We start from the raw sequence: 72089 nt of genomic DNA on the forward strand, positions 1-72089 counted from the left end.
CTATAGTAATTGATAATGTTGCTTTAGTTAGTGAGGGTTTGGTCGGCTAGTAGAAAGGCTTTGCAATGGGAAGGTTTTACATCCTTTAAAAATGGTTAAATTATGCATAATGATTATAATCTTGAAAGAATAATTTCATGGCATGATTTTTCAAGTATGATGCTGTTACGGAGCCGCAATGGCCGTCAAAAAGGACATAGAAGGAAAATGGAACTTTGAGTGGTCATTTTGACATATGATGCGTTCATCTTAGTTCGCTTTTCATGAGGGTTCCCATGTCTTTGTGAGACTTCTTGATCTCTTGTTTGGGTTGAATCATTCTCCGTGGGGGGAGTATGGTTTTGAAACGGTGTATACAGCCTACAATGTATAGAAGAGTGAATATGTATGCATTCGTCTACGAGATACATGCAAATCACGCAAGACTGACTCTATATATCATGTCTAGTAGGCTAAACAAGATAGTAGGTATGCAACTGAAACAACCAAACTAACATGTGTAAACTCATTTCAAAGATATCAATTGTGTTCGTAAAAATAACTAACCAAGGGAGATCCCATTATTTCTAATGGTTTCACAGTGTTGAGGCTCAATTAAACAAAATTATCTAACATTCAACTGGAATGTATCAAATGCTCTCCACAACAAGCCTTCCATCATGAAACCATAAAGATTAAAATACATCTTTTAACAATTATACATATGATCTCTATAACCTAACTTAATTGTTCTATCGTCTAATTATATAAACTTTCAATCCAATTTAAAATAGAAAACTTGTTTGCCTATTTTTAATGAATTACCCTTAACTTCATTTTTTTTTATAGAAAATAACACGAAAGTGTTCTTCACCCTCAAACAGCAGCCTACAACTTAAATCCAGTAAAAACTACTACTAAAATACTCATACAAAGAGAGAAGAGCCACGACCATATTCAGTCAAATATAGTTTATTCTTATGAATTAATCAAAAATAAAAACGGAACTTGACGTATTGTAGGGTATTAAAAAAATTCACACATGGATAGTTGGGAATTGATAATGAAATTTAAACATAATCAGTTTAACGAAATTTGAATAAATCGAGAATCACATCGGAACATAAACTCCTGAAATGTATTCCTAAATTTCAGACAAGATAGTTGGGATACTAATTTTGAAATTTGAAAAAAAAAAAACATGGCTTTCAAGTCAGAATTTTATGATTCAATTTAGGGGTCTGTATCATATTAAACAAAATTTAAATAAGTTAGAATTTATTGTAGGAGTGTAGATCAGCGAAAGTATGTATATATAAGTTAACGCTTTCGACTGTACCATGCGTATATAGTTAACGGTCTCATGTGTGTATTAAATAACCATGCCAAATAAACATGTATTCAAATTTTAGTAGATTACATTAATTGGTTTGGTCAAAATTTCTATTTTTGTAATCTGTTCATATCTATTATGTTTTTTATCCTTTGCACCTGGACTATCTTTTTGATATTCTATTATACCACTATACGTTCCTACCCGACATTAAAATAGTATATTGTCCTTAAGAGATTATTTTGTATTTTTCTAATTCTTATTATCTTTAATTTTATTATGAGATTCACTACCAACCCTACTCCCACTATGGCACCCACAACAATTCGTTGGTGACAATTTTGTTCTTCACCCCGACACAATTCTTCCATATATCCAATGTCGTTATAAAACAAATTAATATAATTTATTTGTGTCTCCCTCATCACCAGCTTATCTTTATGTTTCGAATATAATTATTTTATTTAGCAATTGTCATTTTAAAAGATTAACATAATTTGAATTAATATTGTGGTTGGTTATATTTTTGTTATAAAATATTTTATTAAGTTTATATAACCAAAAATTGTAAATAGATATATTGAAAGCTAATAACTCATAGGATATTTTTGACAATCCATATAAATCTAAAAAATGGAACTTACTATGGGATACATTTATAGTTCAAAAAATGGTGTACCGTAAGGTGAAATACTATTAGGATAATTATTTACACTATTTTTATGTAATAAATTAGTGTCGGCCCGTGATATTTAAAGACACTCAAATCTATAAATTAACTAGAACAGACGTAGATAATAGAGATAGAAATATAATTACAAGATAACTAACAAGTTGGAATCAAATTTTCAAATATTGAAAACTGAATAGTAAACCGCACCATCTCAACGGCACGTGTCAACCCGCATCAAAGCCTACGTGCGTGGAACGTTAACTGCGGAATACTAGCCAAAGGACTCTTAATGTCAGTATTTCTATATTTGTACCAAATGTATATGTACAGCTTGATATATAGTACATTTACTTTGACGCAAGAACCAAAGGCCAGGTTAAAACGTAATATGATAAGGTCGTGGTTAATTATGTGGAATGATGAGTAATGTTACGTACTAATTAAGCAATATGGAGTATCATATATATTAACATGATTTTACCTGCATGTTTAATATAAAAGACAAATATGCGGCTAGATTGGTAAAATTTTGAAACTATTATTTTTACAGAATCAATGGAAAATATTTTCCCCAAATAAAATAATAGTCGCTGTAATTTTAGATATACTTTATAAATCAACAATGAGACAAAATTACACACAACATGCAGCTAGCATAATGGACAATATTGTAGTATGTCCGTGCACTAAAAATTACTTGGTTTTCTTAAATGGGAAAGTGAATATCCAAAGGATGTTTTATTGGCGTAGAACAACATTCAGTTGAAAAAAAAAATACAACAGAGTTGACTATTATCTTGGCTCTTTGTTAAGCAAAAGGCTATATTAGCACAACCCATTTTCCTTGCTACTCATCCAACAGCATTGTAAACAGTAACTAGCAACATCTAAAAGGCAATGAAGAATTTGGGTTTTTTTCTGTTCTTGGTTCTCCTGGCAACAACTTCATTGGAGATCAATGCTCAGACATGCAAACCAAGTGGTGGTATCCGGGGAAGAAAACCGCCTCCAGGAGAATGCAACCGTGAGAACAACTCGGATTGTTGTGTCCAAGGTAAGTTTTACACCACGTATACATGCTCGCCTCCAGTGACAGGCGATACTAAAGCAACACTGACAATAAACAGTTTCCAAAAGGGAGGTGATGGTGGTGGTCCGTCGGAGTGTGACAACCAATACCACTCTGATGACACACCAGGCGCTGTCAACTGGATGGTACAAGGGAGGGGATGTTGGCCTTTTCACAGGGGTATTAGTGTCTTTACAGAAAAGGAAAGCAACAGGGGACAGAATTGGAGTATCCCAGTGGGTAAAGTTTAAAAGAAATGGGACAGAAAAACAATATACACAGGGGCGAAAAGCTGAATTCTTCTTATTCATCAACAGGGAAAGGAAAAGAGGGTACTAGACCTCGTACATTGCCAAGCTATTTAAAACAAAAATTAGCATAAAAATAGCAACTACTTCTACCACTAGCTAAAGACTAGGACTATCAAGCCCACGTGACTTTGATTTATTCAGAGACTCTAAACAACTAAACATTGCAGTAAATAAACGTGCATACACCAACAAATGTCTGAATTACTTTTTTTTATCAACACTTTCCCCCTTAATTCAGACCTTTTACTTGTTTCACTCCAAGCAAGTTTCGCATCTCCTCATGTTTTGCCTTTGCCATTGCTTTGGTGAGTATATCAGCCTTTTGGTTCTTGCTGCACACATGGCTTACAATTACTTCACCATTTTCTACACATTCTCTGATGAAGTGGAATCTTATGTCGATGTGCTTACTTCGACCATGAAATACCGGGTTCTTCATAAGGTCAAGGGCTGATTGGTTATCAACATACAGTACTGCAGGTGGTATGTCTTGACCTGTTAGGGTAGTGAGAAGGCGGCGCAGCCAAATACCTTGACAGACTGCCATAGTGGCTGCCATGAATTCTGCCTCACAAGAAGATAGGGCCACAACTCGTTGTTTCTGCGATGCCTAAGTGACCAGATTGCCATTCCAATAAAAAACCATCCCTCCAGTGCTTCTTCTGTCAATCTCATCATTTCCCATATCACTCTCAGAATATCCTGTGATAGTGATCTTACTTTCTCCTTTAGTGTAGACTATGCCATAATCTAAAGTGCCCTTCACATACCTTAGTATCCCCTTCACTGCTTGGAGGTGTTTCATGGTTGGTTTCTCCATGAATCGACTGACTACACCAACTGCAAAACTTATATATGGGCGAGTGTGTGTTAGGTACCTGAGGCCTCCCACTATGCTCCTATATTCAGTGGGGTTTATGAGTTCCCCATCTTCATTCTTCTTCAACTTCAACTTGTGTTCCATTGGACTTTTAGTGGGGTTGCATTCCAACATACGGGTCTTGGCTAGGATAGTCTTGGCATATCCTTCTTGTTTTAACGTGATACCAGCTTCAGTTTGACTTACTTCAATTCCCAGATAGTAAGTTAGTAACCCAAGGTCACTCATCTCAAACTTGGCATTCATCTCCAATTTGAAGTCTTTCACATTCTCTTGACAGCTTCCTGTAACCAATAGGTCATCAACATAGACCCCAACGATCAAAGTATTTCCTTCCTTCTTTCTAGTGTACACTGAGTACTCTTGAAGACATCTTGAGAATCCCAAACTTTTCAAGTACTTGTCCAAACATGCGTTCCACGCCCTAGGTGCTTGTTTCAGCCCGTAAAGGGCTTTTGACAACTTGTACACCTTGTTACTTTCCCCAGCTTTTTCAAAACCTTCAGGCTGTGTTACATACACTTCTTGCTCCAATTTTCCATTCAGAAAGGCTGATTTCACGTCAAGACGGTGTACACACCAGCCATTAGAGCCTGGAAGGGCTAGAATAACACGTATCCTTTCAATTCTTGCCACTGGTGCAAAGACTTCGTCATAGTCAATCCCTTGTTTCTGGACATACCCTTTTGCCACGATTCTAGCTTTATACTTCAGAATCTTCCCGCTTGCATCTCGTTTCACCTTGAATATCCACTTTAGACCAATTGGCTTTCGTCCCTTTGGAAGTTCAACCAGACTCCAAGTTTTGTTCCTTTCAATTGAGGTCACTTCTGCATTCATCGCTTCTACCCACTCTCTCCTTTTGCTCGCTTCATCGTATGAGACTGGCTCTTCATCATCGTGAATGAGCATCAACCGATCCGTGTTTTCGTACAAATCTGTGAGTAGTCGATATCTCTTTGGGGCTCCACTACCTGTGGAGCTTGAGGCGGTGCTTGGAGTGTCGACTTGCGAGGCTGATTGCGGGACTTGTTGAATCGGCGTATAAGGTGAGTTGTGTGTAGTCAAAGGACTTGACGGACTGGTTTGTGGGCTTATGTGCGAGTCCAATTGTGAGTTAGTGGGCTGAGACTCACTTTCAGTCCAGTCCACATCAACTTGGGGTACTCTTTGACCAACTGGAGTATGAGGGATAGGTCCGACCTCAACATCATCGGCTTTGCCAAAATCGAATCCCTCAATAGTGAAGCTGATCCCTGGAATCCGTTTGATTCTTATCGTCTCTTCCCACGCCCAAATCTTGTTTTCTTCGAAAACAACGTTTCTGCTCACATACATCGCACCTGTGTCGGGATCCAACAACCGATATGCCTTCGTCCCTTTCTCAACTCCAAGATGTACAACCTTTTTACTTCTATCATCTAATTTCTTCAAATGACTCTTTTCAATTAGCATATGTGCGACACACCTAAATACCCTGAGATGTTCTACATGTGGTTTCCTTCCAGTCCACATCTCATATGGTGTTGTATCTTTCAAGGCCTTGGTGTTGACCCTATTCAGCAAGTACACGTAATGATTCACAGCTTCACCCCATAAAACATCTGGGACATTCATCGACTTCAAACAACTCCTTACCATCTCCACAACCGTACGGTTCCGCCTCTCCACAACTCCATTCTGTTGTGGGGAGTATGGAGAGGTATAATGGCGTGTCAAACCTGTTTCACTGCAATATGAGGTGAACTATCTCGAAAGAAATTCACCTCCTCGATCCGTTCTCAGGACTTTCACCTTCTCACCTGTTTCTGTTTCTACTTTTGACCTAAAGTTCTTGAAGACTTGGAAAGCCTCTTCTTTCGTTTTCATGAGATACACCCACATTACTCTACTATAATCATCGACAAGCAGCATGAAGTACTTGTTTCCAGCGGGTGTAGGAGGTGAAACCGGTCCACACAAGTCACCATGTACAAGCTCCAATCTTTTCTTTGCTCTGTAGTTTGTGTGTGAAGGGTATGGGTTTCTTGATTGCTTACGACCAAACAACCTTCACATGGCTGTGTTGGGATGACTATCTTTGGCATTCCTTCAACCAAGTTCCTGTCTAACATGAGTTTTAGTGAAGAGAAATTGACATGGCCCATCCTTGCATGCCAAAGCCAAGTTGGTTCACCAGTTTCAGCAATCAAACACTTTGGCCTTACTTCTTCCAACTCAATCTTGTATAGACGATTTTGAGACCTCTGGACCTTCATCAACAGTCTTTGTAATAGCCGAAATTCAGGTACAACCGATTAGCCCTTCATCTTTATTTAGTTTTCATTTTGGGCCTTTGTGTTGGGCGAGTACGCTAGGCGTACAAGGAGTACGTTGCGCGTACTTGCGCGCCTCATTTAAACACGTCATCGTCGGGTACGCTGGGCGTACCCAAGGTTACGCCGGGCGTAATCGGTCCAGACCCAAAACCCTAATTTGAGTTGTTGGCTATAAAAGGAATGAGATGGCTTGGTTCCTCAGCCACCATCCTTCAAAAAGAAACCCTAAGAGAGTTGTTCCTTCGTTCATAGCTTGTTTGTGAGTGTTCTAAGCTTTGAGGTGTCATTTCAAGGTAGCAAAAGGAAAGAGGAGTCCATTGTGGAGGCTAGAAGTTGGTGTGCAAGTGTAGATCCGTGAAAAGCAAAGGTTGGAGCTTCTTCCTAAGGTAAAAAGTTCAGATCTTGCCTTGTAGTTCTTATGGTATGCTTCATGGACCAATTTCTAGGGTTTTGGTCCCAAAGATGGAGACTTTATGAGCAAGTAGTCTCCATTGGCTTAGATCTACCATATTCCAGGTCCATTTGAGTTGTGTGTTCATAAAAATGTGATCTTGGACGTATATATTTAGCTATGCATGAGATCTAGATCTTTGGAGTTGAAAAGGAAGGTATTAGAGAGTGTAGGAGCCTTTACAGCCATGCCAAGGCTTAAAGGTTCAGACTTTATGGATTAGGAGGCTTAATGAGAACCAGATCTAGAAGTTGATGGAGTGTCTTAACCATTTAAGACAAGAAATATGGTATGGCTGAATCTGGGATTTACGCTGGGAGTAACTCCCAGTACGCGCAGCGTAAGGGGTTGCGACCCCCGATTGTGACTCATCGATGTACGCCCCGCGTACAGAAGCTGGTACGCCCCGCGTACTGTGGTCAGTTGACTTTCGTTGACTTTTAGGGTTTGGTCAACATGAGTCAAGGAAGGGTAAAATGGTCTTTTACCCCTCTGTGGGATAATGATAAGGGTGTAGCCTAGTCTTGAAAGTTTATATTAATTAGAATGATATTTCGTTATGATTAGGAGGGGTTGGGTCTTCGTTTCGAGATTCGGAGATAGCGAGCACGTGAGATTCTAGACTTCCTGCGAGGTGAGTCTTCTCACTATACTGTACCCGGAAGGGTATTTATGTGTGACCGAGAGGTCGGATATGTTATGAGTTGTATGCATCGAATATGATAAGTTAACCGTTTGTATGTGCTATGTATGCTATGCTTGATATGGGCCGGAAGGCATTATGTTATGGGCCGGAAGGCATTTTATGTTATGGGCCGGAAGGCATTGTGATGTGGACCGGAAGGTCGACGCGGGTAGGACCGGAAGGTTTACCGGGTCGAGACGAAAGTCCCCTGAGACACATGGACCGGAAGGTCATGGCCTGGAAAGGCGTATGTGCGTAAGTAGTATTTTGGGGAACTCACTAAGCATTTATGCTTACAGTTGTTGTGTTATGTGTTTCAGGTACTAACGAGGACCGTGGGAAGGCGCCGGCGTGATCTGTACACACTGATGGAGGATTTATGATCTTGGGATTTATATGATTTGTATTATGATATGATACATTGGATCTTTATGACTTGTTTTGGATGAAAACATGTTTTTAAGAAATGAAAATTTTGTTTTGAAAATTTACGTTGTTACAAGTTGTCAGAGCCTTGGTTTGAGGGATTCGGGTGCACCTTCGGGCGTAACTGAACTCAAACCGAGGATTTGAGAAAATTATTCAAAAATAAAAGCATAAAATTTTATAAGGGATTTTGTGATAACTAAGGATGAAGCAATGTGTACGGTCAGCCAACGCCCGAACGGTAAAATCCCCAAAATACCCTTATAATATGTGTTATGAGATACGTTGTGATATGTTATGCATGCTAGAGTAGACTAGGTATTCATATTAGGACTAGAGTGGCCTGATTTGTGATGCCTTAGTCTAGGGGAAATCTGCTGCTATGAGATGCTTTGAGAGCGAGTAGGTAACCAGTGCATAGCAAGAATAGAGTACTCGTGATCCGGGGTCTAAGGAGGAGGACTTGGGGTGAACGCTGATGCGGTGTAGTCAGTAGTATAGGGCCCGTACTACTGAAGACACCAGATCAGTGGGCAGTCTAAGTAAGAATCCTTTGGGTATCGGAGGTCGAGTAGGGTTGCGTTATCGAGTGCGAGTATGCTCGATTGGGTCTCTGATATTTTTATTTTGTATTTTAGAGGCATCATGGTTGGGACACGCCACAGACCTGAGACGAGCGGTGTGAGTGACGAGGAGCTTCGTCAGATGATCCACGATAAGGTGGCTGCGGCAATCCGGGCCGAGATTCCGGAGATGTTTGGGTCTATCAAGACCACGTTGTTGGAGACTTTTGATGAGTGGTATGCCGCGGTGACTGAGGTTGTGGCCGCTGCAGCTACAGCAGCTGTGGCTGCTGCCAGACCTCAGGGAGGTGACTCGTTGTTGTTCCGGGAGTTCAGCAACACGAAGCCACCCGAGTTTGATGGGACGCAGGACCCGATCGCTGCGATGCGATGGATTGCTGACATTGAGGGATGCTTCTACACGTGCTCATGTCCAAAGCATCTGAGGGTGCGGTTCGCTTTGAACCAGCTCCGCCTAGGAGCAAAGGATTGGTGGAAGTTCATGACGGCGAACTTCACTCTTGAGGAGATTTCAGCGGTGACTTGGGAGAAATTCACCACCATGTTCAGAGATGAGTATGTTCCCCCGGTGGAGAGGGAACGATTGGTTCAGGAGTTCTTGACCCTCAAGCAGGGTAATGATTCAGTTGTTGTGGTCACCCGGAAGTTTCATGAGAGGGCAATGTTCTGCCCTGAGCAGGTGTCTACTGAGCAGGCACGGATGAGCCGATATTTGGGTATATTGAGGAGGGACATTCGGGAGTTCGTATCGAACTCGACATACCGGACATTTGTTGAGCTCTAGGCAAATGCCCGGAAGAGGGAGATCGAGTTGGAGACCCAGGCCAGGGAGGAGGCCGAGTCTCAGCGGGTGGATCGGCGGCCGGCTCAGTCCCAGCCGGCAGCCAAGCGGACCAAGTCCACTGATTCGAGGACAGGAGGTCAGAAGGGCCGCACTTGCAGAAAGTGCGGCAAGGGTCATGAGGGGGCCTGTCGATCAGGTACTTGCTACAAATGTGGCAAGGAGGGGCACATCGCTAGGGATTGCCCCAAGGGATTTATGGTTTGCTTCCATTGCAACCAGACTGGCCATCGGAAGGCCGAATGTCCTCAGCTTCTCCAGGGATCTGCGCCTACTGCTAGGGCTACTAAGACTTGACCAGTGAAGGCCAAGGCCCCGAGGGCTCGTGGGAGAGCTTTTCAGTTGATTGCGGAGGAGGTCCGCGCGGCGCCCGATGTCGTGGCTAGTATGTATTCTTTCGTGTATTTATTTTTTATGTTGAGATGTTGTGCTTATTTTATGATATGCATAGGTACTTTTCTTGTGAATTATGTACCTGCCTTGGTATTATTTGACTCGGGTGCGAGTCAGTCTTTTGTATCTCTGGCTTTTAGTCAACACCTCGGTATTGATCGAGAGGTGATGAGTCGACCTCTGAGGGTTTCCATAGCTGATGAGAAAGCGGTATATGCCACCGACGTGATTCGAGGATGTGTGCTCGAGATTTTTGGTGTCAATTTCCCTAGAGACCTAGTTCCTATCGCTATGGGAGATGTTTGTGTCATCGTGGGCATGGACTGGTTGAGTAAGTTTGGAGCGGTCATTGACTGCGAGAGACAGCTGGTGACTATGCGAGACCCTAGTGAGGGAGTGCTTACTGTGTATGGCGAGGGGACCCGGTGTGGGTCACCGTTTTGTTCGGCTGCCAGGGCGAGGCAGAGTTTGCAGCAGGGCTGCATTGGATTCATAGCCTATGTGATGGACGCACGAGTGGCCACTGGGAGGCCAAGTTCGGTTGACGAGGTTCCAGTAGTTTGCGAGTTCCTGGATGTTTTTCCCGAGGAACTGTCGGGCGTGCCTCCGGAAAGACAAGTGGAGTTCCGTATTGATTTGATTCTGGGAGCAGCACCTATCGCCAAGGCGCCTTATCGCCTCGCGCCGCCGGAGATGCAGGAGTTATCCTCGCAGCTTTAGGAGCTGTTGGGGAAGGGGTTTATTCGACCGAGTAGCTCGCCTTGGGGAGCACCGATCCTTTTTGTCAAGAAGAAAGATGGTTCACACCGGATGTGTATCGATTACCGGGAGTTAAACAAGTTGACGGTCAAGAACCGGTATCCGTTACCTAGGATCGATGATCTGTTCGATCAGTTTCAGGGGGCATCTTGGTTCTCCAAGATAGACTTGAGGTCGGGTTATCATCAGATGAGGGTTCGGGATGAAGATATCCAGAAGACTGCATTCAGAACTTGTTATGGACATTACGAGTTTGTGGTGATGCCTTTTGGGCTCACCAATGCCCCAGCTGCGTTCATGGATCTCATGAACAAGGTGTGCAGGCCGATGCTGGATCGGTCGGTGATCGTATTCATTGATGATATTTTGGTATATTCGAGGTCTAGAGAGCAGCATGAGGAGCGTTTGAGGGAGATCCTTGGAGTTCTGAGATCGGAGAGGCTGTATGCCAAATTCTCCAAGTGTGAGTTCTGGTTACGAGAGGTCCAGTTCCTAGGACACCTTGTTAACCAGAAAGGGATATTGGTCGATCCGGCCAAGATTGAGGCAGTGATGAGATGGGAGGTGCCGAGATCACCCACTGAGATCGGGAGCTTTCTGGGATTGGCCAGCTATTATCGGAGGTTTATTAGGGATTTCTCCAAGATCGTCGTGCCACTTACCAAGATGACCCGGAAGGGTGTTGCATTTTCTTGGGGTCCGGAGCAGCAGTCCTCATTTGAGACCCTTCGTCAGAAGTTGTGCGAGGCCCCGGTGCTCGCACTCCCGGAAGAGATGGAGGATTTTGTGGTATATTCTGATGCATCCATATCTGGGTTCGGGGCAGTGCTTATGCAGAGGGGGCACGTTATAGCGTATGCATCGAGGCAGCTGAAGCCTCATGAGTCGAGATATCCCACCCACGATCTGGAGTTGGGGTTGTGGTGTTTGCCCTCAAAATCTGGCGGCACTATCTATATGGGGTTCGGTGTACCATATACACGGACCACAAGAGTCTGAAGTACTTGATGGATCAGCCAAACCTGAATATGCGCCAGAGGAGATGGTTGGATGTGGTGAAGGATTTTGATTGCGAGATCCTGTACCACCCGGGCAAGGCTAATGTCGTAGCCGATGCGTTGAGCCGTAGGTCGGAGAGCGCCCCGATCCGAGACATTTGTATGAGGTTGACGGTGATAACTCCGGTATTGGAAACCATCCGAGGGGCCCAGGCTGAGGCTACTAAGATGTATTTGGACCTAAAGAAGGAGTATTGGTGGCCCTGTATGAAGAGGGATGTTGCATGGTTCGTCGAGAGGTGCCTAACTTGTCGCCAAGTTAAGGCCGAGCACCAGCGTCCGCATGATAAGCTGCAACCACTGGAGATTCCCGAGTGGAAGTGGGAACAGATTACCATGGATTTTATCACCAAATTGCCAAGGACTGCGAGAGGAGTCGATGCAATTTGGGTGATTGTGGACAGGTTGTGGACAGGTTGACGAAGAGCACTCATTTTCTTGCTATCAGTGAGAGCTCTTCTGCTGAGAGGTTGGCAGAGTTGTATGTGAAGGAGGTGGTATCGCGGCATGGGGTTCCGATGTCGATTGTTTCAGATCGAGACGTGCGATTTACTTCCAGATTTTGGAAGAAGTTTCACGAGGAGTTGGGTACAAGGCTGCATTTCAGTACTGCATATGTCACACCCCAACACCGATAACGGCGGAATACGTTTCGGGGTGGAGGACGTCATGTACAGTATCATCACAATTGCATAATAGTAAAAACAAGAAACATACAACCATTGCATTTACATAGTGAATTTAATTACAAGAGTGTTTTATATTGTTCAACAAACACCAAAAGTAATTCAAAAATAAGAGATGGGTCTTGTATGCTCCACCTTCTCAAAAAATGCTGCGTCTGTACCTGTCTATCTTTGACCTGAAGATACAAGTTATTTTGAAAACAAATATCAGCAATAAGCTGGTGAGTTCATAAGAGTTTAGTGTGAGTTTTTGTATAAAAAGCAATAGTGCGAAAACTGTGCCATTTATATTCATAGGCAGTAGAAAACCTAGAAAATCCCATATTTTCCAGAAAATACATTGTGAGTGAAATCTGTGAAAAGTATGCATTCTTCATTTTTGAAAACAGTTTAATGTAAAAGAATATTAGTAATCCCCAAATAGTAATGTGATAGAATAGGTTAAGCCTGTAATTAGTGATAGAGGTGCAAGCTTCCTTTAGTGCTAGATACTTACTTTCTTCGGGATGTAGTTTGGCGTTTAGTGTAGTATTTTAGAGTAATTATAGTGTATTCCTTGTATATTACTAATAGTGAGGATGATAGAGGATCCTATGACCTTCCCAGTCATGCACAGTATAGTGAAGTAGTGGCATCCCTGGGCCTGCACGGCGCGGACTGAAATTAACAGTCGGGATATAATAGCGTCTGCCCCATATAGATCTATACATGTAGTGTCGTCTTCCAGTCGGAAAACTCCAGGCGTAGTGGGTAATGAATAGAGTAACCCGTAGTGAGTTAGTGTATTATTGTTTGTCTAGTGTTTTCTCTTTTGTTATAGTGTAGTAATCTTTTAGTATTGAGCATAGTGTATTCTCTTACTAGTGTATTGTCTAGTAATAGTGAGTATTATAGCGTAAGGAGTAGTGACTTTAGCGAGTAATAGCAGTAGCAACATTAACTATACCTATTATAGTTAACTTAGTGTGGATGGTTCTTGACATGTTAGTGACTTTAGTATTTAGTGAAAAGAGAAATATTCGTGTCCCATTCTAATATACAAGTTATATAACTAAGAAATCAACGACAGTCGGATGGATAACTACTACCCTAAGCCCACAATCAAACAAGAACAGGAAATAAGGCGAGATATCGGTCCTAAGTCCTCCAAGTCTTGCTTATATAAATATATTAGAATGGTTACATTTTATAAGTAAATTGATTTAATAAAAGTATTTTCCAAGTAACATTTAAAACCTGGCTTGCTTGTCCAAAAATAGTTTTGAAAGTGTATAAATTTGTTTGTAAGGCACAGTGATGAATCACATGTGATTTGAACTAAGGATAGTGAATCACATGTGATTAATCCGCATAACATGGAAAATCGTTCTGTAAAACTTTCCATAAACATATATAAGCAACTTGTATCTCCCCCCTAAAACATTTAAAACATTTGAAAGGTTCATTAAAGGGGTATGAACTCACCTGAAATCGTGTAAATCGGGTAAAAGTGTCGGTTGAGCGTTTGGTACCAAATAACGACTTGAGCACCTTTTAGGACCCTAATGTCATATGAAATATGTATTTTACAAGAAGTTAATCATCTTATTCTTTTCATTATAGTATTTGGACATTCTAGCATCGTTTTGGGGTTTTAGGGCCTAGAAGGGGGTTCCCGGGAGTGGTACAAGGCCAAGAATGATTTACGGGAGGGTCCATGAGCTCACTCCCTTGGAGTTTATGGCCCAAAGGCCACTCCTTGGGAGTTTACGGCCGTAAGCCCCCTAGGCTTGGCCGTAAACTCATGTGGTCCTCCAAATTGCAAGTTTAATGCCTTATTACACTTCCCTGATTTACTAGCAAGTGTCTTGAACTAATATGGAGGGTTTAAACTCTCATTTGGTGACATTTTGGGGAGTTTACGGCCAAGGCTTGTTCTTAGGCCGTAAACTCCATTTAATCCATCAAAATGGTTGTTTAAATGGTACAACACCCCTTCCTTCATCTTAGATAAATGCTAGAAGGCCTTATAAGGAGTTTTGGGACATTTTGGCATAAATATTGGGGAGTTTACGGCCCAAGCATAGCCTTGGCCGTAAACTCTTCATTTGGCATCAAAATGAGATGTTTAATGGTACAACACACTTCCTAGGGCCTTAGCTAATTTCCTTACATGCCCTAGATAAGTTTTGGGACTTGTTTGACACAAATTTTTGGGTGTTTACGACCCAAGCTTAGGCTAGGCCGTAAACTCCTCATTTTGTCCTCAAATGGTGTTGTTTGATGTACTTAAACATTTCCTAGTGTCAAGGCTAAATTACTAAACACCCTAGATGAGTTTTTGGGACTTAAATCCAAGATTTTTGGGTGTTTACGGCCTAAGCATAAGCTTGGGCCGTAAACTCCTTTTTAGGCCACAATTCTTTATGTTTTAATGTCCAAACTCTCCTAGGTAAATCCCTTAATTAGTATACTAGCTTAAAGGAAGGAAAAACGGGGCTTTTGGCAAGTTTTTAGGTGTTTACGGCCTAAGGGGCTTCTTAGGCCGTAAACTCCCTTTTGATCCTTGTTTTCTATGATTTTTGGCCTCTAATTACAATGAAGTATGGTTAGAATAAGATAGGGAATAAATCCTTACGTTTGGAAGTCGGAAATCGCGGTTTTGGATTCGGGTTCGGGTCTAGAGAGACAAAGTAGTGAGAGAGAGTGAATATGTGGTAAAAGAGTGTTCAAATGTTGTTTACACTCATTTCATATGCCTCGGGTATCGTACCCGATACACGGCTACCCGATGCTTAAAGTTTAACGGGGTTAAAACTTTTTACCCGGGTGAAGTGGTTGAAAAGTAGTATAACTCTATTAGGTTAAACGGGGTTAACACATACAAGTTATATTTTCTTATGATAATATCAAGACGTGCAAATAACTAGGTATTCGGTTATTGACGATTCCAAATATTACAGAAAATAACGTATAGTGACGCATTCCGTTAGTGAAGATGAGATTTGTAACGGGAATAGATTTGGGGTTGTCACATCATCCCCCCGTTAGGGGAATTTCGTCCCGAAATTTAGAATTCAAACAGATAGGTTATTACAATACTACTAAGCAAAGAGATGAGGATATTTGAGTTTCATTTGATCCTCGCGCTCCCAAGTGAATTCCGGTCCTCGCTTGGCGTTCCACCGAACCTTCACAATTGGGATGCGGTTTTGTTTCGTCCGTTTTACTTCACGATCCATAATCTCCGCAAGCTCTTCCACGAAGTTGAGGCTCTCATTGACCTCGATCTCGTCGAGGGGAATCACGAGAGTCTCGTCAGACAGACATTTCTTCAAGTTTGAGACGTGGAAGGTAGAATGTATGTTACTTAGCTCGCGGGGTAAGTTTAGTTTGTAAGCTACAGGGCCGATTCTGGCGAGGATCTCAAAAGGCCCTATGTACCTTGGGTTTAACTTTCCACGCTTTCTGAAGCGTATCATGCCTTTCCAGGGCGAGACCTTCAAAAGGACTCGGTCTCCCACCTGGAATTCCAAGGGTTTTCTTCGTTTGTCGGCGTAACTTTTCTGTCGATCCCTAGCGGCTTTTAGTCGTTCACGTATCTGCACAATCTTCTCGGTCGTCTCTCGAATGATCTCCAGACCGGTGAGGGCGCTGTCAGGAACTCGTCCTTTAGCTAACTGAGTGTCACCCACCTCAACCCAGCACAAAGGGGATCTTCACTTCCGGCCGTAGAGAGCTTCGAATGGAGCTGCCTTGATGCTCGTATGATAACTATTGTTGTAGGAAAACTCCACAAGAGGCAAGTGTGTATCCCATGATTTCCCGAAGTCGATCACACAAGCTTGCAGCATATCTTCTAAGGTTTGTATCGTCCTCTCACTTTGTCCGTCAGTCTGCGGATGGTAGGCTGTACTCATGTCCAGCCTCGTCCCTAGTGCCTTTTGCAATGATTGCCAAAATCTAGAGGTGAATCTACTATCTCTGTCTGATATAATAGATATAGGGACGCCATGCAGTCGCACTATTTCTTTTATATATGTTCTAGTGAGCTTCTCCATCTTGTCCGTCTCCTTGATGGGTAGAAAGTGTGCAGACTTGGTCAACCTGTCAACGATGACCCAAATGGTATCGAATCCACCTGCTGTCTTGGGCAGCTTGGTGATAAAGTCCATTGTGATTCGCTTCCACTTCCATTCCGGTACCTTAGGTTGTTGGAGGAGTCCTGATGGCTTTTGATATTCGACTTTGACCTTCCCGCAAGTAAGGCACTTACTTACAAAGGTAGCGATCTCCGCTTTCATGTTCGGCCACCAGTATAGCTTTTTGAGATCCAGATACATCTTATCTGAACCTGGGTGGACGGAGTAACGAGTGTTGTGTGCTTCCCTCATTACCAAGTCTCTAAAACCTCCATGGCGTGGAGTCCAGACTTGGTCCATGAAGTAGTAGGCTCCGTCACCCTTAACCTCCAGATTTTTATCCATTCCGCGCAGGGATTCTCCTGTCACGTTCTCGGGCTTTAAGGCTTCCAGCTGAGCCTCTTTGATCTATGCGGATAGATGCGAATGGATAGTCATTGTCAACGACTTGGTCCTTCGACCGGAATATTCCTTTCTACTCAGGGCGTCAGCTACTACGTTGGCTTTCCCCGGATGATATCTAATTTCACAGTCGTAATCGTTAAGTAGCTCGACCCATCGACGCTGTCTCATGTTGAGTTCTTTTTGGTTCAGTATATGTTGGAGGCTTTTATGATCAGTGTACACCACGCTCTTCGTCCCATACAAGTAGTGTCTCCAGATTTTTAGTGCGAAGACGACCGCTCCTAACTCGAGGTCGTGAGTAGTGTAGTTCACTTCATGGTTCTTTAGCTGTCTCGATGCATAGGCGATAACCTTGCCTCGTTGCATCAAGACACAACCGAGCCCCTGATTGGATGCATCACAGTATACGACGAAATCTTCTGTCCCTTCAGGAAGGGATAATACTGGTGCGGTGCATAGGGCTCGCTTCAGGGTCTGAAATGCCTTCTCCTGTTTCTCTTCCCAGTCGAACGATACATCCTTCTGAGTTAACATAGTGAGAGGCTTCGCAATTCGAGAGAAATTTTGGATGAATCTGCGGTAGTAGCCAGCGAGGCCTAGAAATTGACGAATTTCTATAGGCGTCTTCGGTGTTGACCAGTTCTCAATAGCTTTAATTTTGGAGGGGTCCACGTGAATTCCATCTTCACTGACCACGTGCCCTAAGAATTCAACTCTTCGGATCCAAAACTCACACTTAGAGAACTTCGCATACAACTTCTCGGATCGCAGCGTTTCTAGGACTAATCGTAAATGATTTTCGTGCTCTTCCTCGCTCTGAGAGTAAACGAGTATGTCATCAATAAAGACGATGACGAACTAATCTAGATATGGACGACATACCCTATTCATCAAGTCCATGATTACTGCAGGGGCGTTAGTCAGCCCAAAGGGCATCACTACGAACTCAAAATGCCCGTATCGGGTTCGGAAGGCTGTCTTCGGAACATCTTCCTCAAGCACCCGTAACTGATGATATCCGGATCTAAGATCAATCTTGGAGAAGTAACTTGCTCCTTGGAGTTGGTCGAATAGATCGTCGATACGAGGGAGAGGATAGCGATTTTTGACCGTGAGTTTATTGAGTTCCCTATAATCGATGCACATCCAAAACGACCCATCCTTTTTCTTCACGAACAAGACCGGAGCTCCCCAAGGTGAGAAGATCGGTCTTATAAAGCCTTTGTTGAGCAGTTCGTTGAGTTGATCGGATAGTTCTTGCATTTCGGCGGGCGCTAGACGGTAGGGCGACTTAGCTATGGGGGTAGCTCCTGGGATTAGGTCGATTCTGAATTCAACCTGTCGTTTGGGAGGTAGGCCTGGAAGATCCTCCGGGAAGACATCAGGGAAATCGCATACTACAGGAATGTCTTTTGGATCTTTCGATTTCTGGTTAGTGTCGACAACGTGAGCAAGAAAGGCGCGATACTCCTTGCGCAAGTATTTCTGAGCCTGGATACTAGAGATGATACGAAGGCTCGTACTTGGCTTATCTCCGTATATCAATAGGGTTTCGCGATTCGGAAGATTCAGGCGAATGGCTTTGTCGGAGCATAGGATATCGGCGTAGTGAAGACTTAACCAATCCATACCAATAATGACATCAAAATTTTTGATTGAGACTGGTATAAGATCGATTAAAAAGGGGTGATCATCTAACGTGAGAGTACAACCTATATAGATTTCATTAGAGCTTTCTGTCTTCCCATTAGCCATTTCTACGACGAATGTTTCTTTTAGTGGTTGAGGGGTTTGTTTGAGTAAGTGTTTAAAGTTTTGATTTATGAAGCTCCTTTCTGCACCACTATCGAATAAGACACAGGCATAAGAGTTGTTGAGAAGAAACGTACCCGTGACCACCGTGGGATCAGCTACCGCTTCATTGTGACCGATAGCGAGTAACCTTCCAGTTCCCCCAGCATTTGCAGTCTTCGGACAGTTCTTCTTAAAATGGTCCGCTTCACCGCAGCCATAACAAGTTGGGGTCACTCCCGTTCCAGGAACCTGTGTGATAGGTTTGGGAGGGGCCTTGCAAAATCGGACAGTATGGCCCTTTCGGCCGCAGTTGGAACACTGCAATTCACGGCAAGGGCCGTTGTGGTGGAAAGGACACTTGGGACACTTAGGCAAGTTTCCACTGTAAGCTTTTGGCGGGGCTGGAGCAGCTGGTGTGGCTGGGGTGGTGGCAGCATGGACCGCCACAATTTGTTGGTCCTTGGAGGCGGTTTGAGTTTTCTTGCCTTTCTTCTTATCCCATCGTTTCCTTTTTCTGTCAGATGATCCGGATGGTGCAGTGGTTGTTGTGGTTGTCGTTGCTGGAGTGGAGGAGATTTCGTGGTTGATCAGACTCTGGGTCAATTCCTTGGCGCTGTCAAAAGTGGTAGGGCGTGAGGCCAGAACATTTCCTCGATACGGGGGCACTAAACCCCAGATGTATCGCTCAATCTTCTTGCTTTCAGAGGGGATCATGTTGGGACACATAGCTGCCAAGTCGCAAAACCTGGCCGTATAAGCCGTTATGTCGGTCCCCTTCATCTTGAGGTTCCAAAGTTCTTCCTCAAGCTTCTGAACTTCGCCCCTAGTGCAGTACTCTCCTCTCATAAGATCTTTTAGAGTGTCCCAGCCCATGTCATTGGTTGTGACCAAGGAGAGTGCACTGACATGGCCGTTCCACCATGACAAGGCCCTGTTAGTGAGGGTGGTAGTAACGAACTTGATTTTGCTCTCTTCGGGACAAGAGCACATCTCGAATACAGCTTCGGTTCTTTCAAACCATTGGGACAATGCCAGAATCCCTCCGGTACCATCAAAGAAAGCAGGTTTACAATTCATGAAGTCCTTATAAGTGCATCCCTGCACTCGCTGGTGGATTTCACCAAATCTAGAATTCCCTCCACTCGCATCACCCGAGTTCATTTGGGCCATGGCTGCTGTTACAGCCGCAGTCACAGCCGTTTGGAACAACACCGGATCGAACTAAGGAGGAGGAGGTGGTGGAGGAGGGGTTTGAGTAGCTGGTCTTCCTCGGTTTGGACGCTTTCGAGGAGGCATCCTTCACTGGAAAACCATAGAAATGATAGCAATAGTAAGAGCCTATTGCGGATATGAATAGAGTGTTTCATGGATTAAATCAACATAATCCAAGATCAGTATGAGTGTCATAGCAAGAGAGAAATCAACTGCCAATATACTGGTATTAATGATGCAACACAAGTTCATGAAAATTGACCTAGCAGTAGGTCTTACATCATACTATGGAGAAATTTGTTGGCAGTTTAGAGGTTCAACTAGAGTACTTTTAAACTAGGAATGTTTACAGACAAGAGACCTACGGAACATAGAGATAAAAAGGCTAGTCCTTTAAACAAAAGAGTGAGGTAACTAGACGTCTTCTACATGCGACGGTTGCTTGTTGGGCGAATCCTCAGATCCGCTAGTTGACGCATAACTTCTTGAAGGTGTCGATCATGAGTCCTTTGGCGTGCTCGAAGTTCCCTAACTTCAGTTCGGGATGCAGCCAGCTGATGCTGTAGAGCCTCGTTGGTCCTCCTTGTCCTGTCCACGGCTTCTTCGAGCTGACGGATGCGAACAGTGTTGAGATTTGAGTTGGCATCCACTTCTACAACTCGACCAATAGCAGCTTGACTTTGCTCAACATTCCTGGCAATCCTTTGGATCATGATGGGCAGAACCCGATCCGCTGATCCTCCTTCGCTTATATTGTAGAAGTTTCGGTCTCCATTGTAAGGCAAGGGCTGGCCCTGCTCCTCGCTCCATCGATGCAAGGATATTGCCCACATAGGAGTGGGGCCCTGAAATGTCGGACGGGGGTTAGGGTTCGGGGCTTCAGGAGGTTGGTTGTTGACTTCTGGCTCGGAGCTCGAGCTATCCGAGAAGCCTTCAGCATGATGATCATCCAAAGGAATCGGGTGATCGTCGTCCGACTCCTCTTCGAGCCATCCTCCATTGCCCTGGTTCGGAAAGTACGGATCGCCGAGTAGGTGGAAGCCAGCCATGCTATCTATGCGAGAAAGGGGGAAAAGAGGATTAATAGACGTACTATTCTAAGATACTTATAGGATGAATCATTATTAGTCGACCCAATACTTGCATAGTGCATACCGATTACGTGTAACCGGAGTAAGATAGTCCTTCGAATAAACCACCCTAACTTCAGACCCCCAATCAAACAAGAACAGGGAATGAAGAAAAGGCTGCAGATTCTGAGTCTATAACGCCCTAATCACATGTAATCGTGGTGTATCCACTTGCAACTATTGTCCTACTAGTAACGACCCCTTTTTGTTATCACATACGTATAATCTAGAGATACAAAATACTCCTATAGTATTCCTATGGCAGCGTTATTATGATATTGTTGGTAAGTTTTAGACTTGTTGCAACATCACAACCAAACTTAGGCACATGCTAGTCACTCTCAGGAAAAACGTAGTTGATCAGGCTACATCACCCTGAATGTGACTATATGTCTCTAAACCCAATTGTGCTATCCAACAATCTTAATACTTTCGTTTTATTCTAGGATGATACTGACTTCGGTGTTTTATAGTGATGTGTGTATATATATATATATACTTAGTTAGATCTTTTAGATACTTAACAGGTTGACGAAGATTGGGTGATTGTGGACAGGTTGTGGACAGGTTGACGAAGAGCGCTCATTTTCTTGCTATCAGTGAGAGCTCTTCTGCTGAGAGGTTGGCAGAGTTGTATGTGAAGGAGGTGGTATCGCGGCATGGGGTTCCGATGTCGATTGTTTCAGATCGAGACGTGCGATTTACTTCCAGATTTTGGAAGAAGTTTCACGAGGAGTTGGGTACAAGGCTGCATTTCAGTACTGCATATGTCACACCCCAACACCGATAACGGCGGAATACGTTTCGGGGTGGAGGACGTCATGTACAGTATCATCACAATTGCATAATAGTAAAAACAAGAAACATACAACCATTGCATTTACATAGTGAATTTAATTACAAGAGTGTTTTATATTGTTCAACAAACACCAAAAGTAATTCAAAAATAAGAGATGGGTCTTGTATGCTCCACCTTCTCAAAAAATGCTGCGTCTGTACCTGTCTATCTTTGACCTGAAGATACAAGTTATTTTGAAAACAAATATCAGCAATAAGCTGGTGAGTTCATAAGAGTTTAGTGTGAGTTTTTGTATAAAAAGCAATAGTGCGAAAACTGTGCCATTTATATTCATAGGCAGTAGAAAACCTAGAAAATCCCATATTTTCCAGAAAATACATTGTGAGTGAAATCTGTGAAAAGTATGCATTCTTCATTTTTGAAAACAGTTTAATGTAAAAGAATATTAGTAATCCCCAAATAGTAATGTGATAGAATAGGTTAAGCCTGTAATTAGTGATAGAGGTGCAAGCTTCCTTTAGTGCTAGATACTTACTTTCTTCGGGATGTAGTTTGGCGTTTAGTGTAGTATTTTAGAGTAATTATAGTGTATTCCTTGTATATTACTAATAGTGAGGATGATAGAGGATCCTATGACCTTCCCAGTCATGCACAGTATAGTGAAGTAGTGGCATCCCTGGGCCTGCACGGCGCGGACTGAAATTAACAGTCGGGATATAATAGCGTCTGCCCCGTATAGATCTATACATGTAGTGTCGTCTTCCAGTCGGAAAACTCCAGGCGTAGTGGGTAATGAATAGAGTAACCCGTAGTGAGTTAGTGTATTATTGTTTGTCTAGTGTTTTCTCTTTTGTTATAGTGTAGTAATCTTTTAGTATTGAGCATAGTGTATTCTCTTACTAGTGTATTGTCTAGTAATAGTGAGTATTATAGCGTAAGGAGTAGTGACTTTAGCGAGTAATAGCAGTAGCAACATTAACTATACCTATTATAGTTAACTTAGTGTGGATGGTTCTTGACATGTTAGTGACTTTAGTATTTAGTGAAAAGAGAAATATTCGTGTCCCATTCTAATATACAAGTTATATAACTAAGAAATCAACGACAGTCGGATGGATAACTACTACCCTAAGCCCACAATCAAACAAGAACAGGAAATAAGGCGAGATATCGGTCCTAAGTCCTCCAAGTCTTGCTTATATAAATATATTAGAATGGTTACATTTTATAAGTAAATTGATTTAATAAAAGTATTTTCCAAGTAACATTTAAAACCTGGCTTGCTTGTCCAAAAATAGTTTTGAAAGTGTATAAATTTGTTTGTAAGGCACAGTGATGAATCACATGTGATTTGAACTAAGGATAGTGAATCACATGTGATTAATCCGCATAACATGGAAAATCGTTCTGTAAAACTTTCCATAAACATATATAAGCAACTTGTATCTCCCCCCTAAAACATTTAAAACATTTGAAAGGTTCATTAAAGGGGTATGAACTCACCTGAAATCGTGTAAATCGGGTAAAAGTGTCGGTTGAGCGTTTGGTACCAAATAACGACTTGAGCACCTTTTAGGACCCTAATGTCATATGAAATATGTATTTTACAAGAAGTTAATCATCTTATTCTTTTCATTATAGTATTTGGACATTCTAGCATCGTTTTGGGGTTTTAGGGCCTAGAAGGGGGTTCCCGGGAGTGGTACAAGGCCAAGAATGATTTACGGGAGGGTCCATGAGCTCACTCCCTTGGAGTTTATGGCCCAAAGGCCACTCCTTGGGAGTTTACGGCCGTAAGCCCCCTAGGCTTGGCCGTAAACTCATGTGGTCCTCCAAATTGCAAGTTTAATGCCTTATTACACTTCCCTGATTTACTAGCAAGTGTCTTGAACTAATATGGAGGGTTTAAACTCTCATTTGGTGACATTTTGGGGAGTTTACGGCCAAGGCTTGTTCTTAGGCCGTAAACTCCATTTAATCCATCAAAATGGTTGTTTAAATGGTACAACACCCCTTCCTTCATCTTAGATAAATGCTAGAAGGCCTTATAAGGAGTTTTGGGACATTTTGGCATAAATATTGGGGAGTTTACGGCCCAAGCATAGCCTTGGCCGTAAACTCTTCATTTGGCATCAAAATGAGATGTTTAATGGTACAACACACTTCCTAGGGCCTTAGCTAATTTCCTTACATGCCCTAGATAAGTTTTGGGACTTGTTTGACACAAATTTTTGGGTGTTTACGGCCCAAGCTTAGGCTAGGCCGTAAACTCCTCATTTTGTCCTCAAATGGTGTTGTTTGATGTACTTAAACATTTCCTAGTGTCAAGGCTAAATTACTAAACACCCTAGATGAGTTTTTGGGACTTAAATCCAAGATTTTTGGGTGTTTACGGCCTAAGCATAAGCTTGGGCCGTAAACTCCTTTTTAGGCCACAATTCTTTATGTTTTAATGTCCAAACTCTCCTAGGTAAATCCCTTAATTAGTATACTAGCTTAAAGGAAGGAAAAACGGGGCTTTTGGCAAGTTTTTAGGTGTTTACGGCCTAAGGGGCTTCTTAGGCCGTAAACTCCCTTTTGATCCTTGTTTTCTATGATTTTTGGCCTCTAATTACAATGAAGTATGGTTAGAATAAGATAGGGAATAAATCCTTACGTTTGGAAGTCGGAAATCGCGGTTTTGGATTCGGGTTCGGGTCTAGAGAGAGAAAGTAGTGAGAGAGAGTGAATATGTGGTAAAAGAGTGTTCAAATGTTGTTTACACTCATTTCATATGCCTCGGGTATCGTACCCGATACACGGCTACCCGATGCTTAAAGTTTAACGGGGTTAAAACTTTTTACCCGGGTGAAGTGGTTGAAAAGTAGTATAACTCTATTAGGTTAAACGGGGTTAACACATACAAGTTATATTTTCTTATGATAATATCAAGACGTGCAAATAACTAGGTATTCGGTTATTGACGATTCCAAATATTACAGAAAATAACGTATAGTGACGCATTCCGTTAGTGAAGATGAGATTTGTAACGGGAATAGATTTGGGGTAGTCACAGCATACTACCCACAAACGGACGAGTAGAGTGAGCGGACGATTCAGACGCTCGAGGATATGCTCCAAGCGTGTGTTTTGGATTTTGGAGGGAGTTGGGACACCTATTTACCCTTGGCAGAGTTTTCGTACAACAACAGCCATCATTCGAGCATTGGTATGCCACCCTTTGAGCTGTTGTATGGGAGGAGGTGTCGGACCCCCAAATGCTGGGGAGAGGTGGGGCATCGGGTAATGGGTAGTACGGAGATTGTGCTTCAGAAGACAGAGCAGATACAGCAGGTCAGGCAGAGATTGTTGACCGCTCAGAGTCGCCAGAAGAGTTATGCGGACAGGTGTCGGTCCGAGCTCGAGTTTCAGGTTGGTGACCTGGTACTCTTAAAAGTCTTTCCTTGGAAAGGAGTGATTCAATTCAGGAAGAGGGGAAAGTTGGGACCTCGATACATTGGACCTTTCAGGGTAATTGCGAGAGTAGGCAGGGTAGCCTACCATTTGGATCTACCTGCAGAGCTGGGTCAGATTCACGACACCTTTCATGTGTCGCAGTTGAGGAAGTGTATTGTCGACGAGTCGGCTGTGGTTCCATTAGAGGATATTCAGGTGGATGCGGGTCTGAACTATGTTGAGAGACTAGTGGCAATTAGGGATCGAAAGGCTAAGGTTCTGAGGAACAAGGAAGTTCCCTTGGTGCAAGTGCAGTGGCAGCATCGGAAGGGGTCCGAGCTGACGTGGGAGTCCGAGTCGGAGATGCGGGAGCAGCATCCAGAATTGTTTTCGGTATAAGACTTCGGGGACGAAGTCTGGTTCTAGTGGGGGAGAATTGTAACAGCCAAAATTCAGGTACAACCGATTAGCCCTTCATCTTTATTTAGTTGTCATTTTGGGCCTTTGTGTTGGGCGAGTACGATGGGCGTACAAGGAGTACGCTGCACGTACTCGCGCGCCTCATTTAAACACGTAATCGTCGAGTACGCTGGGCGTACCCAAGGTTATGCCAGGCGTAATCGGTCTAGACCCAAAACCCTAATTTGAGTTGTTGGCTATAAAAGGAATGAGATGGCTTGGTTCCTCAGCCACCATCCTTCAGAAAGAAACCCTAAGAGAGTTGTTCCTTCGTTCATAGCTTGTTTGTGAGTGTTCTAAGCTTTGAGGTGTCATTTCAAGGTAGCAAAAGGAAAGAGGAGTCCATTGTGGAGGCTAGAAGTTGGTGTGCAAGTGTAGATCCGTGAAAAGCAAAGGTTGGAGCTTCTTCCTAAGGTAAAAAGTTCAGATCTTGCCTTGTAGTTCTTATGGTATGCTTCATGGACCAATTTCTAGGGTTTTGGTCCCAAAGATGGAGACTTTATGAGCAAGTAGTCTCCATTGGCTTAGATCTACCATATTCCAGGTCCATTTGAGTTGTATGTTCCTACAAATGTGATCTTGGACGTATATATTTAGCCATGCATGAGATCTAGATCTTTGGAGTTGAAAAGGAAGGTATTAGAGAGTGTAGGAGCTTTTATAGCCATGCCAAGGCTTAAAGGTTCCGACTTTATGGATTAGGAGGCTTAATCAGAACCAGATCTAGAAGTTGAAGGAGTGTCTTAACCATTTAAGACAAGAAATATGGTATGGCTGAATCTGGGATTTACGTTGGGCATAACTCCCAGTACGCGCAGCATAAGGGGTTGCGACCCCCGATTGTGACTCATCGATGTACGCCCCGCGTACAAAAGCTGGTACGCCCCGCGTACTGTGGTCAGTTGACTTTCGTTGACTTTTAGGGTTTGGTCAACATGAGTCAAGGAAGGGTAAAATGGTCTTTTACCCCTCTGTGGGATAATGATAAGGGTGTAGCCTAGTCTTGAAAGTTTATATTAATTAGAATGATATTTCGTTATGATTAGGAGGGGTTGGGTCTTCGTTTCGAGATTCGGAGATAGCGAGCACGTGAGATTCTAGACTTCCTGCGAGGTGAGTCTTCTCACTATACTGTACCCGGAAGGGTATTTATGTGTGACCGAGAGGTCGGATATGTTATGAGTTGTATGCATCGAATATGATAAGTTAACCGTTTGTATGTGCTATGTATGTTATGCTTGATATGGGCCGGAAGGCATTATGTTATGGGTCGGAAGGCATTTTATGTTATGGGCCGGAAGGCATTGTGATGTGGACCGGAAGGTCGACGCGGGTAGGACCGGAAGGTTTACCGGGTCGGGACGAAAGTCCCCTGAGACACATGGACCGGAAGGTCATGGCCTGGAAAGGCGTATGTGCGTAAGTAGTATTTTGGGGAACTTACTAAGCATTTATGCTTACAGTTGTTGTGTTATGTGTTTCAGGTACTAGCGAGGACCGTGGGAAGGCGCCGGCGTGATCTGTACACACTGATGGAGGATTTATGATCTTGGGACTTATATGATTTGTATTATGATATGATACATTGGATCTTTATGACTTGTTTTGGATGAAAACATGTTTTTAAGAAATGAAAATTTTGTTTTGAAAATTTACGTTGTTACAGCCTTCCTGTAGCATCATGTACCCATAAAAATGGGTCTTTTATTCTGATCTCGTCTCCACCTTCTGCTAGTTGTCCTAGACTTATTATGTTGCTGCATAAGTCTGGGATATAATAAACCTCTTCAAGTTTGCGGTATTATCCATTTTTACGTTGAAAGACAATCTTTCCCTTGCCTTCAATCCTTACTCTAGACTCATTCCCAAACTTCACATAGCCTTGAATATTTTTATCCAGCTCTCTAAACTAGCACTTGTCCCCAGTCATGTGGTTGCTGGCCCCTGTATCCAGATACCACATCCTTGATTGTTTCATTGTATCACCTTTTGTCTTCACCAGTTGCTACAGCTTCATCAAAAGATGCCAATAATAGTGCTGGTTCGTTGTCGAACTGTTCTTGAATCAAGTTATTCACTTGATTTCTTTCACGCCTTGGATTCTTGCATTCAGCAGCATAGTGACCAAACTCCTGGCAATTGTAGAACTGGACTCCACTTTTGTCTTGGCTGCTGGATTGACCCCGTTTTTCTTCTTTCTGGTGGTGTGATCCGTTTCTGCCTCGACCACCATAATTTCCGCCCTTGCTACGACCTCTACCCTGTCCTCGTGAGCCTCCAAAACCACCACGGTTTCCTTTGTGAGTGTGCTTAGAGTCATCTTCAGCCTTCTTCTTATTTCTTTCAGACCATTCCTAGTGGGTCAATAGAAGTTTCTTCTCATCAATTTCACCATGCCCTTTCATGCGTTCTTCATGGGCCTTTAATCTTCCCACTACTTCTTCAACTGTCATCACAGTCAAATCTCCAAATTGTTCCAATGTAGAAGCAATCTGGAGGAACTTAGATGGAACCGCTCTTAGTAGCTTCTTCACTACATTTTCTTCTTCCATGGTGTCACCCAAAGCACGCATGGTGCTTACTATATTGTTCACCTTCACAGTGAAATCATCTACACTTTCTGACTCCTTCATATTCAAGGCTTCAAATTCTGCTTTTAAAGTCTGAATTCTTGCTGTCTTCACTCTATCTGCTCCTAAGAACATGGTCTTCAAAGCTTCCCATGCTTCTTTGGTTGTTTTCTTCTCAGCCAATGAAAGCAATAGGTCTTCAGGTATGCCTTGATATATTGCTACTAGGGCATCTTATCCTTCTTGACTTCTACAATGGTGTTGGATGTTCTAGGTTCCATTGCATCCCACACTCCCTGTGCTTGCATGAAGACCCTCATTTTTATGGCCCATGCAGAGTAATTACTTCTTGACAGCATCGGGTAATGAAGAGTGACCATACCATCTTTCTCACCATTTCCATTGTTCCCTGTCATCTCTTTACGTGGTTGGTACTTTGGCATACACCAGGTTTATGCTCCGATACCAAATGTTGGCCTTTTCACAGGGGTATTAGTGTCTTTACAGAAAAGGAAAGCAACAGGGGACAGAATTGGAGTATCCCAATGGGTAAAGTTTAAAAGAAATGGGACAGAAAAACAATATACACAAGGGCAAAAAGCTGAATTCTTCTTATTCATCAACAGGGAAAGGAAAAGAGGGTACTAGACCTCGTACATTGCCAAGCTATTTAAAACAAAAATTAGCATAAAAATAGCAACTACTTCTACCACTAGCTAAAGACTAGGACTATCAAGCCCACGTGACTTTGATTTATTCAGAGACTCTAAACAACTAAACATTGCAGTAAATAAACGTGCATACACCAACAAATGTCTGAATTACTTTTTTTTATTAACACTGGATAGGTGCCACAAGTATATTACCATCAATGGAAATGGGAGGAGTGTAAAGGCAATGGTTGTGGATGAGTGTGACTCTATTATGGGGTGCGATGGTGATCACGACTATCAACCACCTTGCCCTAATAATATTGTTGATGTTTCCAAAGCAGTGTGGAAAGCCTTAGGGGTATCCGAATCCGAAGATAACTGGGGAGAAATGGATATTACTTGGAGAGAGTAATGTATTAATCTCTCCTTTTAAAACATGAAATACTATTTATGTTTCTTTCTTGAGGATATTGTAACATGTAAAGGTATTTATGTAACTATATTGGTGTAAACTAATAATCAGAGACAAAGAAATGGCTATGGTTTATTATTGAAAGGAAAAGTTAATTACAAAGAAAGGGAAAGGCAATGTAAATACGAAGACTATATATGGTTAACAAAGCTAAAAAGCTAAATGCAACTCAAATACAAAATAATTGTACAAAATATTCTCAAAATACTTAATATTTTATTACACTAACTTACTCGTTCAAAAAGTTCATTCAATCAAAAAATATTATTATGACATGCATCCCATAGAGAAAATTCACATGTGCTCACCTTAATTAAGAAGCTAGCTTGACTAATTTCTATCTGTGCCTTTGATCTTGACCATTTTCGATCCTAATGAATTATTCCGTTAAAATAATTCAGAAAGTAATACCTCTATATAAACGGTTAAATTTCTAACTAGCACCTTGGAGTTCTTTCTTAAAGTTCGATTATTTTCATAAATGTGAACATAATATTGAATTTTCTTACTCAATAATCCAACTTCCATACGATTAACGATCAATCTTTAAGAGCATCTCTGATGGGAGTTTATTTTATACGTTACTAATATTTGATTTTTTTTATTGACCATTTTTTACCATCGGACAAGATAGGCTTTTTGTTTTTTTTATTGATCTCTCCATATATTTTGAATAGTTAATATAGTTTGATGCTTACTACATTTAACCCCTTATTGTTTAACCAAATTTTATTTTACCTCCTTAATTATATTTTAGTACTAAATATTTTTTATATATTTATTAACTAATTATTTCTATTAAAATACTTAATGACAATTCATTTATTAAATATAAATCTTACATCAGTTATATAACATTTTCAATCCATTTTTATTTTTATAACTATGAGGTATTAATTTTTTCGTATTTTATGTATAGAAGATAAAGATTATACATAGTTGTATTTATACTGTTGTTTATTTATGATATTTTAGATATAATACATGTTTGAAAAAACAACTAATTAGATGAGGAAGTTTTATAGAGCATTTTAGATGCATCCTGATACATTAATTAAAATTTAATATATATATATATATATATATATATATATATATATATATATATATATATATTAAATTTTAATTAATGTATCAGGATGCATCTAAAATGCTCTATAAAACTTCCTCATCTAATTAGTTGTTTTTTCAAACATGTATTATATATATATATATATATATATATATATATATATATATATATATATATATATATATATATATATATATATATATATTGGAAGATATTAACCATGAGAAATATCATTTATTTAAAGGTTAAAGTTAGTGGAATGATGAGCTGACAATTTTTTTAAGTCATAGAGAGATGTCATTTATTTAAATGTTAAAGTTAATGGAATGATGAGTTGAAAAATTTTTAAGTCTTAGGATAGATTAGCCACCGAAAATCCTCTAAAAATGGTATAACCTTCACTTGAATAATTCCATAAAACTAATTATTTGTTAATGCTTGTGAAAAATATTGGCATTTTTGCATCTTGATATTTGGCTTCCAAAAATAACATTTCATATCCCACTGCCTAAATTACAATATTGAAATTTAATCAAAACTAAATCTTTGAAATTGTATTAAACGTGTTTATTTAGACATGGAACATGTTTAATAAGCCCAGCTCATGAATTTCAAAACGTATTTTTTACCGGCAATTAATTATAGAAATTCTATTGTTTTTTTAAAGACTCTTAAACTCACTGAATATTATCAAATATATGAAAGATAAAATAGATATACCTTCTATTCCATTAAAAGCATTTTTTTTCAAAGACAAGCTTGTCTCATGGTCGTCAAAAAGCTGATAGTTTTATAGGTTATAATTCAAATGATGAGGCGAAATAACTTAACCTTTAAGTTCACATGCAACTTATTTGGATCTAAGTTTTCTCTATTGATAGCAATAAATTATGAATATCAAGAACCCTAGTTCTTGACTTAAGGCAAAAATGGCTTCTTTACCTTTGACTCATTGGGCCTCCCTCCCTTCAAGGCCCAAATCCATACAAAGTCCAAAAAGGCATCTAAGCCCAACTATAAGGCTCAATATGGCCAAAGAACACCTAACATGGCCTTAGGCCCAAAAATGCCCTCTTAGAACAAGTAAGCCTAAGGCCCAACCTAAACAACTCCAAAAGCCCAACACTAATCGAGCCCAAAAATCATCTAGGCCCACATAATGCATACGCGTCGCGTACACGGCTCGTACGCCCCATGTACGCTGATGCCCATCCGGAGTCGAGACATTGACCTAGTATGTGTAACATACTCTAAAGTACGCCCAGCGTACTGGCCAGTCAGCCCATTCTCATTTCATGTCTTAATCCATTCATTATGTACGTCCAAAACTTAGATCCAAGCTCAAAATAACGTCTTAAGCCATAAAGTTGTAAACTTTATGCTTTTGCATGCATGGATGGGGCTCAAACCATGAATTAAGTCCATTAACTCACTTGGATGGTTACTAACACTTGCATGGTTCACTCTTAACCACCAAGATTTGATTTTTATGACTCAAAACACTTCCAAGAGTCCAAAATGACAACTCAAATGGCTTGGAGTTGCGCATACTCCAAGAAACCAAGCTATGGGACCAAAAGATGACATATTCTACCCTAAACCTAGATCTAAGCTTGTAATAATCGAGGTTCAAAGTTTATACCTTCAATAATCTAGAAATGATGCACAAATTGTGGATCTACAAGCTTCTTCTTCTCATTTGCTTCTTCCTAAACCTCCTTCTTCTTCAAAACCACCAAAGAACACCAAAACACTCAAGGTAAGCTCAAAGATGCACTCAAGAAGGCTAGGGTTCAAGATTGACACTAAAAGGGAAGTGGAGGATGAGAGGGTAAACGACTTGAGGGACTTAAGATCTTTAAATAGGTTGCAAACCCTAAAAATTAGGGTTTTCCCTGGCTTGATTAAGCCTAGCGTACGCATGGGTATGCCCAGCGTACGTCGGGGATCACCTGATGAAGCGAATGCAAGGAGTACGCCGTGTGTGCCAAATTTATGCCAAGTGTACTCACGAGTCCTTCATCACATGTTTGCTTGAATTTAAATAAAATGAATCATTAACTCATACCTAGCGACTCGGGTGCTATAGTTATCCCGTACTTCAATTAGACTTCGTCCTCGAATTATGCTGCCAGAAATAAATCTGGGTAATTCTCCCTCATCTCATCCTCTGACTCCCATGTCCATTTTAAACCCTTTTGGTGCTGCCATTGCACCTTAACCAACTCAAACACCTTGTTCCTCAAGGTCTTTATCTTCCTGTCGAGGATCGCTATTGGTCTCTCAATGTATTTCATGATGGGTTTTCAGCATAAGAAACATTCCTATGTGCTCATGCAAACCCTAATGCTTGGATCTAGGTTTCACTATTGAACATGCTTTGATTCCGAGACTTACAAACCCTAATCTAGCATATAAACAATAGAATTAACATATAGAATCAGATCTAGATGTTTACCTCTTCAATAGTTGGCTTAGATCTTGTATATCTTCTTCTTTTGAGCCTAGAGTCACAAATGCAACTCCTCTAATGGTTCACAAACCCCACAAGCAAGAAGGAAATATGAGAGAAGGAGAGAGAGGCAAGAAGTCGGCCTAGGGTACTCTTAGAATCAAGTGCTAGCCGAATTCATGCCCTAGGGGTCATATTTATACTTACAGGTTACTAGGGTTTCACTCTAAACCCTAATGGACAGCTTAGCCACCAAGCAGCCCATGGAACCTTCTGGAATAAGGCCCTTGGACGAAAATATGATGGTTACCCATCATAATTTCGTTCCCCCTTAAGCCCATTAGGTTTCCTTAACCCAAAACTCAACTATCATACATTTGACAGTTTATACCCCTTCATTTAATTAATCTCTTTTGACCACCAAATTAATTCCTAATTAATTTATGACCAATACTAATTAAATAAATATGATTTCTCCTTTAATATATTATTCTTATAATATATTAATAAATCATAATACTCTCTCTTTCTCCTTAAATTACCTTGTCAAGTTGCTTTGGAGAAGGCAACCCAAAAGGACCATGCATAACCGGGTCAAGTACATACCACATATAGTTACGGGCTTAGACACTATTCCAACAGTCTCCCACTTGGATAAGTCTAGTAACTATATCTCACATATGACTTCAGAATCCGATTAGCAATCGTAGCTCTTATACTTCGCTGTCAACTCTGATCAACTTGTCCTTTAGATAAGGGATCGTATAATCCTCTGTTCTGGATATCATGCTGACAATACTTATTGTCCAGCAAAAATTCCTTGATTTCCGATTTGTTTGACATAGAATTTAGTTGAACACATCAACTTCATTCTGACCGGGCCCGGCACATAATTCAAACCAAATCATCAAGTGGCCAATATATCACTTTTATTCTCATAGAATAAAAGGAACAGATCAACTTCGACTCATATGCATCTATTATTTACTAATGGATCATACACAACAATGTGTTTTATAACATCAAGTTACTGATGCGTTTACACATTATCAATGTACAACCAACCAGCAAACAACAGCCATATCTCTAAGTTTTAAGACTATATGATGTTATCGTTTTGCGATCACTTAAGATAAAACACCACTAAGTGATACAGCAACCTCGAGTTTAATTCAATGCCCAATTCATATTCATAAGCACTCATGAACTTTGTAGCAAACCTTTGCTATGTCTAAAACCTTTCAGACAGTCTACAAACAATTCATGACAGTCTTCATTCATATCTACTTCCAAAATATGACCGACTGTGGACCTTTTGAATAATCATATCATTCAGGAAGTCAAAACATGCAAAATGCAAACAATAGATAAATAACCAACACAAGATAGTAGCTTTACTCATAAATAATACATTTTATTTATTCATCGAATGTCAAGTACAAGCTATCTATTACACGTTTCCTATCTAATCCAAACTTATATCATCCTTCAGCCCAATGCTCCTAGCGTGCTGCAAGTGTTTAACCCTACTCAGTCCCTTCGTAAGGGGATCTGCTGGGTTCTCTTCTAATGATACCCTCTTCACAACGAGGAGTCCCTCTTCTACCCGATGTCTGATGAAATGGTATTTTCTGTCAATATGTCGAGATCTGCCATGATCTCTCGGTTCCTTGGTCAAGGCAACCGCTCCTTCATTATCACAGAAAATTTCCATCGGCTCTTTTATGGATGACACAACTCCAAGGTCTCCAATGAAGTTCTTCAACCATATAGCCTCCTTTGACGCTTCGCTCGCCGCAATATACTTTGATTCGCACGTTGAATCAGCTACGGTCTCTTGCTTGGAAATTTTCCAAGTCACTGCTCCTCCATTTAGGGTAAAGACCCAGCCCGACTGCGATCGGAAGTTATCCCGATCTGTCTGAAAACTAGCATCACTGTACCCTCGTACCCTTAAGTCATCACTCCCACCGAGGACTAGAAACCATTCCTTGGTCCTCCGAAGGTACTTAAGAATATTCTTAACTGCAATCCAATGATCTCTACCAGGATTCCCTTGATATCTGCTGACCATGCTCAAAGCGAAGGCCACATCAGGGCGAGTACAAGTCATAGCGTACATGATAGAGCCTACTGCGGAAGCGTAAGGTACTTGACTCATATCAGCTATCTCTATCTCTGTACTCGGGCTTTGAGTCTTACTCAGCTTGGTATTGCTTTGGATCGGCAACTCCCCTTTCTTGGAATTTTCCATACTAAAACGCTTTAGTACCTTTTCCAAGTATGTATCCTGACTGAGTCCTATCAGTCTCTTTTCCCTGTTCCTTACTATTCTTATTCCCAGAATATAAGCAGCCTCTCCGAGGTCCTTCATAGCGAAACATTTCCCAAGCCAGGACTTGACCTCCTGCAAGGTTGGGACATCGTTTCCTATGAGTAGTATGTCGTCGACATACAATACGAGGAAACTTACTATACTCCCACTGGCTTTGACATACACACAAGATTCATCTTCGCTTCGTAGAAAGCCAAACTCTTTAACCTTCTCGTCAAAACAAAGATTCCATCTGCGAGATGCTTGTTTCAATCCATAAATGGATTTCTCAAGCTTGCATACTCTATTTGGATACTTCGCATTGACAAAACCTTCTGGTTGATTCATGTAGACATCCTCTGCCAACTTTCCATTAAGGAAAGCGGTTTTCACGTCCGTCTGCCATATTTCATAATCATGAAACGCAGCTATGGCAAGCATCACCCTAATAGACTTTATCTTCGCAACTGGTGAGAAGGTCTCATCATAGTCAACTCCGGGAGTTTGAATAAAGCCCTTCGCAACCAATCGCGCTTTATAAGTATGCACTTTCCCATCCATGTCTGTCTTCTTCTTGAAGATCCACTTGCACCCGACTGTCTTACGACCCGGTACATTATCAACCAAATTCCAAACTTGGTTGTCGTACATGGACTGAATCTCGCTGTCCATAGCCTCTTTCCATTTTGCAGACTCCAGGCCTGCCATGGCTTCCTTATAGTTGCTAGGTTCATCCAAATTTACTAGTGTACTATCACTAATAAATGTATCCCCTTCAGTAATAATATGAAAACCATAAAACTGGGGTGGAACACTAGCCCTAGTGGAATGTCGAAAAGGTAGGGACTCGTCAATGGGTTCAACAGGACTTTCCTCCTCAAGTTGAGTGCCAGTGTCAGAGGTTCCTTCATCGCTTTGATCTTGAATTTCTTCAAGTTCAATTTGCCTCCCACTGTCTTCTTAGCCTATCAATTCCCTTTCTCGGAAAACTCTTCTTCTAGCAACGAAGACAACATTGTCACTCAGTCTATAGAAAAGGTAGCCAAAAGACTTTTGCGGATAGCCGATGAAATAACACTTCTCACTACGAGGTTCTAGTTTGTCGTGAGTCTCTCGTCTTACGAAAGCCTCGCAACCCCAGACCTTGATATGTGCCAACGAGGGAGCCTTCCCTGTCCACATCTCGTGAGGAGTCTTGGAAACCTTCTTGGTGGGAACTAAGTTAAGTATGTGGGCGGCAGTCTCTAAGGCATACCCCCAGAAAGCTATTGGTAACGAAGTCCGACTCATCATAGAACGAACCATGTCCAACAAGGTCCGATTACGTCTCTCAGCCACACCATTCAATTGTGGCGTCCTCGGAGGCGTCAATTGCGAAACAATTCCGCATTCCTTTAGATAGTCGTGAAACTCAAGACTTAGGTACTCTCCTCCTCGGTCTGACCGAAGCATCTTGATTTTCCTGTCCAGCTGATTCTCCACTTCATTCTTAAACTCTTTGAACTTTTCAAATGTTTCCGACTTTTGTTTGATCAAGTAGATATATCCATATCTGCTATAATCATCTGTAAAAGTCACGTAGAAGCGGCAAGCATCCCTTGTGGTGGATCTAAAGGGCCCGCATACATTGGTGTGTATGAGATCCAATAAACCCTCACCCCTTTCACAAGTGTCAGTAAAGGGTGACTTGGTCATCTTCCCAAGTAAACAAGATTCAAACGTGTCATCGTCCCTAAGGTCGAATGACTCCAACACTCCATCCTTTTGGAGTTGGGCTATGCGTTTCTTGTTGACATGGCCAAGCCGACAATGCCACAAGCATGCTTTGTCTAGACTAGTAGACGAATCAATATTCAAAACATTACTTCCAAAATTATCAACAATCATCACAGATTCATAAATCCCATTACAAGGTAATGCATTGAAATAAAAGACACCATTCAAATAAACATTAATAGAACCATCATTATTATCAAAAGAATATCTGAAACCTTGTCCAAACAACCCGTGAAAAGAAATAATGTTTCTCGCCATATCTGGCGCATAACAACAATTCTCTAAATCTATCCCTAACCCATTATTTAACACTAAAGAATAAACACCGACTCTGGCCACAGGCGACGATCTTCTGTTTCCCATAATCAGGTTCATCTTCCCATGTTCCATCTCCCTACTTCTTTTTAGGCCCTGCATATCAGAACAAATGTGGTAACCACACCCTGTATCAAGAACCCATGAAGTAGCAAATGATGAGTTATTAGATTTAATAGAATACATACCTGCAAAAGTGGGCTTGATCTTCCCATCTCTTATGTCCTGCAGATATTGTGGGCAGCTTCACTTCTAGTGGCCCTTTTGGTGGCAATAGAAGCACTTTGCTTCTTTAGGATCGGAAGAGGGTTTAACGGAGCCAGCTTTGGTCCCACTTGAGGACGAACCATCACGGGGTTTCCCCTTATGGTGGCTCTTACATGGAGCCTTCCTCTTTTTGCCCTTTCCTTGACCTATTGCCATCACAGGAGCGGCCACAGCAGGGGACAGTGCAACGGATTTGTCTTTGAGGTTGCTCTCAGCAGTCCTCAAGAGCCCTTGGAGCTTGCTCAAGGAGACCTCCTCTTTGTTCATATGGTAGGTCATCCTGAACTGATTGTAGCAGGAGGGCAAGGAGTGGAGGATTATGTCGATGGCCAAATCCTCATCAAACTTAACATTAAGTTTGAGAAGACGATCAACATACCTCTGCATTTTCTGCAAATGAGAGGTTAGGGATTCTCCACTCCCCATCTTAGCGGTGATCATGTTAGTAATGATCTCATAGCGCTCTTGCCTCGCGCTCTGGTGATACCTGTCCAGCAAATCCTGATGCATTTCATATGGATACATGTCCTCATAGGACTTTTGGAGTTCGAGGTTCATGGTGGCCAGCATGATGCAGTGAACTTTCGTGGTATCACGCTCATGGGCCTCAAAGGCGGCCAATTCCTCAGGAGTAGCAACATCTGGGATGATCTTCTCAAGTTTTTCATCGAGGACATATTCTTTGTCCTCGTAGCGTGTGATCATGCGGATATACCTCATCCACTCGTTGAAGTTTGAACCATCAAATGTCACTTTCTGACACAAGTTCATCAACGAGAATGACCCAGAAGCGTTGTTGTTGTTGTTGTTTGCAGACATCTGAAAAAGAAGGGAACAAAGTTTGATTAGAAATGAATCCCTAATTAAACACCTAAATGAGAAATTAGGGCTAGGATCCAACAACATTATTTACAAATTAGAAAGGGATGCCGTACTCTAAAAGTAAATAATTTGAAGGTAAGTGAATGACGATTCACTAATTTCACCATGAAAAACGAAAAAGCAATTTAGGTTTTAAATGTATTGAAAACTCCTAGATCTTTGAGATTCATTGAACTTTTCAATGGCATATTTAAATCTCGATATGCATTTCAAATTTGCGACTAGGATGCCGAGGATCGCAAACAAATTTGTGAATAACCATGCGAATCAACGTGGTGCACTCAATGTCTCTATCACCTAATCAATGTGCCGGTAAGCCACACACGCTCCATTGATCTATGACAAACATCGAGTCACCCTTCGCTACCAATGTCATCCCCAAATTGATGTGCCGGTTAACCACACACGCTCCATCAACGTTTGACAAGGGTACGAAGTGCAATTCCATGGATTAGCATCATTTTCACATTTTACCCTAAAGTAACTAGGAATGGGAATTTGTAAAACATGTAGTTACTTTATGTTCAACATTATACTTTTAATGATGAGAGGGTTGCCCTATCCTACCCGTTCGGCTAACGACCCTCCACCAGTCAAGCAAGCGGTAGGTGTGAGTGTACACCCATTAAGCGCCATTTTATAGGCAGCAACCTTACACCCACCTTATAGACCGGCTTCGTGAATGAGGTCTACTAACGATAATACTAGCATTCAAAGTTATACATATATATATATATATATATATATATATATATATATATATATATATATATATATATATTAATTAAGCTTGTAATAATATATAATAGTATAGGGTTGAATTTTAAACTTGTAAAATCCTAAGGGTTTGAAATTTAAATTATTCAAAATTAAACTTTTAATTACAAAATTCAAATTTCAAAACTTGAGGGCAAGTTTTGAACTTTTCAAAACATAAGTGATCAAATAAAAAATAATTCAAATAAGCCAATTAAGTTCATAATTATCTATATTTGACCTAATCTTAATTTTAGTCATTAGATAATTACCAAATAATTTTTAAATAATCCATATTTATCACATAAATAACTGATATTTAAAAAGATTTGAAATTATCTATTCTTTTGGCAAGGATAAACACTTAATATAGATAAAATTCGGATTTTAACTTCATAAAACAAATTAAGCATCAAGTCCAAGTCAAAACAGCAGCCAAAACCCGAAAAACCCTAATTCTGACGAACTGACTCGCCGAGTCAGGCCTGGACTCGCCGAGTAGGGGCCAACTCGCCGAGTCCAGGTACTGATTCTCCGAGTTGAATCGGGCAGGGACCAAAAATCGTTTTTTCAGTAATTAAAGCAGTTAAGCATCATATACAACTGAAACCAATCAAAGCTCTGATACCACTGATGGGTTTTCAGCATAAGAAACATTCCTATGTGCTCATGCAAACCCTAATGCTTGGATCTAGGTTTCACTATTGAACATGCTTTGATTCCAAGACTTACAAACCCTAATCTAGCATATAAACAACATAATTAACATATAGAATCAGATCTAGATGTTTACCTCTTCAATAGTTGGCTTAGATCTTGTATATCTTCTTCTTTTGAGCCTAGAGTCACAAATGCAACTCCTCTAATGGTTCACAAACCCCACAAGCAAGAAGGCAATATGAGAGAGGGAGAGAGAGGCTAGAAGTCGGCCTAGGGTACTCTTAGAATCAAGTGCTAGCCGAATTCATGCCCTAGGGGTCATATTTATACTTACAGGTTACTAGGGTTTCACTCTAAACCCTAATGGACAGCTTAGCCACCAAGCAGCCCATGGAACCTTCTGGAATAAGGCCCTTGGACGAAAATATGATGGTTACCCATCATAATTTCGTTCCCCCTTAAGCCCATTAGGTTTCCTTAACTCAAAACTCAACTATCATACATTTGACAGTTTATACCCCTTCATTTAATTAAACTCTTTTGACCACCAAATTAATTCCTAATTAATTTATGACCAATACTAATTAAATAAATATGATTTCTCCTTTAATATATTATTCTTATAATATATTAATAAATCATAATACTCTCTCTTTCTCCTTAAATTACCTTGTCAAGTTGCTTTGGAGAAGGCAACCCAAAAGGACCATGCACAACCGGGTCAAGTACATACCAAATATGGTTACGGGCTTAGACACTATTCCAACAGTTCAGGCGGTCGTCCACCTGAATGTCCTCCAATGGAACCACTGTGGAATCATTAGTCAAACATATCCGTAGCTGCGATACATGAAAAGTATTGTGAAGCTGACTAAGTTCCTCCGGAAGATGCAACTGATACGCTACCCTACCCACCAGCGCTATAACCCTGAAAGGAATGATATACATGGGGCCCAGCTTGCCCCGCTTCCTGAATTGAATGAAACCTTTCCAAGGTGACACCTTCAGAAGTACCATATCCCCAACCTGAAACTCTAGGTCCGATTGGCGCTTGTCGACATAGCTTTTATGACGACTCTGAGCTATCTGAAGTCTACTATGAACCTGCTTAATCAATTCGGTAGTCTTAAGTACCACCTCGATACTCCCTGTGACTCGCTGACTAACCTCACCCCATCATATCGGGGTCCTGCATTTCCTCCTATAGAGCATCTCAAAAGGAGGTCGATCAATGCTAGCGTGATAATAGTTGTTATATATGAAAACTTCACCAAAGGGAGATACATATGCTAACTCCTATCGAAATCCAAAACATATGCCCGAAGTATATCCTCCAAGGTCTCAATAGTCTGCTCGCTTTGACCGTCAGTCTATGGGTGGAAAGTCATACTGAAATGAAGACGAGTACCTAACTCGTTGTGGAACCTCTTCCAAAATGTGGAAGTAAACCGGATGTCCCTATCATAAACCACAGAAACGGGCACCCCATGTCGTGCTACGATCACCCTGATGTATACATCAGCCAACTTCTCCATAAAGATACTCTCCTGAATCGGGTTAAAATGCACGCTCTTAGTTAATCGATCCACGATGACCAAAATCGATTCCACTCTCCGCGTAGTTCGAGGAAACTTCGTAATAAAGTCCATGGTAATCTCCTCTCATTCCTAAACAGGAATATCTAATGGATGCATCTTTCTGTGAGGTTGTTTATGCTCAACCTTGACTTTCCTTCAAGTCAAGCACCTCTCCACGTACCAAGCTACATCCCGCTTCATGCAGGGCCACCAATAATCAGGACGAAGATCTTTATATGTCTTCTTCTCCCCGGGATGAATGAGAATCTCGATTTGTACGCCTCCTTCATCATAATCTGATGCACACCACCCCAATATGGAACCCATACTCTTCGATGAAGAGTTAATAACCCTCAGCTATCATAATCAAAGGAATCTACCTAACCTACCATGCGCTCACTTTTCTCGTGCTCTCCTTCATAGCCTCAACCTGTTCCTCTCGAATCTACTCCAAAAGCGGAGTAATCACTATCATCCTTAAATAAATATCCATGATTGGAGCCGCGACCACCTTGTGGCTAAGAGGATGGTAAAGGATCTCACAATCATAATCTTTCACCACATCCAACCACCGATGCTGCCTCATATACTGATTCGGCTAATCCATCAAGTACCTCAGGCTCTTGTGATCTATGTAAATAGTACAAATGACCCCATAGAGGTAATATTTCCAAATATTGAGGTCGAAAACCACAACCCCCAACTCCAAATCATGAGTCGGATAGTTCACCTCATGAGCCTTCAGCTGCCTCGAAGCGTAAGCAATACTATGACCCCTCTACATCAATACTGTGCCCAATCCCGTTATAGGCGTGTCACAGAAAACCACGAAATCCACAATACCCTCTGACAGGGTCAGAATTGGTGTGTCGCACAATCTCCATCTCATGGTCTCAAACGTTTCCTGCTGCTCAGGCCCCAGCGAAAAGTGGCAATCTTCTTCGTCAATCGGGTCAGGGGAACTGCCATCTTGGAGAAATCCTGAATGAAACTCTGATAATATCCCGCCAACCCGAGGAAACTCTGAATCTTAGATGGAGACCTCGGAACCTCCCACCTCATTACGGCCTCCACCTTGGCCGGATCAACCAGAATACCATTCGGGTTGACACGGTGCCCCAGAAATTATACCTCGTGCAAAAAGAACTCGCAATTGGAGAACTTCACATACAGTCTCTCCCTCCTCATGGTCTCAAACACCTCTCACAATTGCTCCTCATGCAGCACCTGGGTCTTGGAATAGACCAGGGTGTCATCGATGAATACAATCACATACCGATCCAACATCAGTTGGCACACACGGTTCATGAGGTCCATGAACATGGATGGAGCATTGGTAAGCACGAAGGGCATCACCTTGAACTCGTAATGACCATAACGAGTCAGGAATGTCTTCTTCTGCACATCATCCTCTCTGACCCTCATTTGATGGTAACCCAAACGAAGATCAATCTTGGAAAACCAAGATGCACCCTGAGGTTGGTCAAAAAAATCATCAATCCTCGGGAGTGGATGACTGTTCTTCACCGTTAGCTTATTCAGCTACCGGTAGTCAATACACATCCGACGTGACCTATCTTTCTTCTTCACAAATAGGATCGGGGCACCCCAAGGCGAACTACTCAGTTAGATGAATCCTTTGTCTAAAAGCTCATACAGGTGTGTAGACAACTCCTGCATCTCTAGTGGAGCTAACCGATATGTGCTTTGGCTATCGGAGCCGCATTAGGAACCAAGTCAATCCGGAACTCCACTTGGCTCTCCGGAGGCACTCCTGTCAAATCCTTCATAAACACATTCGGGTACTCCCACATAATTGGCACATCATTAATCGACGCCTTACTCTTCTCCCGGGTATCCATAACATAGGAGACAAAACTAAAACAATCTGGATGAAGATAGTGTTTGGCCCTAGCGGCTAAGCATAGGACTGGCCTGCGATGAGTGCCCTCTCCATGAACCACCAATTCTCACCCACTTAGGGTCCTAACACGCACTATCTAATGCTCATAATCAATCACCACTGCATTGGGGCTCATCTAATACATCTCTACTATGACCTTGTTCCCACCCAAAGGAATAAGAACCAAGTCAATTGGATACTGCTCACTAAACATCTCTATAACACAATCCCGATGAACCCTCGATGCCTGGAAAGATCGATCATCTGCAATATCAACCTCTAACGGATGATCTAGCTCACTCAGAGCTCCAACAAACCTCTTGTTGAGCGCAAGAGACACGAAAGATCGGGTAGCCCCCAAATCAAATAATATCAAAGCAGAGATGTCATTCATAAGGAACGATCCTAAAACAAAACACATAAATATAAGCAGAGAAATTAGCATAAATAAAGAGTTAAGAAGAAAAGACATATCCGTCACCACATTTGGTGCAACACGTGCCTCCTCGGCAGTCAGCTGAAAGGCCCTGCTCCTCACAAAAGGCACATCCGCCTTGCCGTGGCGGCCATTTGTAATCCATAGGATCGTTAGAGCAGGTGCTACTACTAGTCCTCCTGATGCTAGACTCTGGCAGTTGGCCTTCTTGTGGCCCCTCTAATTGCAATGAAAGTAAATCATATCTGGTGTTTATGTGGTGGTGATAGAAGTGGTACAATACTTGCTAAAATGCCTTGTCTTGTCGCACTTGTAGCAGCCACCCACTCTACAACCCCATCATGTGACCTACCGCATTTTCCACAGCGGCTCTGGCCCTACTGGCCATTCAACCTAGATCCGAAACCCTTAGGTTTCTTCGCTGAAACCCCAACTGTCTGCCCAGGCTCTGTCTTTCTCTTGTATGTATGCTCTAGATCAATTTCTAGCTCCCGCGCCTTGGATATCATATCATCCAGAGTCGAGCAGGTAGAAAAACTAACAAACTCCATGATGTCAGATCTCATCAGCATATCATGGTATCGGGTCTTCCTCATCTCCTCATCAGTTGCATATTGGGGGTACCAACAATGCCCTCTCTCTGAACTTGGTGGTGATCTCCACCACAGTCTCAGTCGTCTACCTCATGTCAAGAAACTATGTGGCTAACTGTTGCACCTCAACAGCCGATGCAAACATTACTTGAAATCGGGTCACGAAATCTGTTTAGGTCATGGCCTCTATGGTCGGGGCTCCCAAAGCATAGCCGAACTCCTCCTACCAATCTTGGGCTCGCTCCTTCAAACATCCTGCGGTGAACCTGACCTTCGACCCCATGGAGCAGAAGCTCTTCATCTGAGAACACTTAATGTCGACTATCCAACGCCTGGCTACGACGGGGTCCTTCACCCCAAAGAAATATGGTGCCCAACAGCCCCTGAAATCCTTGAATGAGAGTTTATGGGCCCTCAACTGGCTAGCGGCCAAATCGGTCTTGAAGATCCGAAGGCGATCCTCCATCAGCTCCATGATACCCTCCTTGATTAACCCGAGCATCATTGGGGTCGCATCAAGGATGCCTCTAGTAATCTCTGATGCAACAAACTCGCGTAATCCCTCATCAATCGGTTTGGAGCCCATGCCCGAACCAGATCCAAATCCTAAACCCCCTGTTCCATGATGTGTCACCACCATACTAAAACATAACCATATAAACGATTATCAAAAACACGAGAAGGTTCACACTCTCGAGTTCCCTAGATTCATCGTGGTCTTCCTGGTCTTGGGTATAAATCATGTGCTTTCAGTGTGATATTATCTATCAGTGTGATTTAGTATAACAACTAGGCATAATATTACCTAAAAAGTTTGGATAGATTGTATTTTAACATGTATCCCCCCCCCCCTTAAAATATTTAGAAAATGGGCCCGTAAACTCACTTGTAAATGTGAAACCATTGATGTAGGGTAGAGTTCAGTAATCCAGAACTCGAGGGGCGCTCGGGAGTCAGTTGGTACAAATATCGAGAGAGAGATAGAGATAGAGAAAGAGAGAGAGAGAGAGAGAGAGAGAGAGAGTTTGTATGTGTGCGTGTGTGTGTGAGTTTTGTTTGAGGTGTGAGTAAGAATCATCCTGAACTTGTTATTTATAAGGGATTTCCGGATACACACCGTGAATGATACGTACATATTTAGTCATATAATTCATACATTATCTTAATACTTTTTGATTTTTTGTCTTAATTTATGAACAAAAGGTGTTTAATTGTGTTTAAATTTCATTTTTCAGCCATAAATACATGTTGTGACAACCCGATATTTTTCAAACCAATGTAACATTCAAAAAGTCAAATGTAATGAACTATTTGGAATCAAAGAAATTAGCGTAAAAAATGAAGTGTTTTAAAATCTAAATTAGGATGCATAAAGTGTTAGATATCGTGCCAAGGTTTCCAAAAATATAAAGAACACTCAAATCCGAGTTATAACGAAGAAGTTATGACCAATCGAAAATCCACGACACACCCGGTAAAACATTGCTAAATGTAAAAAGTGAAGTTTCAATAAAATGCCTTTTAGCCTTAGGTATCTAAACGAAAGTCATAGATTATGTTAAGCCATGAACGTGCATAAAAAGAACGCCTAAATCTGACTTCGTATGAAGAAGTTACGAATTTTCTAAGTTTCGTAACAGCGGTAGACAGCTAAAAACTCGAAATAAAGATCGAGCGATTTTCAGCCAACGCAACCTAAACGAGATTTGAAGGTCTCTACAATAGTAGTACAATGGTAAAAAGACAGACGAAAACGGACATCGGATATAGAAGTTATGGATTTTTAACGGAATTATCGTGTCCCGGCCTATTAAATAAAATATAATTAAAAATAAAGCCAAAATTAGCCGACAAAGTCTAAATGAAAGTTGTATAGTATATTCTCACCTTCGCGTGGATATAAAGAACGTCAAAAACGGAGCTCGTATGCGAAAGTTACGCATTTTTGAAGTTTTTGGCACACACTTCGAGGCTTATCCGAAAGAGTACGCCCAGCGTACTTCGGAGTATGCCCAGCGTACACGATGCACGAACTCGGATCAACTACGTTGCCCCTACCAATCTACGGCAATCCCATCCGAAGACCGGGGACTTTGACGTCATCGTTAACGTACGCCCCGCGTACGAGGGTACGCCCAGCGTACGAGGTACACCCCGCGTACTTCGGTGTACACCCAGCGTACGAGGGCAGTGTTTCCTCACCTATAAATACCATGCGAGACCTCCAACTTTCCTTGCCCATTTCTCTCTTCTCTCTCACTTTTACTCCCCGTTTAGCATCCCGAGACGACCCCGACACCCCGGTTTCATACCCCAGCCCCGACGAAGGTCCGAAGCCCCGAAATTCCCGAGAATCTCGCCACTTTCCAATCGAAGTGCCGCCCGAGAAAAAGCTCGTTTTCTCCGAACCGTCACACTTTCTAGGTGAGTTCATACCCCTACCTTCTTTTCACGTCTTTTCATATTTTAGGGGGAGAAATACAAGTGTAATACAAGAAAAACTCATCGTTTTATACAGATTTAAATACACCACCTACATTTTTATAAATGTTAAACAAACATCGCTATCAATGTATAAACTATATACAAAGTTAGTATTACATCGAGTTTTTATCACCAAATGGTACACACTTTCGGAAAAACTATAATGGGTATAGTTTACAAGTTATTCATTACATCTTTACATAAACATTGTGAGAATGAAATACTCTTATCTACATGAAATATAGACTTTTCTTTCATATATCTATTAATACTAAGTGTTGTGAGACATTCAACTTCAACGTACTCTCAAGTATGCATTTCAAGCCCTGTATTATAAACCATAATCTCTTGGAGGGAGAGCATGATACTTGTGTATAGATCTATACGGGACTGACAATCCCGCACCTAAACTATTAGCTACAGTTAGACCGGCAGGTCTGGGGTGACAAACGTCATAACACTACAACGCCTGAAGAACGTTGTTACATGCAGCATGGGTCAATAGCATGGTTATAAAACTCACACGGAAGTATTAAATAAGTTTGATTTATAAGACTCTTGAATGCATTCAGTAAATACATTATTTTGAGTATAAATTCACTTTCATCATTTGAGCACAAAAGTTACTATTGCACTCCAGCCTTTGGAACTTTTTCAAACTATGGGAAGAAAATATTGGATTTTCTGGAAAACACGTTCAGTTATTTTTACTAAAAGACATACAAATTTCATCACAAAAACGCTTATGAACTCACCAACTTAATTGTTGACACTTTTTCAAAATTACTTGTATGTCTCAGGGAATCAGTAATACAGGTAAGCATCAGCTTTTGGAGAAGGAACGCTAAGGCGTCTATTATCAAAACATTTTAAATCATCATATTTGTAATATTCTTTTGAAACATGTATTACGCAACAATGTATGTTTTTGCTATATATATGATGGTTGTGTTTACTTTCTTTACAATATTCAACTATTATGATACTATGTGAACTCACCCACCCCCGAATGTTTCCGTCATTCTGGTTTGGGGGTGTGACACATGCTTGGATGAAAAAGGAAGCAGATCTAGCAGTTGGAAGCTTGGAAATTGAATTTTGAAGAAAGAAACCAAATTTGAAGAAGAACTCGTCGAGTTTATTCAACTAACTCGACGAGTTGCCTAGAAGATTCCCGATACAAGAATGCCTTGTCGTACACGCAATTTAAGAGAAAAACTCGACGAGTTGGAGTTGATTTTTGGAATATATATATATATATATATATATATATATATATATATATATATATATATATATATATATATATATATATATATATATATAGGGCTAGGTTATAATATGGATGGACAACTATTGTGCGAACGTGTAGACAATGCTATTTTATGATAATTCCTAAGAGAATAGGTTGTTTAGTAATGTGAATACGTTCAACGTCACATAATTATTGTCATTTTCATGCATTCTCACTAATTTTTTATTCATTTTTATTCTCATGCATCATTTTTCACTTATTTTCATTCTTACATAATACGACTCAATAAACATTCTAACAACATTCTATCAGAATGAGAATAATTAAAAAAAGTCCATAATAACCTTACAGACAATTTAATTAATGAGAATGTGTGATAATGATAATTATTATGTAAGGTTCAACGTATTCATATTATCAAACATATTTTCTTTGTCATTCTCACAGAATAGCATTGTCCACATGTCCGCACAATAGATGTCAATCCACATTTGAATCTAGCTATATATATATATATATATATATATATATATATATATATATATATATATATATATCGTTTCTCATTCAAACCCTAACTTTTGCTGGAGGAGTTGGACGAATTTTGGAGGCCAGAGAGGTTCTTAGAAGCTGTGGTTTTCAAAATTCAACTAGAAGCTTGGAATTGAAGAGATCAAAGGCATTAAACTATTACTTTTCTCTTAATTTTTGTTTTGAATCATGTTTATTACATTAGATTTCGAGTTTATGATGTTATTTGTTGAAGTTATGGGCTAAACTCCATACTTCTGTTTAGATGTAGAGGATCTTATGAATATGGTTTGATTAGGTGGCTTGGATTATATTGATTTTGTTATTTATCTTGTTAAGTTTGTTAAAAGACCCTTATGTGTTAATGATAATTATTTTTTGTTAATAAACAAGTATATTGAGTTGTATGAACATCTTCTTGATTGCTTGAATCTTATGGTTTTGTGAAAACAAGATTGTATGCCTAAGATTGGTGAACATGAACCTAGGGTTAGAAAATAAATAAGTTAATGTGTGAGCATGTGTGATGACCAACCACATATGAGTTAATTGAATGACCAATTTATTTAACTAATATTACAAGTCTTACTTGATTCGAACTGAACGCTAAGAAACCTGTTAGTTTAATCAACTGGCCATTATTTGAATTAAGTTGTTTGCTAAAGGATTAGTAATACTGAACATGAACCTAATCACATTAGAAATCGGTAACCATTGACATATTAATCCATTGAACTTGCCACGAAATCAACCATAAGAATAATTGAATCGAATCTAAACAGAAGTCTCTTTAATTTGATTGAATCTAATTGTCTTCCATTCCTCTTTTAGTTGTTAATTGTCTTTTTGCTAAAGTATTTATGAAGTTACTTAAGTTTCTAGTCTTGCAAAACTAGAGAAAACCCCCATTCTAATTAATTGTTTTATTTAGATAATGTTAGTATTAATCTTAATTGTTTACCATTCCCTATGTTCGATACCCTATTTACTTAAACTAAACTGCTATCGATAGGTACACTGCCTATGTGTGTTTGTTTTTATTTAAGTTTGTTAGGATTAAAACTAGTATACTTTACACACATCAGCAAAGTGTGTGTCGCACCTTATGTGTGAGCCACCCAGTTGTTAACACATGTCCTCTTCTCATGGTACCATGTCATCCATATCCTGTCGAATCGGTGTAACGCCCGTGGATCCAGGCTAGTCAATTTAGAGATAATAGGGGTCGAAAATGACTTTTCAACTAAAGATTATTTAGAATAAGTAATCTTAACCAAGTTTTAGAATATGTCTCAAGGTTTCTGTACATATAAAGAACGCCGAAATCCGAGTTATAACGAAGAAGTTATGGCTCGTCGAAGTTTTTCGGCAAAACCGATACGGCACTGGGAGACGTAAATAGTGAATTTACGATAGATGACTTTATAGCCTTAGTGATCTAAACCAATGTTGTAGTATACGTTAAACCGAGAACATCCCTAAAAAGAACGCCCAAATCTGACTTCGTATGAGGAAGTTATGATTTTTCTAAGATTCGGCTTAGCAGTGCACGACCCGAAACTCGAATTTTAGTTCGAGCGGTTTTTGGCATACGCGACCTAAATGAGAGTTGAAGATCTCATTAATAGGAACTCAACAGTAAAAATATAGACAAAAACGGAGTTCGTATGAAGGAGTTACAAATTCTCCGTGGTCATTTAACAGTCTAAACGCCTCCTACTGTTAAATTTGAGATCGGTCGAGAATTAGCCGACGGAGTCTAAATGAAAGTTGTAGATCTTGATTTTACCTAAGCGTTGAAAAAAACATCGTCGAAAACGGAGCTTGTATGCGAGAGTTATGATTTTTTCTAAGTTTGAAGGCTGATACGCGATAGGGGTGACGTGGCACCACCAGAATTGGACACATGGCACCACCAGAAGGCTGCCATATGTTCCAACTCAGCAAGTAGGTCCTCCTACTCGGTGAGTCCATTAGTCAGCACCCCTATAAATAGAGGTGTCGGGTTCCCTCACTTCCTCACACCTTCAAACCCTTCTTTCTCTCTCTAGTTTCTCTCTAACCTCCCTTAAGCCTCCTAAAGTCTAGGTAAACCCCCTAGCACCTGAAGGAAGCCCCGAGGCTCCCGGAGTCCTGAGAAAAGAGCCTTTTGGCTCGGGAACGCTGCTCCAGTGAAGCCCGGTTTTCGAGAAAACCCGCTGTAAGTGAGCTGTACCTATCCTATCTTTAGTATAGCTTATGTTTCAATATAGTAATGTTATTAGGACCTTATAAGGAGTATTTAGGCTATTATTATGGGTTATATAAGTATTTTTTAACGCTTATATAATAGTAATAATAGCTAGACTATTAAATTAGTCTCGTCAAGCGTTAGACTAAACTCTAGTGGTAATGATACTAGGTTTCGTCAAGGGATAATTGTTTTAAGAGTAACGAAGTGTTGTCCGAGTGTAGACTCACCACCTTATCAAGTGAGTGCATAGTTACTTTCATATTACACATAGATATGAAGTATTTTATATAAACTACGTGCTATGTGTGAATATTATCTGTATAATTGTTATCTATGCTAAATGAACGATTTTATACATGTTTTAAATGATTTAAACTATATATGTATTTTATATCTACGATAATGTTTGGGTAAAACATGGGTAGATGGAGTATGAGTTGGATGATGAGTTGAGAGGTGAAATAGACCATGAGGTGAGGGTGAGAGGTGGACGATGTGAGAAGCCTTTTTCCCAAATGATGGCCCCGTCATTCAGCAGAGTATGGATGACAACCACAGACTATTCTAGACAGTCCAGTGGAACACTAGCAGGATCGCAACCTGTAGATGTTGTGAACGATGTGTTCACCGGTGTACTCTAAAAACCCATTGACACGTATTGCGAGTGGATACTGTCGACAAACGAAATAGCCCTGGCAGCTATGGATTTAGTGCCTGTTGAGCAGACCCTGGCAGCTATAGATTTAGTGTCCGTTGAGTAAACCCTGGCAACGATGGATTTCGTGTCGATTCCTTAGGATGATCCTTAGGAATGAATTAACGAGGAGTAGCTGATTCTTAGGGAAAACCCTTAAGAGTAAAGAAGATAATGGGGATGGGTAATTGGTTTAACTGTTTGACGATTAAACATAATAATTATATTATTGTGGGTTGAAAACCCTATGTACTCACCAGGTTTCGCAACCTGGCCCACTCAGTTTTATTTATATCACAGGTATTGTTATGAAGTCATATTACACTGAGAGATTAAAGAGATGTAGATCACTAGTGGAAATAAATGTATGTTCTGTTTATGCTTATGTTTTTGTATTGAAGATGACAACCCTAACGTTTTAAAATGAATAAAATACGTTTCTTCGAAAATGTTTTGATAACGTATTTAACATGTTTTTCTGGGAACAAATTCCGCAACATTTTTATGAAAAAAAATACTCTGATTTTTACAAAGCATAAACAAAATCGGTCTTTTCTGGCCGTGAAAAATGGGGATGTCACAGTTGGTATCAGAGCATTAGTTTAAGCGAACTAGGAATATGGATTTATTTCTAGACATAAACTTAGAATGCTAAGCGATGATCGTGAGGAGTGTGTCTAATATATTTTAGGTAGTAAACCTAAATAGACACAAATACTAGCTTATTTAGGGAAAATGCCTAACATGCTTTTATGTGTTAAATGTTTTATGATATGCATTATATGAATGGATCTATGGTCTGTTGCCGACCGGATCTGGAAACTTTATGTGTTCAGGTTTCTAAACGTTTAATTACGGTATTAAAACTTGCATGTAATTTTTCGGAGAGATAAGGAGAATTACATGTCAATCGTAAATAAAATCTTCTCTATCTAAATTCTCATCGCTCTACACCGGACATCTAAATTCGATGTATAGATCGACATGATGAACACTCAAAGCGGATTCGGAGATAGTAACCCGCAGCCTAAGCCACAAGTGATTGAGCGTACATCAGAAGTAGCAATTGCACCCGAGCCAATCACGATGGAAGGAGTACAGGCAATGGTGCGGCTGATGTTGGATCAACAGATGAGAGAAAGAAGGTGCTTAATTCAACAAAGTAAGGACGAACTTACTGTGCCAGTACGCCAGGCACCCACTCTTGAGGCAACCATCTGGGTTGCTAAGTCTGTCGAAGAAAAGATCAAAGATAGGATCGCCAACAAGGTTGAAGTTGGCAAGAAGAGGAAATTTGAAGGATCTTCAAGGTCCAACAGGAAAAACTTATTTTCACAGTCTAGAGGAGGAAGAGGTGAAGCAAAATGGTGTAATAGGAGATGCCCTAAGGAAGTGACCTGCTTCAAATGCGGGAAGATTGGTCATAATGCCCATAAATGCTCAACCAAGGAGGAAGTTTTCCTTAAGTTTAGTGCAGAGGGGCACTTCAAGCAAGATTGTCCGATGAGAGCAACAACGCCAAATGTACTGCTAAAGCACCATGAGGGATACGATAAGAAGGTAACTTGCTACAAATGTGGAAGGATAGGACATTACGCCAGCAAGTGCACGTCTAAGAGTAAGGTGTGCTATGGATGTAACAAAGAAGGACATTTATCCAGAGACTGCCCGAGTTGTTTTAACTATTATGGGTTATATAAGTATTGTTTAAATCTTATATAATAGTAATAATAGCAAGACTATTAAATTAGTCTCGTCAAGCGTTAGACTAAACTCTAGTGGTAATGATACTAGGTTTTGTCAAGGGATAATTGTTTTAAGAGTAACAAAGTGTTGTCCGAGTGCCGACTCACCACCTTATCAAGTGAGTGCATAGTTACTTTCATATTACACATAGATATGAAGTATTTTATATAAACTACATGCTATGTGTGAATATTATCTGTATAATTGCTATCTATGCTGAATGAACCATTTTAAACATGTTTTAAATGATTTAAACTATATATGTATTTTATATCTACGATAATGTTTGGGTAAAACATGGGTAGATGGAGTATGAGTTGGATGATGAGTTGAGAGGTGAAATAGACCATGAGGTGAGGGTGAGAGGTGGACGATGTGAGAAGCCTTTTTCCCAAATGATGGCCCCATCATTCAGCAGAGTATGGATGACAACCACGGACTATTCTAGACAGTCCAGTGGAACACTAGCAGGCTCGCAACCTGTAGGTGTTGTGAACGATGTGTTCACCGGTGTACTCTAAAAACCCATTGACACGTATTGCGAGTGGATACTGTCGACAAACAAAATAGCCCTGGCAGCTATGGATTTAGTGCCTGTTGAGCAGACCCTGGCAGCTATAGATTTAGTGCCCATTGAGTAAACCCTGGCAACGATGGATTTCGTGTCGATTCCTTAGGATGATCCTTAGGAATGAATTAACGAGGAGTAGCTGATTCTTAGGGAAAACCCTTAAGAGTAAAGAAGATAATGGGGATGGGTAATTGGGTTAACTGTTTGACGATTAAACATAATAATTATGTTATTGTGGGTTGAAAACCCTATGTACTCACCAGGTTTCCCAACCTAACCCACTCAGTTTTATTTATATCATAGGTGTTGTTATGAAGTCACATTACACTGAGAGATTAAAGAGATGTAGATCACTAGTCTAAATAAATGTAAGTTCTGTTTATGCTTATGTTTTTGTATTGACGATGACATCCCAAACGTTTTAAAATGAATAAAATATGTTTCTTCGAAAATGCTTTGATAACGTATTTAACATGTTTTTCTGGGAACAAATTCCGCAACATTTTTATGAAAAGAAGTACTCTGATTTTTAGAAAGCATAAACAAAATCGGTCTTTTCTGGCCGTGAAAAATGGGGATGTCACAATCGGGGTGTCAGAGCGAATGTCGCGCACTGCTCGCGGGTGCACGCAAGGATGTTTTATAATCTTTGAAAATTCGTAACCCTCGTATACGAACTCCGTTTTCAACAACTCTTATATATTTTTGTAGATCTTGATGTATACTACAACTTTCCTTTTGGTCATTTTGGATAATTCTGAATTCGTTTTAGCCTGTATTTTATAACTTTTACGATTTTATAAAAATCATAACTCTTTCACACAGGCTCCTTGATCTGCACGCGAGGGACAAATATTTCTGATTTTTCGTTTTTAATTTTTATTTCAACTTTTCCTAACTTTTTTTTTGTCGTTTCTTCAAGTTCTATGATGAGCAGAAGACAATGTGTCGATTTCCGGATACCCTTTCTGACCAGGCATCCTATATTAGGAGGGGTTCAGATTTTCTGACCAGGCAGATTAGTATCCCGTAGTCCTTAGATTAGCATGTTGCTAGTAGCGTAGGCTTGACTACATTATTGGAGCCATTCCTCCCACGGTCTTTCCATGATGAGATGGGCCTCGTGACTTTTGTCAGTCATGCATGGTGCCATGCTTTGGGGATTCGAGAGGTTATTTTCAGAGAACTCTGTGTAGAGTTTCTTTTTACTTCCCAATTCAATTGGGAGTGTAGGATTTGGATAGATGGTTCAATATTTTCCTTCCGTCTAGGTGGGGTTGCTCATTCCTGTAGTTTGGTAGAGTTGGGGAAGCGATTGGGGATATATTTTGTTGAGGATGTTGATCATCCTCTTCCAGAGTCCTATTTGGACAGTTGTATTCTATCAAAGCCGAGGGAGTATAACCAGTTGGATGTCTGGGCGTTTCAATATAAAGTGTTTCGGCTATTGGATCGTCGTACGGTTAAAGTGGGTACATACTTGGATAAAATATTAAAGCATTTCAGTATGGGGTATTTTCCCATATGTCATATTGTTAAAGTGAGTAAGACTCAATGTCCTAGTAGTGATAAGGAAACATATACTATAATTTGAGTCCAATATGTTTTGGCTATTGGATCGATCATGTATTCTATGACGTGTACTCTTCCTAATGTGTCTTATGAATTAAGCATGGTTAGTCGATATTAGGATAATCCTGGTAGAGTCCACTGGACAGCAGTAAAGAACATTCTTAAGTATTTATGGAGAACAAAAGAAATGTTCTTAGTTTTTGATGGAAAAGACGAGTTAAGAGTGAGTAGCTATAGTGATGATTGGTTTCAAATTGATCGAAATAACTTTTGTTCTCAATCTAGCTAGGTATTTCCTACTGAATGGTGGAGAGGTAACTTGTAATAGTTCTAAGCAGAAAATGGTGGATGATTCTACTTGTGATTTAAAATACATTGTAGAAAACGAAGCAACAAAGGAAGCGACATGGCTGAAGAATTTCATTGGTGATCTCGGAGTTATTCCATCAATCGAAGAGCCCATAGAAATTTTATGTGATTATGAAGGTTCGGTTGCTTTAACTAAAGAACCAAAGGATCTGGGGAGATCAAGGAACATTATGAGAAAATACCATTATGTTCGACATAGAGTAGAAGATGACGACCTTGTGGTGAATCGAGTATCATTAGAGGATATTCCTGCAAATCCTTTTACAAAGGGATTGAGCAAGGTCAACCACTTCGAGCATGCTAGGAGCATTGGGTTAAGAAATGATGTTAATTTTAGTAGTTAGTTGATAGTTTGAAACAATGTAGCAAAATAAATTGTAATTGTTTTTCATGATTAAATAATGAAGATATATTTATGAGTATGTTAACTACCTTCTTCAATTATTTATTATTGTGTTTCATTTTTGCATGTTTACTTCCTGTGCATTTATTTATCCAAAACGCCGCATTCAAGAATGACTCAAGACTGTCATGGAGTTTTAGTAGATTGTTCATAATGATTTGACATAACATAAAGATTGTTGATATACTCATGAGTGCTTAAAATAAGGATTTTAAGTATTGGTTAAACTTGGGCTTAGAGATTATTTCATGGATTCTATCATGAGTAATTATAAGATGATTATATCTTCTATTCTTCAAGCAAAGATACATAAGTTACGAGTTTATTTTCCATTGGTATTATATTAACGCACCTGTAACTGGATGTTATAAAATGTAGTTCCATGCATGACATGATGAGCAAAGGTTATAATTATGTAGTCAAAGTTTATTCGTTCCTTTTGCCTATTAAAAACGACATCTTTGGGGCTCTCGGTGATTTGATGTTGACATTATAATATTGGGCCCATCCTGGACTAAATTGATGTGTTCAATTCGTAGTCTAATAAGGTCATCATAAATTAGAAATCAAGAAACATAATATTAGACTATGAGATTGATTTATATACAAGTCTTGTGTCCATACGACATCTTGTAGAACGAAGAAATGGTTGATCACTTATCTTAGTGCCAATGTCTGATATGATTCAGAGTTTGGGTAGTGGCTCTGGAAAACACATTTTATTATTTATTCAAGGTCTATACTTGCAATTGTAGTTGTTGACTTATCCAAGTGTGAGACTGTTGGACTAGGTGTCTAAGGTCATAACTAAATCGGTATAATCTTATGGAATAAAATCAAAGTCCTTTTTGGGTTGCCTTCAATAACTAGAAATAGCTAGGAACATCTTTAGAGGAGTAAGGAAATAATTTGTTAGATTATTATATGATTAATTGTAACGCCCGGTTCCTAGTATGTATGTTAAATCGATTAATTCATTTTTGTATAGGAACTCGACGAGTTGGAGGCCCCAAACTCGTCAAGTAGGAATGGAATTTGGACGCGTGATTTAAAGTCTACTTGACGAGTTGATGCTCTCAGCTCGATGAGTAGAGCTGCTAGAATGAAACCCTAATTTTCAGGGTTTAGCACCCTATTTAAACACCATAACCTCCAAAGGCTGGCCTCATTTTCAGCCTCCATCATCCTAAACCCTAGCCACGAAATCCTAATTCATTTTTGAGTGATTTGATCCATTTTGTGCATTCTTGTGAATTTAAAGAAGAGGGTTCTTGAAGAAGGAGCAAGGACATGAAGGAGAAGAGTAGATCCAGAAGTTGAGCTCCATTTCTGGTTCATTGGAGGTATAAAACTCCTATCTTGTATATTCAATGTTTAGATCTAGTTTTGGAGTGATTTCTCCATGTTTTGGTCCAAGATTTGCTAGCTTTTGAGACTTGGATGTCCCAAGTGATTACTCTTTCATATATGTGGTCTTGAAGGACGTTTATGGCATAAAGGTGCAAACTTTATGGCCATGGAAGTCACATGCAAGCTTTAGGATGCCATTTTGGCCTTTAAAGCTCTAAAAGGCTATGCATGGAGGGAAAGTCAGGGACTTTACGTGTTCATATGATGTCTAGGATCTAGATCTAAAGTTTTATGCTTTAGTTTGGAGTATTATGGCTTGTAGATCAAGATATAGGTCTTACAAAATTAGGGTTTGAGCTAAACCTATTAAGTAGGGCTATTAACGGGTTAAGTTGGAAACTTTACCCTTAAAAGGACATTTTCAGTATGTAGATGAAGTATGGGGCTTAGATCTAAAGGATAAGAGCTTAATCTATTAAGATGGCTCAACAGATTGAAGAACTCGTCGAGTCCATAGAGGAACTCGACGAGTTGGGTCGAAGTGTCCCGAGTCTGTAAAGGGCAAAACTCGACGAGTTCAAGGATGACTCAACGAGTTGATTGGAGAAGTCCCGATTCTATGGATAAGAGGAACTCGACGAGTTGGATCGCGATTCAGGGTTCATGATTCATGGAACTCGACGAGTTAATGGACCAACTCGGCGAGTTGAGTCAACCTAGGATGTTGATTTTGACCAGAATGTTGACTTTAACCAAGGTGTTGACCTTGACTTTGACTTTGACCAAAGTTGACCCTTAAGGGAGTTATGAGTATGAAAGGGGTAATTAAAGGAAATCTTGTATGTGTAGGAGTTTGAGTATAGCTGATTCAGAACCAAGGACAGTTCAACTACATCACGACATTGAGGTGAGTTACCTTCCAGTAGAAGTGGGTCGAAGGCACTAATACCGACCCACTGGTAGTTGATTATAGTTGAGATGATTGTCTTTGTGATAATTGTCTGGTATGACACTATCTGTTATGCTTTATGTGTTAGTATGTTATGATATTATGTGATAGTGGTAGGAGGGGTAGGTTAGACCTCGTAGCCGGTTGAGTTAGACTGTAGGGTAGGTCGGGCACCCAGATATGCCTAACAATATGTTATGTTATGTTATTATGTGGTAGTGGTAGGGTTGAAATAGTCCCCGTAACCGGTTGAAATAAATCGGAAGGTAGGTCGGACATCTAGATATGCCTGGCAGGGTAGGTCGAGCATCCATATATGCTTGACAAGGGTAGGTAGGGCACCCCGGTATGCCTGACAAGGGTATGTTAAGCACCCGGATATGCTCAGCAGGGTAGGCCGGACACCCATAGATGCCTGATAGTATGTTTATTGTATGATATGTGGTATAATGGGGGAACTCACTAAGTTTTGTGCTTACGGTTTTCAACTTTGGTTTCAGGTACCTCCTCTTCGAAGGGAAAGGAGTCGGCATGATTGCAGCGCATTACACCAGGATTTCCGCACATGAGATCTATGGATTTCCGCAAATGAGATCTATAGGATTTATACTCTGATATTATTTTGTCATGACATGTTTTGATTATGGATACATTGGTTTTGATATGAGTTAGTGTTATGATGTTTTCAGACAAATGGTTTTATAATTATTAAATTAAAATGAAATTTTTGGATCATAAATTTTTGGGATGTTACATTAATAAATTATTTAGAAATGGTTAATAATTAATTTAGAATCAACCAAAATTAATTAGAAATTATTTTTGGATTAATTAGAATTAATTAAAGGTTCATGGGTTAAATTATAATTGTTTAATTTTTAAATAAGGAAGGCATTCTAAAACCATCCTTATGGTGGACGGTTTTAGGAGAGGTCCAGAAGGGTTCTGGAAGTCTCTTTTAATTGATAAGGAAACTGATTTGAATAGGCTTAAAATATTATTATTTTATTCCTCAAATTACGGTTCCCCAAACTATAAATAGGACCCTTATGTAAGGAATTTTCATCCCTAGCCTTTCAAGATCAAGAATCGAAAATTCCCTCCCTCTCTCTCTCTCTCTCTCCCCTTTAAATCGTTCCTTAGGGTCTTTAGAGTATTAGGTGTGGGCTATTAGAAGCATCCACATTATTGGTGCTTGTTTTCCACGAAACTCTTGAGGACTGAAGCTTAACTATATTCAATAATACTCAAAGGTATGTACACAATCCTTTTGTGATTTTCGATTTACATATGTTAGTTCATAGTTTTCATAGTGTGTTGCTATTATAAGAAAAGCCATAGATTTCTAAGTTGCGTGTGCCCATAAAATAGTTTTATGATTCTGTTGTGCAAATTTTGTTGTTTTAACTTTTAATGTAACCTAGAAAACTCATCAATGTCAAATACATAAATAATATGTTCCAATTTTACTGACTTGTCATCTTAACCGTATGAAACACATGTAATCGAAAGGCGTGCCAAGAATCCGAGGCTACAAGATATTCATCAAATTGGAAGCCGGTGACAAGGCATAATTCCCTCATCCCAAAGGCCAACTCTTACTCCTTAATCTAAAAACCATTTCCTCTAAATGGTTTTGAAGGTGTGTGACAATTTATTTGAATATGTAATCTAAAAGAAAATGATCATCTTCTACCTCAACATGAATATCTAACCACCTACCAATTTTGCAAAGACATTGAAAGAGAAACATTAAAAATGTGGTCATGTTGCAAAAAACAAAAACAAATTACTTTCAGTATAACACTTAAGATAATTATGGATTGGTCATGGTGCTCTCGAACGTATGGTTCTAAACATTCTGAACTAGTTCACCGTATTTCAGACGTGATCGTCGTATTCTAGACTTTTTCGGAGATGATTTTCATGTTCCGAAATACGAAAATCAATTTGGAGTTACCTAATGCACATGCTATTGTAAACGTAACTACTTTTCTAATCGTTTGGGTCTTTAGTAATACTAAAAGACTACATACCTAAGGCACATGTTATCGATTAATACAACATTCCAGAACTATTCTTGGAACGTTCTTTGCGTTCCGAACTCTAGTTTTCGTAGTTATAATTACAAATTTTAACAAGTACAAGTAAAGGAGCGGAGAACTTGCACGTAATGACGTAAAACCTCTAACTCATTGGAATCAGATGACATTTCCTCTTTGCCCATTAAGTTTGAAATATTAAGATATTCTTGTATGCATTCTGAAATGTCTTATGTATGTACTGTCATTTTCTCCGAAACCCAATATCGAATGGGCCGGACCGAATAACTTTAATCCACAATGATCCATTTCAAAATAAATTATTATTTTTAAAAGACAATTATTTTATTCAAAATACCGACTCATTTGTTTAGATTACTCAATGTCCTTATACTAAATTTACAGTTATTTCAAAAAAGTAAAATAAACATAACATATGGCCGGCTAATTACAAAGTGTCATCTACCGAAAGTTGGCTCCTTGGTCTCGCTTCTTCCCTAACAGGAACCTCTGCTTCCAAATCGAGAAAACCAAAGTCCACTGCTCTCTCACACTGATCAACCAATTTTGATTCAACAGGATGACGGAGTTCTTGGATTTGGAAACCCAAGACGCCGTGCGGATGCCATGGAATGTTCTTCCCGGCACCAAACAAGAAGCCGCTCAATGCGTCATCCCAATTTCCGCCATCTACACTCCGATCAAACCCTTACCCAACACCACCCCTCTCCTCCCTTACTCCCCCCTCCGCTGCCGCAATTGCCGATCCGTACTCAACCCTTTTTCCATCGTCGACTTCTCCACCAAAATCTGGATCTGTTCCTTCTGCCTCCACCGCAATCACTTTCCTCACCACTACCAATCCATCTCCGATGATAACCTCCCCGCGGAGCTCTTCCCTCAGTACACCACCATCGAATACGAACCCCAGAACGAGAGACCCGCTTCCCAAGCTATTCCTCAGGTGTTTTTCTTCGTGGTGGATACTTGTATGATCGAAGAGGAAATCGGGTTTCTAAGATCAGGGCTTTCGAGGGTGATTGGGGAGATTCCGGAGAATTCTCTTGTCGGTTTGATTACTTTCGGGAGGTATGTTTGTGTTCATGAGTTGGGGTTTTTCGGAAGAGTTCCCAAGGTTTATGTGTTTAATGGGGCCAAAGAGATTACTAAAGATCAGGTTTTGGAGCAGATGGGTTTCTTTCTAAAGAAACCGAGACCAGCTACAGGAGTTGTTGCCGGAGTTCGAGATGGACTTTCTCAAGAAAGCATTTCCAGATTCTTACTGCCAGCTGCAGATTGCGAATTCGCCCTAAATTCGGTATCATCTCCATACTCCTTTGTGTAAATTCCATGTTCAGTTGTTAATCTTTGTATACTTTTATAACTTGATACCATATCAGGTATTAGACGAGCTTCAAAAAGATCCATGGCCAGTTCCTGCAGATCAAAGAGCACCAAGGTCCACTGGCACTGCTTTAACCATAGCCGCTCATTTGTTGGGAGTATGTGTTCCTGGTTCAGGGGCTAGAATAATGGCGTTTTTGGGTGGGCCCACAACTGAAGGGCCAGGTTCTGTGAGTATATTCTAGTCACAGACTCTTACTAATTGTGTTACTCATTATTGTACATATGTTCAAGATTTTGTATCAACTATCAAAAGCCTTGTATTCTAAAATCTTTTGCATTTTCTTTCAGATTGTATCAAAAGCCTTGTCTGAACCTATTCGTTCTCACAAGGATCTAGATAAAGATGCTGCTCCTTTTTTTAACAAAGCAGTGAAGTTATATGAAGGACTTGCAAAGCAACTTATACATCAAGGACATGTTCTTGATGTTTTTGCTTGTGCTCTTGATCAGGTAATCATTCCTTAAAAATCTTGTCACTTTCATTACATATGGATTTAAATACTTAGCTAAGTTGACCTAACAGTTAGTTTATTCTTCTAGGTTGGAGTAGCTGAGCTTAAAGTTGCAGTTGAAAAAACTGGAGGACTTGTTGTGTTAGCAGAAAGCTTTGGTCATTCAGTTTTTAAAGATTCTTTATTGCGTGTTTTCCAATCGGGTGACACTGACTTGGGTTTATCATCAAAGTAAGGTTTGATTTAATCTCTTCAATCCTTAACACATTGATATCTCATATCTTAATGTTGACTCAATCACTTCTTGTTTTTGTTTGTAAATTGTAAATTGTAACAAAGTTCTCACTTTATGCAGTGGTATATTTGAAGTAAACTTTTCAAAGGATATCAAAATCCAGGGTATTCTTGGTCCATGTGCATCACTTGAGAAGGTTCATATAGTGTTTTAAAGAATGTTGACTTTTGGTTGACTCTTTGTTGACTGATTGTTGTTTTTTTGTGCAGAAAGGTGCTTTATGTTCTGATACCAGTATTGGTCAAGGGGGTACTACTGCATGGAAGATGTGTGGACTTGATAAATCGACTTCATTGTGTTTAATCTTTGATATTGTGAAGAAAGAAAGCTCAGATGTTATTGGTCAAGCTGCAAATAATCAGTTTTATTTCCAATTTTTGACTTATTATCAACATAGCAATGGACAAATGAGACTTAGAGCCACCACTCTTTCAAGAAGATGGGTCACAGGTCCAGGAAATATACAGGCATGATTATTCATTTATTCTATAAGTTACTTTAATTGTTAATTTATTATTATTATCGATTAAGAAAAGTCAAACTTGACTTTTGCATTTGTAGGATTTGGTTGCTGGGTTTGACCAAGAAGCAGCTGCAGTAGTCATGGGGCGACTAGTTTCTTTCAAAATGGAAACAGAGGTAACAATCTTTATATATCTAAAGGTCTTAATTGATTTAACTTATTTTATTTTTTATTTTTGTGTTGACTATATATATAGGCTGAATTTGACCCCATAAGGTGGCTTGATAAAACATTGATACATTTATGTTCACGTTTTGGTGACTATCAAAAAGACAATCCATCTTCTTTTGTCCTTTCTCCTCGTTTATCAATCATTCCTCAATTTGTCTTCAATTTGAGAAGATCTCAATTCGTACAGGTGTTACTTTCTTTCTTCATTTACTTTTCAGGAACTTTTTTTTTTGCGGAAATTAAGGTTTTTTAGTTTTTGTACAGGTTTTTAACAACAGCCCGGATGAAACAGCTTATTTTAGAATGGTTATGAACAGAGAAAATGTTGCAAATTCAGTTGTGATGATTCAGCCTTCTTTAATTTCTTATGCTTTTAATTCTGGAGCTGAACCTGCTTTATTAGATGTGGCTTCAATTGCTGCTGATAGAATCCTTCTTTTGGATTCATATTTCACTGTTGTTGTCTTTCATGGATCCACCATTGCTCAATGGCGTAAAGCTGGCTACCAAAATGAACCTGAACATAAAGTACACTCTTTTCTTTTTTTTTTTTTTTTAAAGAAAAGGGTATAAAAGTCATTTCTTGTATAATTGTAATTGCAGGTTTTTGCTCAGTTGTTGCAAGCTCCACTCGATGATGCTGATGCTATTGTAAAGGAAAGATTTCCAGTACCCCGTTTAGTGATTTGTGATCAGCATGGATCTCAGGTTACATAATCTCTCAACTAATTTATTATTATTATTATGAAATCTGTAAAACTTGTTTTTTGTTTTTATATAATTGGGAATTAATTTAATGCAGGCTCGTTTTCTATTAGCAAAACTAAATCCATCAGCTACATATAATTCGGAAGCTCCTCCTACTCCTGGTGGAGATGTTCTCTTTACAGATGATGTCAGCTTTGAAATCTTTTTAGATCATCTTCAACGATTAGCAGTTCAATAAATTTTACTTTTCTTCAACAATATACGCATAGTTTTCGCCAATTTTGTAAGATTTTTTCATCTTGATTACGTTCACTATTGTTAAATGATAACATGTTTGTCATGTATATTATTATTATTTTTTTTTGTTGGTGTGGTTGTAGTTTTTGAAGTATTCATATCTGGATTATAAAGGAGGGAAAATCAGTGATACAGGTTAGAAAGTGATGATTGTAGTTATTATGTAGAAATTATAATGTGGTTTTGTTTCTTGTTGTAAAGGGTAAAAGAAAACCCAAAACTAGCTTTTATTTTTACTTCTCAACCATTGTCTAAAAAATAGAATCTGGTTTTGTTTTGGTGTTACGTGTTTGTTTGTTAAAAAAAAGGACAAAAATAAGATTGTTCATATTGATTTATTTCTTTTTTGGGTTATGGTCGCTATTTAGCAACCTAGGACATCCGATTTACATTTTAGAACAGTAATCGTTTAATTATACTTCATGAGTTATTAAACAACTTTTTGTTTCGTTAGGGTTTTCGATGATAAAGAAGAAAATTTTTTGATGTGTTTTCTTCATCAATGTTGAAGATAATAGATTGGGAGGAAAGATTTGTAAAAGAGAAAATTATAAAATTAAGTAAATGTTTTATGTGGTTATTGTAAGAGAGGAGTGGGGTTGTGGGGTGGGTGGGGGTGGTGGGACTTGTTTTATTTATTTTTTTAAATGAAAAACTAGTAAGTTACTACTCCTGTTTTGTGGGGGACTGAACTTGTTTAATGACAAAAGTGTAGGGCGTAAACATGCAAATAATTGTAAGTCATGCAGCCAAAACATGAAACCAAAAAGTGTAAGGACCAAACATGATAATATATTATGGGGCATGCAATGGGGAGTGGGATGTGGAGGTAATCTTCAAAGTTTTTATTAGGTATGAATAATTTTTGTATTTTGTTAAACATTAGGTGCGAAACCCGTGTATTACATGGATTGATTTAAAAAAAATTAAACATTAAAGTGTAAACAAAAAATATTTTTTAATTAATCTATAACTTTAAAAAAAATAACGTATTTATTGCAATTTAATATCATATATATGATATTTAATATTTTACATATATAAGTATATGATTTTAATTTTAAAAATTGAAACAAACCAAAAATTGATAAAAATACCACAAAATGACTTTAATTTTTAAATGGATAATATTTATTTTAAAAATACCACAAAATGACAAGTGTCAAAATTAATGAGAAATTGATATGTGGCAAGAAAAATCTTTATTTATTCAGGAAGATATAGACCGTTTTTGTTAGAAAAAAAAGGACCTTTTCAGTAATTAACGGGACATTTTTTGTAATTTATTTTTTATATCAAGGTCAAACTTAACAAATTCTTCAATATATGGTCTGTTTTTGTAAAATAGAAACTTTATATGAACCTTTTTTATAAATTACAAAATTATAGGGATTAAATCTATCAAAATCCAAAACTTTTGGGGCAGAACTCTGAAACTCAAAAAAAAATATTATTCCTAAGTACTCTGGTTTTAATTCATTATGTAGAGATGATCTTAACAAAAGAACATACGGTGTGTTTTTTTACAAGGCATCCGTTTTTATACCCATTTTGAATTCTGGCCCGTTGTATCCGACGGATTAAAAAGCATCGATCTAGACGAATGGGTTTGTTACTTAATCCACCAAATGTCCAATTTGGTCAAACTATTAGTCTTTTTTTGGGCCAAGTAGTTTTCAAATGTTGGCGTTAATTTAGGCTGATAAAAATAAACACACCTCTTAATATTTTGCCAAATAATAACAAAAATGTAACCAAGTTTCTAAATATAACAATACATATCGCAGGGGTCCACTTCAAATGTAGTGGGCGCTATAAAATGTTATAAATATGTGTATCCCAGCAAACCACTCAAAATGAAGTACTTCGAAATGAGACTTTATATTGAGTAATACGAAATCTTATGTTGAAAAAAAAAAAAAAACTTGGTGCAAAAGTGGGAAAAAGATCTTTTAAATATAGACGACCATTTCGTAGTGAATAATGCTTTTAGTGAGTCCGCTAAAACAATGTATGGCAATTGTAGGAATTTTTGAAATTTTAATTCCTGGCAAATGATTAAATGAGTTAATTATTTGAGTCATTTGATCTTTAGTCGAGTACTTAGAGTTAATTTGTGAAGATTTATGTATTCTAATTAGATAAAATCAGTATATCCTAAATCAGATGATTCCTATGTTAATTGAGTCGTATTTCCGGTTTTCTATGATAACTCGAATTGATAGATAGGTGGTTGGTTGAAAAGCTTATGCGTAGAGTGTGCAAGTTGTTTTTCAGATTTGTTCTGTTTTCTCTAGTTCATTTTTCATCAAATTTAAAGAAATAGTAGTTTTGAATGAAATAACAAAATCAACAATACAAAATAAAAAAGGTATTGGAGAGAAACCAAACAAACATTTTCATGTAATATAAAATTAACAAATCAAACCCCAATGGTTGCCTTTAGGCATGCAATTTCCAAAAGTCTAATTCCAAATACCAGAATTACCCCTGCTTTTATTCTAGTTAATTGATTTGTTGTAAGTTACTCATATAGTTAAGTGTCAATTTCAAATCCCAATTTCTCTCCTCTCTACCCCCTCTTCATGTCTTCCCCCAATAGTTAGTATCAAAGCAAACAAGCATAAACCCATGTGGTCTACCATAAATCTGCAAAATTACATTAAAAAAAAATTACCATTATATTATTTAAAACAAAACTATTTAAAGAGTTATATGTAATGTAATGAACACAATTTGAAAGAGTGTTTTATAAAAGTAGATAAACTTGTATGCCCAAATGTAGAAACACAATGGAAAAGTGTCTTTAAGGAATTGGCTTTTTTCTGTTGGGTAGATTGTACTTTCTGCAAAAATAGTTGTACCTTGTGTTAGTAGCTAGAAGTGACTGGGATAGTTGCATATTGTTTGTCCACCACCTCAATTAGCTTATTGGCTATAGCACTTGCATAAACAGAGGACCCTTCACAAATCTGCACATGTCATTCAAAATCAAGAAACTTTCCATGAATCCACCAAATAATTTGTTATTTGGAGAAATACCCAGAAAAATTGAACAAATGGGTTGTAATGTACAACTCAACATTGCATAAGATGGCTTAAAGAAGTTGTACCTTGGTATTGAACAGATAGCTGTAGAAATCACCAATGAGTCCACCAGCGACATGATGAAGATCCAGTTGAAGTTCATGAAGAACTTTTGAAACAAGAAACAAACAGTTGATCCTCTTTTGTTGCACCAATTTGATTGTAACTTCATCATCAATGATTCGAACATCGATCTCTGTGTTTTTGGATTTTCTCTGTAGCCATGAGCTCCTCATTGTAGAAGTTGAATTGCCGTTGTAGGTTTGTTGATCATGAGCATGATCTCCGGCACCGGCGCTGCCACCTCCATTGCTCTTTGTGTAAATACTCTCTACATCTAAAGTCGAATCGTCTTCTGTTTTGTGCTTTTTCATCCTACCTCTGTTGCATCTCTTCCTCTCCACCAAAATCTTCAGTTCTTCCACAGTTCTCTTGAGTTCGTTGATGTATTCAATGGCATCTCCGACCACCGATGCTCGATCAGCCTTTTCTTCAACAAGAAAACAGAATTAAAATTTGTAAATGTTATCAAATTCATCTGAGACTCAAAATTCTCATACCTTTGTGGGATTTGGGACTAATCCCTTCAAGGCCTCAAACTTGCCATTCAATTGTTGCCTTCTATGTTTCTCAGTCGCAAAATGTTTTGTATCTTTGTTTTCTCTCCCTTTTCCATTAATTATTCCCCCACCGAACTCCAAAACCGCATCTCCGTCATGATACAGTTGATTCTGTTCTCCTCTGTCCATATCCATCTCGCCAAAAATGGAGCCACAACCAGTCAAATTGAATCCGTTTGGGAGAGAATTCAGCAACTCTCTGAAGAATGGAGGCTGTGGAGGGAGATTGTGAGGCAATAGCGGATCGAACATGACTTGACCCGAGGTTTGATCGATATGGGTCGGGTTGGAAAAGCATATTGATGAAGAGCATCTGGGTAACTGGAAGAGATTAAGGAGATCTGGTGGTGTGGGTGTAGGCAAACAATTGTTATCGTTCCCGATAAGAACCTGATCATGAGGATTATGAGCCCAGTTGATTTGTTGGTGGTTTTGGTGATCCATGTCCATGTTCATGAGATGTTGGTGATGAAGCTGATCTGCAGGTGCTTCAATGGCGGAGAAATTGGAAATTTGGTGGAAGTTGGAGACATGGGGTTGTGGGAAACTGTCACCTTGGTGATCAATAAGCACTTGTTGATGGTGAGCTACAGAATTTGGATCGAAGCAACCACTTGCTTCAAACATATCTGAATTCTCCAGCATTTTCTCTGCAAGTTCTAGAGAGAGAGAGAGAGAGAGAGAGAGAGAGAGAGAGAGAGAGGGAATTTGGAAAACTTCTAAGCTTTGTGTATTCGAAAAGATTGAAAACGTGAAGTATTGATCGTAACAACACGAAGATGAATTCACAATCTGGCGATAGAATGAGAATTTGAGGAGACACAGAAGCAGATATCACCAAGTAACCAAAAAGGAATTGCTATTTAGAGAGGGAGGAAGGTAGGTTGAGAGTAGGGGACTGGAAGTGAAGATATAAACGTATTTATATTAGTAAAATTTGCCACAAAATGACTCCAATTTCATGTTAAAATACAAATTATCAACTTTCACATATTTGTTTGACATATATTATAATAAAAAAATCAAATACATTGTATCTTTTTGAAAATCCTTTTAACAAAACTCAGTAAACTTTTTGGAAACTTACAAATATTTTCATCAGCTATCATTTCTTTTTGTTGAGTAGTGGCTATGAAGAAATATCAATCCCCATCAATATCTTAACCTAATGGTTAAGGAACAGATATACAAATTAGATTATGCTCTTGCTAATTAACTAAAAACATTTTGAGTATGTTTGGCCAAAATAATTTAGTTAATTTAGTTGAAAGTTATAACTTTTATTTGTTGAACAAATGGTTCACAAAAATACTAATTTTAATGCAAATTACCATTATAATAATATATTTTGTGAACACAAAAGTTTCGATTGCATATATTCTTATAATATATATTTTTAAATAATTATGGTTTATGCAAAAAAAAATTATTTATATATAACATTAACCTTTTATGTTATTTATTAGGAGTAAGATACTGGGTGTATGTATTAGTCATTCTAAAAAAATCTAATAATATAATTTTTAATCATATATTTATATAAAAGAAATTAAATATCCTCTTACTTTTTGTTCTTACAAATCCTCCTACTCAATTAAATAGTGACACGTGTAACATTTAATCACTTTTAAATCATCAATATTTGGTCAATAACAAAACAGTTTAAAGCACCATTGCCCTGGTTGGAGTTTAGATGACGGATTAAATTGTTAAAAAGTGATCCAAATATATCAAAATTCTTATAGGTAAATAATACTTCTATTTTATATATATATATATATATATATATATATATATATATATATATATATATATATATATATATATATATATAGTTAAGTTTCCTTTTGAAAAAAAATGATGATAATCATCATAAAACATAATTAATTTTATTAAAATATGACATTCATCTTATATTTGTTATCTTCTTTTATATATATATATATATATATATATATATATATATATATATATATATAAAAGAAGATAAATAAAAATAAAATGTAAAAAGATATTTAATTTTTCAAAAAAATTATAGCCATCATCTAGTCTAATTTATAGACAAACTAACCATAATTCTTGTAGTAAATAACCGTAAAATAATGCACGTGTTTTATGACTACTATTATTTTTTTTTAAAAATTTAATAATTCTTAATATAATCCATATTTATATGTAAGGGTCAAGAAATGGAAAGAAAAAGAAATAAATTTTAACAACTTCCAGTTCGTTGGTGGGAGATTCTGGGTTGGACCCACCAGAATTATTTGATTTGATTTTGTACTTTGTTTCATTTTCTTTACCCTTTCTTTTCATTACACTTTATGGTATTTTCTTTGCATAGTACAATCGACGGTTTAGATCTTCTTATCATGAATATATACAATTAACTTTTTTTTCGTATATAAGTAGGACAAGTATTTCCTTTTTGGAAAGACGAAGATGTTTCTTTACAAAAATATTAGAAACAAAGATTTAATCTGGTTGTTATATTGGATTATATTAAACTATGATGGATTTACAAATCATGTTTATTTTAAGATATTTTATGAGCTATTTATGAGTTTTGTCATATATATAAAAAAATTCTAGTACTTTTTTGTGTCTTGTTAGTTATTGTACCGTCATTTGAAATGGAGAATATGAATATGTACCATTTTGTATATATCGTACAAATAGTACATAATCAAGACTCTAAAAAAATTGGCAATCCAAAAAAATATTTAAACAAATATTTAAGATATTTCTTTGCAAATATCTGTCACGTTCATAGGCATGTGTGTCTCTAATGCCAATTATTAGTTTTTTTGGGCTTTTACATTCGTTTAATTTTGGTCTATTGATGGTAGCTCTAGTTTCATATGGATATCATGGATTCTTTTTCCCATATTAGTTATATTTAGGTCTTAGGATATTCATCCGATGATCAAAATTTTATAAGTGTTATATGGTAATAACAAATTTTGTCTTCCTCTTTGGCAAATGACCAAGAGGTTCAAATTATTTGTTCTTGTCGAATAACAATTTCGAACTCTTTTTATTTTTTCAAGAACATTCAAAACGATCTCTAGTTTGAAAATTCACAATCTAAATCGAAAATTTTGAATTTGTTCACGGTTTTTGTATTTTGCCTTCGTGTTTTTGGGTTTTGTTTTGAATGAGTTTATAAGTTTTGAGCTTGTTCACGAGTATCAAATTGGTTTTTTTGTGTTAAATATTTATCATAATGATATTAAAAAAAAAAAAAAAAAAACTTTCTTTATTGAAAAATGAAGATTTGTGAAGAAGAAAGAAAAATAATTAGAAACTTTTAAATTTCTGAAAAAAAAATGGTCATTTGCAAATAATTAAAAAAATAGTTATTAACTTCTAACATTTTCAAAAATATATAATAACTTTTTTAGGATATATTGATCCTTATATTTATATTTTATTTTATTTTATGAGTATACATTAATATACATTTATTTTTATTTTATTGTTATGACGATCGGTTGGTGGCTTATCTAGTAATACTTAGGGGGTGTTTGTTTTTTTGCAAAAGCTCTTCTTGACCGCTTATGTCTCACCGCATAGACGTTTGGTCTTGCAGACTGTTTGTTTTTTAAAAGACCGCGGACCTAAAAAGGTCTGTACATCCTTTTCTTGGAACAGATATAGACTTATGTCTTCTAACATTTTCTAGCCTTTTTTTACCTCTTCCCAAAATATATATATATATATATATATATATATATATATATATATATATATATATATATATAACCTTTAAAAAAGAATTTTTTTTTTGTGATTATTGTAATTATTGGTTTCTTTATTTATTGTTTTTTA

General features: G+C 39.0%; 2 protein-coding genes and 1 pseudogene across 3 annotated transcripts; 2 read left to right on the forward strand and 1 right to left on the reverse strand.

The window, feature by feature from the left end:
• Positions 1–2852: 2852 nt before the first annotated feature.
• Positions 2853–29436, forward strand: LOC145101743 (kiwellin-1-like; annotated as a pseudogene).
• A 31695-nt stretch (positions 29437–61131) lies between these two features.
• On the forward strand, positions 61132–65114 carry LOC145101745 (protein transport protein SEC23 C-like). Of its 2 annotated transcripts, XR_013705801.1 has the most exons (13): positions 61132–62016; positions 62099–62272; positions 62394–62555; positions 62646–62788; positions 62913–62988; positions 63062–63319; positions 63414–63491; positions 63572–63733; positions 63811–64074; positions 64150–64254; positions 64349–64537; positions 64635–64686; positions 65006–65114. XR_013705801.1 is itself a non-coding variant. In XM_079039021.1 (12 exons), exons 1-11 carry the CDS (start codon positions 61279–61281, stop codon positions 64490–64492), a joined length of 2304 nt encoding a protein of 767 aa, XP_078895147.1. In that variant the 5' UTR covers positions 61132–61278; the 3' UTR covers positions 64493–64537; positions 64635–64881. The 2 variants fall into 2 exon arrangements, 1 of the variants encoding a protein (XP_078895147.1); XM_079039021.1 differs by lacking the exon at positions 65006–65114 and having other exon boundaries at positions 64635–64881.
• Positions 65115–66943: 1829 nt separating this feature from the next.
• On the reverse strand, positions 66944–69142 carry LOC145100169 (transcription factor bHLH91-like). Its single transcript, XM_079037546.1, has 4 exons — positions 68199–69142; positions 67665–68123; positions 67416–67523; positions 66944–67200 (listed from the first exon to the last, which is right to left on the reverse strand). The coding sequence occupies exons 1-3, from the start codon at positions 68901–68903 to the stop codon at positions 67422–67424; spliced, it is 1266 nt and encodes a 421-aa protein (XP_078893672.1). The 5' UTR covers positions 68904–69142; the 3' UTR covers positions 66944–67200; positions 67416–67421.
• Between the last annotated feature and the right edge of the window lie 2947 nt (positions 69143–72089).

The sequence above is a fragment of the Lactuca serriola genome, chromosome 4 (assembly GCF_051521515.1).
Source record: "Lactuca serriola cultivar US96UC23 chromosome 4, Lser_US96UC23_V15, whole genome shotgun sequence".
Classification (NCBI taxonomy): Eukaryota; Viridiplantae; Streptophyta; class Magnoliopsida; order Asterales; family Asteraceae; genus Lactuca; species Lactuca serriola.

Coding starts and splice junctions, on each gene's coding strand:
- LOC145101745 (XM_079039021.1), top strand. CDS start 61,279: ATGACGGAGTTCTTGGATTTGGAAACCCAAGACGCCGTGCGGATGCCA. Junction 62,989..63,061: donor CATGTGCATCACTTGAGAAG/GTTCATATAGTG, acceptor TTTTTTGTGCAG/AAAGGTGCTTTATGTTCTGA. Junction 64,075..64,149: donor AAAATGAACCTGAACATAAA/GTACACTCTTTT, acceptor TTGTAATTGCAG/GTTTTTGCTCAGTTGTTGCA.
- LOC145100169 (XM_079037546.1), bottom strand. CDS start 68,903: ATGCTGGAGAATTCAGATATGTTTGAAGCAAGTGGTTGCTTCGATCCA. Junction 68,124..68,198: donor TAGTCCCAAATCCCACAAAG/GTATGAGAATTT, acceptor GTTGAAGAAAAG/GCTGATCGAGCATCGGTGGT. Junction 67,524..67,664: donor GCTATCTGTTCAATACCAAG/GTACAACTTCTT, acceptor TGACATGTGCAG/ATTTGTGAAGGGTCCTCTGT.